At 42.5% G+C, this 72,089-nt stretch overlaps 2 protein-coding genes across 2 annotated transcripts; one reads left to right on the forward strand and one right to left on the reverse strand.

Moving 5' to 3' along the window:
* Window positions 1-2,885: 2,885 nt before the first annotated feature.
* On the reverse strand, window positions 2,886-45,549 carry LOC140495773 (sodium- and chloride-dependent neutral and basic amino acid transporter B(0+)-like). The gene is made up of 14 exons (XM_072594864.1): window positions 45,443-45,549; window positions 45,060-45,213; window positions 43,328-43,459; window positions 39,575-39,742; window positions 23,877-24,015; window positions 22,667-22,799; window positions 20,895-21,035; window positions 18,291-18,519; window positions 17,489-17,614; window positions 13,832-13,950; window positions 11,517-11,616; window positions 10,045-10,154; window positions 9,766-9,936; window positions 2,886-3,485 (listed from the first exon to the last, which is right to left on the reverse strand). The coding sequence occupies exons 1-14, from the start codon at window positions 45,512-45,514 to the stop codon at window positions 3,348-3,350; spliced, it is 1,932 nt and encodes a 643-aa protein (XP_072450965.1). The 5' UTR covers window positions 45,515-45,549; the 3' UTR covers window positions 2,886-3,347.
* A 607-nt stretch (window positions 45,550-46,156) lies between these two features.
* On the forward strand, window positions 46,157-56,844 carry LOC140495771 (interferon-gamma-inducible GTPase 10-like). The gene is made up of 2 exons (XM_072594863.1): window positions 46,157-46,292; window positions 55,385-56,844. The coding sequence occupies exons 1-2, from the start codon at window positions 46,237-46,239 to the stop codon at window positions 56,634-56,636; spliced, it is 1,308 nt and encodes a 435-aa protein (XP_072450964.1). The 5' UTR covers window positions 46,157-46,236; the 3' UTR covers window positions 56,637-56,844.
* Window positions 56,845-72,089: the final 15,245 nt, after the last annotated feature.

Below are 72,089 nucleotides of genomic sequence, written 5' to 3' on the forward strand. Positions count from 1 at the left end.
ACCTTCCTCAAAATGGTCCATGGGTATGCCCAGCAATTTAATCAGACCTGCTGCTGGGTCTGTTCTAGGCTCCCTGTCCACTTTCACAGGGGGCATTCCCTTTGCCTCAATCCCCTTAAACATCTCTGACATGGCAGAGTGGTGGCTAGTCCCAGACAGATCCCCTGAAGTTACCACACTGGCCACGCCCAACTATGGGGGACAACAGCCCAGCCCGCTGGAAGTCGGCGGGCTAACGCCTGGACAAATTTAAAGGGTGGTTTTACCCAGCCTACAACCTCTCCTATGAGCCTCCAGCCCTGACCATTGCTGACACTGACACACGCGGGCCACCTGCGGGATCCATCTGTTTAAAAAGCACACAGCCATCCAGATGGGAGGCTGGCTGGAGCCGATGCACTGGCTCCCTCCTCCTAACTCCCGCAGCACGCTGATCCGCTGCAGAAGTCAGCATTTAAAACCTACAGGTCCTCAGTAGGACCAGCCAGAACACCACCTTCCTCACCATCTGGACAGGGACCCAGACCTGTCATCTCCAGACCTACAATGGCACCTATTTTATCTGTGGCCGCAAAGCCTACGCCTGGTTGCCGGTATCCTAGACTGGGTGCTGTTATGTCAGGTAGGCCATATCATTATGTATCACTCCCAGTCCCCTCCCTTCCCAAAGCCCGCAGCAGACGAGCCCTCACTGCCATTGAGGCAGCTCTCTACCTGATGTCACCCCACTCTACAACCCTACGGTTACAGGTAGAAGCCCATAAACTCGCCGCTACACTAGAAGAGGTGGCAAATGCCACAACAGACGCACTCGCCCAGCTAAATGTGGAGGCTGTTGCCATCTGTACTGTGGTTCTCCAGAACAGGATGGCCCTGGACAACCTGCTTGCTGTAAAAAGGGGCACATGTGCCCTCATTGGTGCTGACTGCTGCACTTACATTCCTGACTCCAGTGAAAACATCACAGACCTGGCCCAACATATCCGGCAGGCAGCTTCTGTCCTGCATGACCTATGGGACTGGGCAGCCTCCTGGCTGGGGTCATGGGGCACAGCCCTACTGCAGGGACTGATAGCCCTCATAACTACCATTATCGGCCTTATAGTGCTAGCCATGGCCATACGACTGTGCTGCTCACGTCTATGTGCAATCCTGCTACCCTCTGCCCCCCTCACCACTCAGCTAGCACAAATCCACTGGGAGAACATCCCTGCCCCTAGGATAGCCTCTGCTGGGCCAGATTCAGACACTGAGAGCTACCTGTCCAATACAGAGCCCCCCCTCCACCTGAAAATCCCCCTCGCTCTGGCTACATTGCCACCTACTCATCCCCTCCCAAGCAAAAAAAAAGGGAGGAATTGTGGGAAAAGATTTGCTAACCCACAATAGGCCCACAAAAGCAAATTGGCCAAATTGTACCAGGACACCCAGAATTCCTGAGCAGCTCATGAACTGGGTCAGACAGCACGCAGACGCTTTCAAGCTCCCATGGACATGACAAGAGATCTCAAAGCCCTGAGGACAGCTTCACAACCCAGCAACAGCAAAGCCACACAAAGAGCAGGACAGACAGACAGACACCATAGGACAATGGAAGCACCTCACCACTTCAGAAAAGACTTTAACACCTACCTGGGAAAATGAATGGAACCATGATACTGTCAGGATGTTGCATTGTGTGAAGGAACAGGAATTTCATCCAATAAACTGTTTTCCAATTAGCATTGTTGCAACTAAATTACTCCATTCCCAGAAACATTGTAGTTTCCCATTTCTTAATCAGTGTCATTGTGCAGCATTACTACAAAACTGGTCTAATCCTCAGCTCTGGGAGGAGAAATCAAATTCTCTGTGCAGACTGTCAGTTCTGTGTCAGCTCGTCTGATTTCTTCTCCAGCGATATCGCTTGCAATAAACTGTTTGTCAATTTCACTTTGAGCTGTGTTATGTGGTCCTGGGCGAAAACCTACTGGGCAAATTTCTCCGACAGGGATGGAGGTGTAAAAGGATCAATCATCTATGGTGAAGAGGTGGTGGCTAGTGAAATAAAACTGGAAAATGTGGAAACAGTGTAAAGTCTCGGAAAAATCATGAATTTAACTGGGAAGGGGCTGAACAAGAGGGGAGAGATAAAGTCAAAAGTCAACTTACTATAACTAAACAAATAATTTCAGTGCAACAAACTGAAACTATGAGTCCTCTTTGTGGATTTTGGGAAGGAGGTAGAAGTGGGCTGTGCAGGGTTGAGGGACAATGAGGTTGAGGTGAGATCAGTGATAGTCCTGGAAACTATTGCCTGCTGTTCATGGGGATAGGAGATAGATAGTTACAAGATAGACTGTTGCTTTTCACCTCTCTCTAGGCACAATGAGTCTTGTTGCTGGACCAAGCTCAGACAGCAGGAATTTGAGATCCCTTTCATTTGATATTTTGCAGAATGCTCACACAATGGCAGGTGAAGAATTCTACAAGTGAGCCTTGCAGCCACCTGCCCCTGCAGTTCATTGGTAAACGCTTTGGGAACTTTGGCCAAGTTGTAAACCATTTGATCTAAAGATCCCACGCACAAATCAATAAAAAGACCGTAGACAGAAGCAGAAAACTGGTGAATGAAAAGTTGGCTTTCTATTGCTAACCAAGACTTCCTTGCTTCCAAAAGGGAATTTTTACCTGATGTGGCAATGCTTCTATTAACTCCCACAGAAGAAGAAACTGGGAGTAGATATCATAATATTAAAGAATCCATCAGACACTTATAACATAAAAATTACACACAAACATTATATTTCTCACATCTGAGTATTAATGCTCATATTAAGCTGGTTACAACAGAGGATCAACAAACAGCTGGCATCAAAAGATGATGCTTCAAGTGATGCTGAGTAAAGATGGAGTTTGAAACTGTTACATCTTCAGGTCACATGCCACAATGCAAAGGTGATATCCTGAGAAAGTCTCTTAGTATACTGACATAATTATGACCATGAGATAGGACACAACATGTTATATACTTGCTCAATATTTATTAGAGTATTGATTATACAGTAAACTATTTACTCTACGGGGGAAACATCAGAAAAACCAAGAGTTGGCATATCTGTGAACCAGGAGAACATGAGGACTGCAGATGCTGGAGATCAGAGCTTAAAAATGTGTTGCTGGAAAAGCGCAGCAGATCAGGCAGCATCCAAGGAGCAGGAGAATCAATGTTTCGGACATAAGCCCTTCTTCAGGAATATCTGTGAACCAGCCAAGCTGCTTATTCTTCTACAGAACATGAAAGAGGATGTACATCATAACAGGGGTGGGTTTTCAGAACCATTATTTATAAATTTTCTCTAAGATGATTACACCTCTGTTGTAATATGACATTGTGCGTAGTTTAGGACTTCTGTAGAATTGGGCCTATTTCTATATCTCTCCCCTTTGCGCTGTTTTAAGTACGGACCCCAGTCAGAAGGTGATGCGCAAGCCGCAGAAATTTTCTGTGAAAGCAAAAGTAAAATGTTTAATCATTCCTGCCTGATTTTTACCCATCATTAATATCCAACTACAGCAAAACCTGATTCTAATCGGTGTTCTGCTTCTTGTTTCAACAATGTCAAATTGTAAATGGGATTCAATTTACCCTAATACTTAATAACGGGGGAGAAATCTCACTCAGGGAGTTATAGAGCATTTGTTATAAACCAGAAGTATAGATTAGTTTGGACTGTTTGAACTAATTTGCCATCCTTATTAGAACCAAAACATAGATTCAAACTAGAAGCTTGAGCATAGAGAGACAGAAAAACAGTACTGCAATTTCCAAAAGTATATAAACTACCTTGAACATAGGAGCAAGTGTGAAGGAGGATGCTGTAAAACTCATATGCTATAATTAACTAATAATGTTAGTGAGCTGCAAGCACACATTGGTTCATGAGATCATGCTAACGGAGCCTGACTCAAACAAGGTCAGGAGTGGGTTTTTAACATTCCTGATTATCAAGTAGTTATGAAGAGTAGAGTAAGAATAAAAGAAGGGGACAGTGTCAGTGTTGATTAAGAACAAAGCTGTAGTTCTGAAGAGCTACTCTGGTCGCAAAATATCCACTCTGTTTCTCTCTTCACAGATGCTGCCTGAGTTCCTCCAGCATTCTCTTTACTTTTTTCTAAGCAGTCTGCAGCTGTTTTACTCTGATATTCTTTTGGCTAGTGGGGTGTTAACACCCCATTCTCTTTACTGGTTTCAAATTTTCCAGCATCTGCAGTATTTTACTTTTATTGGGTGTGCCATGTGGTTCTGGGACCTCATATTTCCAGAATCTTCTGATTTAAGGAATACAGTTAGAAAAAGATAGAGTGTTGGGAGTTCCCATTTCAGACCAAGAAAGGAAATTGCTGGCAAAAGTTTAAGAAGTGCAACAAAATTGGAATTGTAATATTAGGCAAATTTAATTTCCTGAATGTAGATAAAGAAAAACATGCTTCTGATTATAACGGAGGAGCAAAATTTCTCATGTGTGTACAGAGTAGTTTCTTGATCAATATGTCACCAGTCTAACTTGGAATGAAGCTATATTGAATTTAGTTCAAGAAAATGAATTAGTTCAGGCAATTGTTTGTGTTACTATCAGGGACCAAAGAACTAACAGTGACCGCAATGTAGTTTAGTTTCCAGGAATTATCGAAAGCTACACTGAAAATATTAAGGGCAAAAATGCTCCATGAGAGATCATTTCAGTGACTTAAAAAGGGACCTAGCACAAGTAGATGAAAAAAAAAGTGATTGTCGGGATAATGTTGGATTAGATAGAATCTTGATTGGTGTGGCTCTCAAAAGTTATAGGAACAAGAAACTGATGTTGACCCTACAGTGATGATCAGTTTGGATCGGCGCAACATTGAGGGCCAAAGGGCCTGTACTGCGCTGTATTCTTCTTCTATGTTATCAAATGAAGAATAGACTCAAGAGACGGAATGGGCTACTCCTGCTCCTAATTTATATGTTTGAATATTCATAAAGAAATCACACATCAATGTAGCATTCAGAAAGGAAATAATTCACGTACAAAGAATATTCCTTTGAAGGGAAAAGATAAATCATTCAAAGCTTATGCACCATGAAGAAGCACAAAGATAAATTATGATCAGACAAATAAACAAAGCTTGTGTTAAATGTCAGGAGGTAGTCTCAGTTAATAATGCAGAAAATCATAATGACTATTTGACAGAACTGAATTTAATATCAGTGGAGAAGAGCAGTTATGAGAGAAGATTAACAACAAACAATAAATTGAAATTGAAACCATTTTAAAAACATATAGGATGGGATTTTCATTCCCAGGTCAGGATCTGACATGAGTTGAAAAATGTGGTGCTGGAAAAGGACAGCAGTTCATTCCTGACAAAGGGCTTATGCCCAAAACATTGATCCTCCTGCTCCTTGGATGCTGCCTGACCTGCTGTGCTTTTCCAGCACAACGCGTTTAAATTCTGACTCTCCAGCATCTGTAGTCCTCACGTTCTCCCTGGATCTGACATGAGGATTACACCCAAACCCTAACCCCTTGTGGGGTGTCTTTGGCACAGCCACATCAATGCTTAACAAGCTTCTGAATTCATGAGCAGAAAGGGAGCTCATCATCCCACCAAGGGTGACACGGTGGCTCAACAGTTAGCACTGCTGCCTCACAGCGCCAGGGACCTAGGTTCGATTCCAGCCTCGGGTGACTGGCTTTGTGGAGTTTGCATGGGTTTCCCCTGGGTGCTCTGGTTACCTCCCATAGTCCAAAGATATGCAGGTCAGGTGAATTGGCCATGCTAAATTACCCATAGTGTTAGGTGCATTAGTCAGGGGTAAATATAGGGTAAGGGAATGGGTCTAGGTGGGTTACTCTTTGGAGGGTTGGTGTGGACCTTTTGGGCCGAAGGGCCAGTTTCCATGCCATAGGGAACCTAATCACCACAGATAGGGGCTATGGGATGTTGAAAAGGTGGACCTGAAACCAATAGGATGTTTTTGAGACTGACACATAATAGACCTACCTACTGATGTGGGATGGGCTAATTCCCCATGCAGGGAGACAGAGAGAGGTGCCTCAATACTGAGACACACTCTGCAGAAAAGGTCAGATTCGAAAAATGGCCATAGGTGGCTTATAAGTGTGTGGAGGGCCATACTCCTTAAGAGAGGTAGTGGCTACAACTTTGACACAGAAATACTGCGGGTCCAGAGGAAGAAGTCACAGGATTTTTTATATGGCCCCATCTGCCTTATCTATCATGCCTAAATCAGAAGAACTGTGTATAGTGCTGGTTACCATAGTTACATAGAGATATTAATGCACTGGAAGCAGTTCAGAGAAGGCTCACGAGACTAATACTGGATTGAGTGGCTTGCCTTATGAGGAAAAGGTAGAGCGGGTGAATGTGGAAAAGATGTTTCCCTGTTGTGGAAAAATCTTAAACTTAGGGTCACAGTTTAAAAATAAGGGGTCACTCATTTATAACCTGTTAAAACATTTTTCTCTCTCTCAAAGCATGAAGTGTCTTTGGAATTCCTTTCCTCAGAAAGCAGTAGGTGCAGAATCATTCAGTATTTTTAAAGTAAAGAGGGATACATTCTTGATGACCAAGTAGAAGAAAGATATTGGCGATATGCAGGAATGTAGACTTGTGGGTAAATTCAGATCAACTAGAATCTTATTGAATGCTGCAGCAAGACTGAGGGGCTGACTGGCTTATTTTTGCTTCTTATTCTTATGTTCAGAAGCACTTTGATGCTTAAATACTAATAACCGTTTCTAACTTTTCTCCGTCCGGTTCCGGACTGTAGTGGCTGAGGATGCAGGTTAAGGCAATGAAGAAGCTGTACAGATTAAGCAGGAAGACACAGTGGTTATAGAATCTGTCCCCTTCCTGATCCTGTGCACTGCAACTGATCCCGGAGCTCCTGTTGTCCCAGCAGAGATCACCAGTCCCAATAGAGTTGCTGAGTCTGATCAGTTGTTGGATATCTCATTAAAACAGTTCTTTGAGTTGGGGCCCCTTCACCTGCAAAGGCCCAGAAGCCATGATAGATGCCTGATGTCTGATAAATATTGAACTTTATTGAGGTTTTCAGAAATAGTCTAGGGTGACTGGACAGTTAATCTCTCACCTGGTAATATTATTGACATATTCGAAAAACAGAGGAAGATTGGCCACTGCCAGATTCTTGGACAATGAAATTACTTGGTAGTAATTAGTTCGGCATTGTTCTGTCACTTCATTATTGATGTAGAATAAAAAACCATTGGCTAAGATTTAAAGGGGAAATGAAAAGGAGTCTTTTATTGACTCAGACAGTTTTTAGGATCGGTAACACTCTGCCCGAAAAAGACAGTGTAAGCTGATTCCATAAATAATTTTATGAATAAGGCATTTGAAAATAGGGAACGTTTTATGGACAAGTGAAAGAATTGAATTTGCCCTTTGCCACCTGACAAATCAATTTACATCCAACAAAGTACCCTTCAAGTGCAGCTACAGGAGTTCTGTAGGAGAAAATCTGTTGATGGAGGCACGTATACTGACTGGGATAACATGGAGAGATCCTGCTGTTCTTCAAAGTAGGTTTATGGGCTCTTTCCTGTAGATTTCAAACGTCAAGCTTCAGAGTGTTTCAGTGCAGAAAGATCTGGTTGTCAAAGTGCATAAATCACAGAAAGCTAATATGCAAGTACAGCAGGTAATAAAAAGGCAATTGGAATTTTAGCATTTATTGTTAAAGGAATAGAGTAGAGATGTAATGCTGCTACTGTACAGAACATTGAGTCTACATACAATGTTGGTCCTCTTGAGAGGGGATAGAGATGTATTAGAGGTAGTTCAGAAGAAATTCATCAGGGGTGGCATAGTGGGTCAGTGGTTAGCACTGCTGCCTCACAGCGCCAGGGACCCCGGTTCGTTTCCAGACTCAAGTGACTGTCTGTGTGGAGTTTGCACATTCTCCCAGTGTCTGCGTGGGTTTCCTCTGGGTTCTCCGGTTTCCTCCACAATCCATAGATGTGCAGGTTAGGTGGATTGGCCATGCTAAATTGCCCATCGTGTTCAGGGATGTTAGGTGCATCAGTCAGGGGTAAATGTAGAGTAATAAGGTAAGTGGATGGGTCTGGGTGAGGTATTCTTTGGAGGATCAGCGTGGACTTATTGGGTCAAATGGCCTTTTTCCACACTGTAGGGATTCTTTGAAAAACCCCTCACACTTCTATGAAATTAATTGCAGAGATAAAGGTTTGTCTTATGAGGATAGAGCGAGCAGTTTAAGCCAACATTCTCAGGAGCTTAGAAGAACAAGAGGAAATCTAATGGAGGTACATGAGATGCTGAAGGGGATTGACAAAGTAGACAGAAAGCATGTTTCTTCATGTAGGGCAAATCTAAAATGCAAGGTCATAGACTTAGGATATGGGGTTACAAATTTAAAACAGAGATGAGGAGAAGTTATTTCTCTCAAAAGGTCATGAATTTGTGGAATTCACTTCCCTGGAGAGTGGTGGATGTCGGGATATTGAGTGAATCTAAAAGGAGATAGACATTTTTAAGCAGTAACAGGTTGATGGGTTAGGGATAGTGGGCAGGAAAGTGGACTTGAGGCTGAAATGAGATCAGCCATGATCATATTAAATGGTGGAGCAGGCTCAAGGGGCTGAACTGGCTACTCCTGATGCTAATTCTTATGTTCTTATGCTCGAGCCTCATTTAGACCTTTCCTCTAAAAGGTGATAGCTTTAACAATGTAGCATGCAATGAGAGTTCCAACTTTGATTTTGGTGAGCATGTCATGGAGTCTTACTTAAACACGTAACTTCCTGACTCCAGGCAGGACTGCTTCCAACTGACCACTGCTGACTCATGCACTCGCAAAAACAAAATGTCCTCTAAAGTAAGCAGGAATACTGTCTGAAGGAGCAAGCCTATGTCACTGGGTTGAATGGTGTTCTTCTGACTTTAAATTAGTTCAAAAAAATCATTGCCATTTTCCAAGTTATGATGTGGAGGAGCTGGTGTTGGACTCATTTCCATTCTAAATTGACACCCACCTTTGGCACGTGATCAATCTCTGCCTTGAAGAAATTTAACACCCGGCCTCCACTGCGCTCCATGGCAATGAATTCCACAGGCCCACCACTCTCTGGCTGAAGATATGTCTCCTCATTTCCATTCTAAATTGATCCCCACCTTTGGCACGTGATCAACTTGGAAGATGTTAAAAATGACACGACACCAGGTTATAGTCCAACTGGTTTACTTGGAATCACTAGCTTTCAAAACGCTGTTTCTTCATCAGGTGGTTGTCCAGCTAGTGATTCTAAATAAACCAGTTGGACTATACCCTGGTGTTGTGTGATTTTTAACATCCTCCAAGTTGATCACCTGCCAAAGGTGGGGATCAATTTAGAATGGAAATGAGGAGACATATCTTCAGCCAGAGAGTGTTGGGCCTGTGGAATTCATTGCCACGGAGTGCAGTGGAGGCCGGGTGTTAAATTTCTTCAAGGCAGAGATTGATGAATTCTTGATCTCGCAAGGAATTAAGGGCTGCAGGGAGAGTGTGAGCAAGTGGATTCGAAATGCCCATCAGCCAAGATTGAATGGCGGAGTGGACTCGATGGGCCAGAAGGCCTTACTTCAACTCTTATGTCTTACAGTCTTATGGTCTTAAACTGTGGTAGAGTGGGGAAATTTACAAAAATTTTGCCCATGAACTTTCAAAGATATCAAGATATTTCCTCTTACCTGACACAAGGTGGAGCCGTCAGCTTGAACAACTCTAACTATGGCGATAATGGGAATCCACATTGTACAGAAAATGGTTATGCACCAACCCAGCACTACTGCCCAGTCAGGATATTCAACAGGTCCGTATGTTGGTGGGCCAAATGTGACTAAGGACCAGAGCAATGTTGCCTAAAATGAAACAAACACACAAAACTATATCAGAAATGTAATAAAATAGATTATCTGTTCAAAGATCATTTTCCGATTAAATCATCAGTAGATGTGACATCTCCTTACTGCCAGCACACACGGAGTGACAAAAAACCAACAGATTCTCCACCACAGCCAGAAGAGCCAGTTCTTTTCTCCAATCATCATCTCAATGTCCTTGATGAATCTGTTCAGCCCTGTAAACAAGACAGCAGAGAGACACACACAATCATCCATTTTGTCCTGTCTTCAGGGCAGTTAGGGGTGAAGATAGATTAAAAAAACCTATTCAGACATGCACCAGATCTCATCGGGAGCTTCATAGACCCAGAGGGTGGGGACACTTTGACTGCCACCACTTAGAGTAACATCTCCATCAGCAATTAACAGGAAATTGGTTGCAATGAAACTTACCCCCAACAATAAGCAACACTACCTCACAGCAAATAGAGAGGTCTGAGGGTGACTGATGGAGAAGACTCTGCCATTCTCAGATCACTGAAACCAGCTGGGAGAAAGTCTTTGAAGTGAGCACTTGAATTCCTACTTCACAGATACGTAGAAAATAGAAAGTTCATGCCATTCAGCCCCTTGAGTCTGTGCTGTCATTCAATATGAACATGACTCATCATCCAACTCAAAACCCTGGTCCCACTTTCTCCCCATGCCCTTTGATCCCTTTAGCCCTAGGAACTGTACTTAATTTCTTATTGAAAACATTCAATGCGTTGGCCTCAACTGCTTTCTGTGATTAAGGAGGCTGGTTAGTTCATTTGGCTGGTTTGGAATGCAGAACACCACCAAACAGTGTGGGTTCAATTCCTGTACCAGCTGAGGTTACCCTAAAGATCCCATTTCCCCAACCTCACCTTCCACATGAAGTGAGCTGGCCCTCAGGTTAAATTCACCGCCAGTCATTTCTCTCTGTAAAATCACAGTCCTCCAGGATTATAGTGGATTTAGGTACATGGTGGATTTTCACAGGCTTACCACTTTCTTAGTGAAGAGATTTTCCATAGAATGATAGAATCGTTATAGTGTGGAAGTAGGCCCATCAAGTCCACATGGACCCTCAGAAAAGCATCCCAAACACCTCCCCACTTCCCTATCTCTGTAACGATTTCCCATGGCTAACTCACCGACCCTGCACACCCTTGAATACGATGGGCAATTTAGCATGGTCAATCCACACAACCTGCACATCTTGGAGACAGAAAACTAGAGCAGCTGGAGGAAACATACAGACACAGGGGGAACGTGCAAACTCCACACAGACAATTGCCCGAGGACAAAATCAAACCCAGGTCCCCTGGCTCTGTGAGGTAGTAGTGCTAAACACTGAGTCAGCACGCTGCCCCTCAGCTCATTCTCATCCCTTTTTGCTTTATTTGACAGTATTTGTGATCACCATTAGCTATTTAATCCCAGATTACTTTACTCAATGCAAGTTAAACATCTGCCATATTGATAGCCACTCGATTCAAATGTCTTAATACTGCTGAATGTCCATGTAAATACTTCTTACAGTGCAATCATTTTATTTCAGTGTTTTCACTTACCATAGATCCAGCTCAGACCAATGACCTCCAGCAGAGCAACTGTCAGAATGCCCCATCCAGCAGTGAAATGATCAATTAACTTGATCCAGTAAATTCCTGCCTGGAAGGTAAAGGTACTACATATCAGATTATAACCCCTCCAATCAAAATAAGCCCAGCTTGTGCCAGAAGGTGTGCTCTCAGTTCATTTTTAAAATTCACTCCAGGAATGTGGGCATCACTGGCTAGGTCAGCATTTATTGCCCATCCCTAATTGCCCAGAGGGCAGTTAAGAGTCAACCACATCACTGTGGGTCTGGAGTCACATATAGACCAGACCAGTTGAAGATGGCAGATTCCCTTCCCTGAAGGACATTAGTGCATCAGATGGGTTTTCCGACAATTGGCAATGGTCTTCAGTAGATTCCTAATTCCAATTTTTTTAAAAAAATTGATTTTAAATTCACTATCTGATGTGGTGGGATGCAAACCATGTTCCCCACAAAAGCTGAGTTTCAGGATGAATAATTTAGCAGCACAATAGTACTAAGCTGTCGAGGGAAGTCTATGTAAAATAGATGAGGAGGAATTTCTTCTCTCAGGGGGTTGTAGTCTTTGGAACTTCTTGCCACAGAAAGCTGCAGGAGCAGAATTCTTGTGTATATTTGTGGTAGCCATTTTCTTGGCTATGGCTTCCCTCCTGGTCAAGGAACCATTTTGTTTATGTGCCCCTCACCCCAGAACAATTTACCCGGCCTGTTAGCTATGGCTGTCCCATATGCCCCTCATGCAGCCTATCTGTTCAAGGTGACACATCTTGCCTGCTCAGTGTTCCCCCACTGTGATGTACTGCTAGGGAAAGTAGCTTAGATGCTCAAGCGTGCTTCGCCCTGTCAATTAGTTTACTATGTATTGCCAAAGTGTGTGGAGCTTCTAATTAAGGACATTTGTTACAGCATGTTAGGTGATAACTTCCATTCCTGTTCACTTGTGGAATGTGTAGCATCTTTTAAGGCTGACCAAGAGAGCTGACCCCTTATTCAGTACCTCCTCAGGCCATCCTGACACCTTGTAATTAATGGTCAGCCTGTGCCTCACCCTAGGTCTTGTTTCTGATATTCCCTGTAACTTTCTGCTGTACTTCGGAGTTTGACCAAGCCACTGTTAGGACAATTGGTCTCCCCATGATGCATCATGTGTTAAACTAGTCAATGTTCAAGATCTGCCTCTCGAAACTTTCTTCAACAATATTTAAGGGTAAAATAGATAGATTCTTGGAGAAAGTGAGGACTGCAGATGCTGGAGATCAGAGTCAAAAAGTGTGGTGCTGGAAAAGCGCAGCAGGTCAGGCAGCATCCGAGGAGCATAAGCTCTTCATCAAGAATGTCTTCATGCTTGACCCATCAACTCTCCTGCTCCTCAGATGCTGCCTGACTGGCTGTGCTTTTCCAACACCATAGACAGATTTGTGATCAGTAGGGAAATCAAAGGTTATGGAGAAAGGGTAGGAGGGTGAATATGAGGAGTGTCAGATCAGCCATGGTCTTAGTAAATGGCGGAGGGGAGTCTACTCGTGTTCCTATTTCTTATGGACAAATTCTACACATAAACATCACTGTCCATGCATTGAAGAATTTCCTGACATACCCCAATTGTAGGTTATTGCTATAGGTTTCTGCTCAGAGTGGTGACCATTACCAACTGAGTCAAGTTAACACTGAGGTGGAAACTTGATAAAGTTGTCAGCTTTGCACCCAAAAGAGATTTCAAACGATATCCTGTTCATTTAGCATGTGTCCAAATAAAAACCTATCTGGCTTCACAATGCCCTTCAGGGAAGACAATCTGCTGTGCTCAGTTGGTCTGGTCTACATGTGACTCCTGACCCACAGTGATGTGGTTGGCTTTTACCTGCCCTCTGGATAATTAGAGATAGTCAATAAATACTGGCCTGGCCGGCAATGTCCACATTCCTGGAGTGATTTTAAAAAATAATGAGAGCACATCCTCTGGCATTAGACTTGACTTATTTTGACAGCCCAAAATAAACTGAGGCCCAGTCTTGCTAAGGCTGTTAATTCAGAGTTGAGGAACAGTCAGTTAGTCCCACTGCATAATACTAAGCAAATCATAGCATCCCTACAGTGTGGAAACAAGCCATTAGGCCCAACAAGTCCACACCAACCCTCCAAAGAGTAACCTACCCAAATTCGAAGGAAAAAAACACGAGAACAAAGGTTCTATTTTTTATTAACTCCTGTGCAATTCCTGCTTTTGCAGAGTTATGACCAGAACTACTTGTGGAAAGGCAGCACAGTATTAAATGAACGACATACCTGAGTTACACATTCAAGGCCAAAGCAATAAAACAACAACCAAACGACAGTCATCAGATAGAGGCGCTTTGGTCGTAGAAACGTAGGGAACTGGTCTACCAGGGCTGTCATGATTGTTTCTGATTAAATAAAGAGTGAAATGTAATCAGTAACTAATTAACGATTCTCACAGTTACTGAGCACCTGCCAAGAGATTGATTGAAGTTCTGCAGTCCAGAGAACAGGGGAGGTCAGATTCTTCTATTCATGTGTACACGCTCTGGAACATTGCAGCAATCTGGGTGGATTGTTAGCCCCTTACAAAATTACAAAGCAGAATATTAGCACACAGCTTTCTTTCACTTAAACATCAGGAGGAGTAATTTGACTAAGTGACCCTGCTGGATAGCTCGATAACTGCAGTGTCTACTCATGCCCTTGCTGCTAGCTTTCCAGAGAGGTTGGTGCTGTTGTACCATAGAAGAGAGAAGACAATGGGTGGCACGGTGGCTCAGTGGTTAGCACTGTGGCCTCTCAGCACCAGGGTCCAAGGTTCGATTCCAGCCTCGGGCGATTGTCTGTGTGGAGTTTGCACATGCTCCCCGTGTCTGTGTGAGTTTCCTCCCACAGTCCAAAGATGTGCAGGTCAGGTGAATTGGCCATGCTAAATTGCCCATAGTGTTATTAGTCTCATTAGTCAAAGGGAAATTAGTCTGGGTGGGTTACTCTTCGGAGGGTCGGTGTGGACTTGTTAGACCATAGGGATTCTATGACTGATAAAAGTCTGCATAAGTTGTCGATGGCCTTACGCACTGCACAGTGATCTCTCTCAGATTCTTAACAAAGTCAAGAAATCCAGGGCAGTAGACACAGAGACCAAAAGGTAGTAGTACTGGTTAAAATGGCCATAAGAATTATTCTGGACCTTTATACTGGAGTTTGGAATACAATTAAGAAATGATGTTGAATTGCTTTAGGCCACAGCTGGAAAATGTGTTGCGGCAATTCCACTGTCAGTAAGATCGTTAAGCCAATGAAAAATGGCATAGAGATATCAATCAGATCCTGAAATTCAAGGCCTAAGGTTGGGAAGAAAGGCTAAAATATTTTGAAACCTTCTCATAAGAATATGAACAATGTAAAGGCAGATTTCAAAATAAGAACAGGTAAATTGTGAAAGAATGTAGCAGTGGTTGTTAACATGAGGATATTGAGACTTTTCATTGAGAGATTGAAGGTCACTGATGTTAGAGGGAATTTATTTGCTGGTAAGTGGTGCCAAGAAAGTGATTGAGGGTCACTGAAAAAAGGAAATTTGTTCAATGGTTGGAAAGGACAAAGTTTAAAGTTTGTGCATACAGGCAATAGATTCTCTAGCGGTGACTCCTGAAGCATGTAATTTCTATGTATAAGTCACCCATCACTCAGTAAGGCAGGTTGACTGGGACTCAGGCAAAATCTCTTGGGGAGCAGGGAGGCAAGATCAAGTCAGAGACCCTCTGAGAAGTAACTTTCTCATTTGGTACCCAGTCCCCACCCCAAATCTAGCTCTGTGGGAGCAGGAAATTTCCACCATGGAGTGGGATTCTCAATGGGATGAGATCAGGTGTCAACTGCTAAACAAACTCTCACTGGCACAACTGGAATGGGCTGAATGGCTACTTCTGCCATACAATTGTAATGACTGAACATTCCACCATTTGGATTGGAATTGCCGAGTTTTGAGATGCCACAGAAGTCATCAGCAAATCTGAAAGGTCGAGTGTGAGATTTGTTATCAGTGACATTTATAGGGAAAACGCAGTGACGGTGTCTAGGAAAAGGAACAAAAAAGCCAGAATTCAACCCACAGACTCCCGATACAGGCAGCGCCAACTGAGATGTAAACAAAACAAAATCTTCGAGATTATAGGTTAACATATGTTACTGGTTAAAGTGGGTAAGGTAGCTGGTGCATTAAGATAATGGGTAGACAATTCTAGGGAAGAAACATTACACATTCATCACAAACATTACGAAGAATTATTCTACAGCCTTGTAATAAATCAGAGACTTTATGGTGTCGAAAATTGCTGACGCCACACATGTTGAACAGAGAGTAGGTGAATGCACAATCATTATGGCTGATTGTGTTTTGTGCTCATTCAGCACTGGGATGTGTTGCTACCATGTTGATCAAAGTTCCTAGTTAGGTGTTCAGGACCCTGTCTGAAACTGCCATTAACCTCTTTGATGAGGGAAACACAGCTTCATTGCTGTTTGAAGCCTCATTTACACAACAAGATGCTGAGTGACCACAGAATGATCCAAAGAGGCTGGAGTAATATTTGTGGACACTTGGAAATCAACTAGTGCTCATTACAGGGGCAACAAGTAATTGTTTCTCAATTGATAAGATTAATTTTTTTTTTTAAAATCAAACTTAACGGGAACTGTAGTTGCAGGATTGCAAATTCTGCTCTCATTGGTTTCTCATTCTTCCAGAATTAGGAGGCTCCCTCTGTGTCTAAAATGGGTGCAGACAATAATAAAATGGTAATAAATAAACAAGCTTGGAGATTAATTTCCCACTGTGCCAGAATTGACCCTTTTAGGAACGGCACAGTGGCTCAGCGGTTAGCACTGCTGCCTCACAGCACCAGGGGCCCGGATTCAACTCCAGCCTCAGGCGACTATTTGTGTGAACTTCCTCTGTGGCTGTACAGGACATTGGTTAGGCCGCTGTTGGAAAATTGCATGCAATTTTGGTCTCCTTCCTATCAGAAAGATGTGAAACTTGAAAGGGTTCAGAAAAGATTTAAGGATGTTGCCAGAGTTGGAGGATCTGAGCTACAGGGAGAGGCTGAACAGACTGGGGCTGTTTTCCCTGGAGCGTCGGAGGCTGAGTGGTGACCTTATAGAGGTTTACAAAATTATGAGGGGCATGGATAGGATAAATAGGCAAAGTCTTTTCCCTGGGGTCAAGAGAGTCCAGAACTAGAGGACATAGGTTTAGGGTGAGAGGGGAAAGATATAAAAGAGACCTAAGGGGCAACTTTTCCATGCAGAGGGTGGTACATGTATGGAATGAGTTGCCAGAGGATGTGGTGGAGGCTGGTACAATTGTAACATTTAAGAGGCATTTGGATGGGCATATGAATAGGAAGGGCTTGAAGGGATATGGGCCGCGTGTTGGCAGGTGGGACTAGATTGGGTCGGGATGTCTGATTGGTCTGGACGGGTTGGACTGAAGGGTCTGTTTCCATGCTGTACATCTCTATGACCCTATGTGCAGGTTAGGTGAATTGGCCATGCTAAATTGCCCATAGTGTTCAGGGATGTGTAGGTTAGTTGCATTCATTAGGGGAAATGTAGAGTAATAGAGTAGTGGGAGGGGTCTGGGTGAATTACTCTTCGGAGGGTCGGTGTGGGCTTGTTGGGCCAAAAGATCTGTTTCCATACTGTAGGGATGCCATGATTCTAAGATATGTATATAATAGGCAACACTCCAATCACTTCCTGAAGAAGGGCTCATACCCGAAACGTCGATTCTCCTGCTCCTTGGATGCTGCCTGACCTGCTGCCCTTTTCCAGCAACACATTTTCAACACGCCAATCAGGCACAATACCATTTGTCCATTCACATAACTTCCTTCTATAAAAGTGAAAAAGCATTCAATTAAATAATATCTCACTTACCTAAAGCTGCAAACAGAGTATCAACTCCCAGAGTGACCAGCATGAAGAAAAATAATGTAGACCATAAAGGTGCCCATGGCAACTGGGCAAGGGCCTCTGGGTAGACAATGAAAGCCAATCCAAAACCTATAGAGCAGAGAGAATTAAAGCTTCTACAAAAGGTGTCTTTTTCTCTGCAAGATACAGGAACATCTTGGATTGGCATGGTGGCTCAGTGGTTGGCACTGCTGCTTCACCGTGCCAGGGACCCGGGTTCGAGTCAGGTCTTGGGCGACTGTCCGTGTGGAGTTTGCACATCCAGTGTCTGTATGACTTGGAGTTTCCTGTGTTGGACTGGGGTGTACAAAGTTAAAAATCACACAACATCAGGTTATAGTCCAACAGGTTTAATTGGAAGCACACTAGCTTTCGGAGCGACGCTCCTTCAACAGGTGAAACTCCACACAGTCAGTCGCCTAAGTCGGGAATTGAACCCGGGTCTCTGGCACTGTGAGGCAGCAGTGCTAACCACTGTGCCACTGTGCTGCCCACTGTTCCTTGCATTAGACATTAGATTAGATTACATTACAGTGTGGAAACAGGCCCTTCAGCCCAACAAGTCCACACTGACCCGCCGAAGCGCAACCCACCCATACCCCTATGTGTTGGTTAGTTGCATTGTTAGGGGTATATGTAGGGTAGCAGAATGGGTCTGGGTGGGTTAATGTTCAGAGGGTCGGTGCGGACTTGTTGGCCGAAGGGCCTGTTTCCACACTGTAGGGAATTCTTTTAAAAAATACAATAAATTTATTTCTGCATGTACCTGACTGTGCAATGTCTGAAACAGGCTTTTCTTGCAGATGAGCCATGTGTCCAAGGATGGAGAAGATGGCAAAGCCAGAAAATATGCTTGTAGCAGAATTCACAATGCAGACAATGATGGTATCTCTGTAGCAGTTGTTGTGGAACTTGTTGTAGGATGAAAGTGTTATTAAGCCCCCCCAACTGATTGATGTTGAATAAAAAATCTGTATTGCGGCATCTTTCCAGACCTGGTAAAGAGAAGTGACAATTAGTCAGCAATAGGCACCATGCCATGCTTTTGTGTCCCCTCTTATATGTCACAGAGTTAGAATTAAATGACTCTCAACTAGGGTTGGTACATAGTTTTAACTGAAATTTACATTGTTTAACAGGCAACCATTTAGAAACAAGAATCAAATGGCATGGGTAATAAGTTGCAGATGACACCAAAATTGGTGGTAGTGTGGACAGTGAAGGAAATTATCTAACGTTACAAAGGGCGAATCAGATGGGCGAATGGGCTGAGGAGTGGGAGATGGAGTTTAAGTTGGATAAATGTGAGGGATAGCATTTTGGTAAAACAAACAAGGGCAGGACTTATATAGTTCATGGCTGGGGTTTGGGTAGTCAAGATGTGTGTAAAGATTTGTAGCTCGGGTGCCAGTTGCAGGTGTTGTGGGTATGTTCGCCGAGCTGGGAACTTGTCTGCAGACATTTTGTCCCCTTTCTAGGTGACATTGTCAGTGCTGTGGAGCCTCCTGTGAAGTGCTGCTGTATTGTGTCAGTTGGAATGTATTTGGTTTCGCTCCCGCTGCTTCTGGTTGCTGGTTCTGGTTGTTTGTTGCAGTGGTCGGTATATTGGGTCTCGGTCAATGTGTTTATTGATGGAGTCTGTGAATGAGTGCCATGCTTCTAGGAATTCTCTGGCTGTCCTCTGTTTGGCTTGTTGTATTGTCCCAGTCAAATTTGTGATCCTGGGTAGTGCTGTTGAACACAGAGACCCAGGGGATTCTGTGAAACTTGCATCACAGGTAGACAGGTGGTTAAAGGGAATTTAGCAAGCTTGCCTTCATTGTTCAGAACTGTGTACAGTTCTGGTCACCCTACTATAGGAAGAGTATTATTAAATTGGAGAGAGTTCAGAATAGATTTAAGAGAGTGTGTTGCCGGAACCAAAGGGCTGGAGATATATAGATAGGATGGAACATTTTTCACTAGAGCGTAGGAGGTTGATGGGTAACCTTAAATAGGTTTATATCATCATGAAGGGCACAGATAAGGTGAATAGCAATGGTCTTTTTCCCAAAGTGAGGGAGTTCAAAATTAGGGAGCATATTTTTTAAGGTGAGAGGAGAAAGATCTAAAAGGAACCCGAGGGGCAGATTTTTTTTCTTTTATAGAGGGTAGTTTGTATGTGGAATGAACTGCCACAAGAAGTGATAGATACAGGTACAGTTACAACATTTAAAAGGCACTTGGACAAGAACATGAATAGGAAAGGTTTTGAGGGATTTGGGCCAGACGCAGGTAAGTGGGACTGGTTTAGTTTGGGAAACTTGGCTGGCATAGGGTCTGTTTCCATACTGTATGACTATAAATGCAGTTTCTTGGACATACACAATATGAATATTTAGGGTAAAAAGAGGCACATTGTTAAAGCTTTTTGTATTGCACACTCAGGAGAAAATTGCAAGAATGTCAAATGTCACAGAACACCAAGTTACACTGCATAAGAAGATGCTGGTTGGTTGGCAAGTGGAATCCAATTGGGAGAAATAATGCCACAAACAACTTAACAGGGAATAATAAACTAATTAAGGTTCTATTTAAGTATGAACCAAACTACTATGATTGATGAAAACTGGTGCAATGCTGAAGGCACCAGTGTATGTTTTTAATAAGTGGAAAATCTCTGTACATTACTTCCTTGGCAATTAAAATAGAAGCTTCAGTAATGGTGCATCCCCCATGGCAACATTTTGGCCATTCAGAGTTGACTTGTCTGATTTGAATTTAAACAAAAGATTGGCAGATAACTGTTGCATGCATTCTCAATGGCAATGTCTTTTAGAATAAGAGTCAATCTGTATCTACTATCCATGTAGTGTAAATTGTTGTTCCCTTTGTGTTTTGGTATTCCTGTGATTCTGCCCTGATTGTGTGTAAGAAGAAACATTTTGATAGCATGTCTGAGCTTTTCAGCAAATCTCAACTTTGAAAAAGCAAAACCAACACAGCTAATGCATATCAGGAACCTTTGGCATTGTTTCTGTTCCCACCTTGCCCAATCCCACTCTCCACCATCAAGCTGGTGATTCAATTCTAGCTCATTGTATCTTATCACATCTTATTCCATTTTAATCCTTTCTATCTGCTACTTGCCTGAAAGCCAAACGTCAGAAATTAAACAGCCTAGTCTTATCCCAAGGAGTGAAGTGTAACTTTCTCGCAGTTCCCTGAACCAAACATGATTGATTAAAAGCTGACCAATAACTAACAAACCCAAAGCAATGCTCAGGCCTTTAACGTTTTGCCTCAGACATCCTGGAGATAAATAAATAGGAACCTGAATCTGTTTGTCAGAAATTTACAGATAACTTCCATGGATTCCTATCATATTTACCTCAGCATCAGCCAGTCTAGAGAAATCTGATTGGCTTCCAATGTAGAATTCGATTCCTTTATGGGCTCCCTCCAGGGTAACCCCGCGGATCAGGAGTGCAGTCAGAACCACATAAGGGAATGTTGCAGTGAAATAAACCACCTGAATGTGGAGAGTTCCAGGTTAGATTTCTCTGTATTGCTTGTATAATATTGGCAATATTGGATGGCAGAATAATAATACCAAGGAATGATCCAAAAGACAATTGGGACAATAACAACTATGTAATGTCCATATTTAACACTAGGCTGTGCATTGTAACTGCATTTAAGGAGCACCTTCGAGTTATTTATGTCTCCCATTCAGCTAAGTTTAAACATTAAAATGGAATAAGATGATGAACAGATGGCACAGTGGCTCCGTGGCTAACATTGCTGCCTCACAGCAGCAGGGACCCGGGTTTGATTCCAGCCTCAGGTGGAGTGTGGAGTTTGCACATTCTCCCAATGTCTGTGTGGGTTTCCTCTGGTTGCTCCAGTTCCTCCCATAGTCAAAAGATGTGAAGGTGGATTGTCCACAGTGTTCAGGAATATGTAGAGTAGGTGCATTAGTCAGGGGAAATGGTTCTGGGTGGGTTACTCTTCGGAGGGTCAGTGTGGACGTTTTGGGCAAATGGCCTGTTTCCACACTGTAAGGATTCGATGAATATGTTTTAATACTCACATTTACTCCTCAACTTTCTTTCTCATTCATCAGACAAATCTGACTTCAATCAAATAAAGCCCTTCATCTAACAGTAATCTACTCAATCACTTCACCCTGTAGTACCCAGTCTTCCAGAGTTATAGGAAATGACCCCAGAGACCCTGTATCAGTTGCTGAAACCCTTCAAACTAGGGACATATTTACAGGGATTTGGTGAATTCACTGCTGTTCCTTTCACAACACCAGAGAAAGATATTTAAACCTTCCTCAGAGCACTCTTCACCTGAATTGCTCATAAATTACGAATCTCACATTTCACAGCAACAGAAATGCGTCTTTATTTGGCACCTTTAATTATTAAATAAGCAAAATGCTTCTTCACACGAACATTAGATAACAAGAAATGACACTGAGTCTGCATGGGAGAGGTAACCAGACTTTCCCTCTTGCTGGACAGTCAGGGAGTGTAGCAGCCTCTACACTGCTAGGAAGGCCCAAGCTGGTTTTTTTGCCAGTAGGCCAGGTACTGGATCAGAGGGCTTTTACCTGAAATGTTGATTTTCCAGCTCCTCAGATGCTGCCTGACCTGCTGTGCTTTTCCAGCACCACTCTAACCTAAACTCTGGTTGTCAGCATTTGCAGTCTTCACTTTTGCCCAGGTATTGGATAAGGCTGAGACTTCCTATGTCCAGCCTTTGAGATCTGCTGGCCAAACAAATGGGAACAGTGGCCATTTCTAGAGCTGCAGCCAGTATCTGGAAAGTCTGTCATCAAGATAACAGGAGGGGATTTATGATTTTGGATAGTAACTCCTGTAATTGGAAAAGCAGACAAGTACAGACAGGTAATGTCATGTAATAGTATTGGGGGTTGTGAGGGCAAACACCTCCATTGGACACATTGGCCCAGGCCAGGAAAGTGCCCATTCTCCACTCACATAACAGAGTGTGATCATCCTTTCCACACTCTCCAGTCATTTCTAACACCACCAATGAGCTAACCCATGGGTGTGATGTTCTAATTTTACTGTTGCAGCAATCTGTCCTTTATGACAACAGTCCAATCCTTTTCATCACTCGTCATTTTACCTTTCCTGAAGATTTGATTCCTTTGGATAGCACAGTTCCAATGATCAGCCAGGCCAGAAGCAGACAGAGGGCTAAATACCAAACCATCTCCCCTGTCTCATCTATTGAACTAGTCCGACGTAAAGCCACTTTACTGAAGAACAGAATGACAAAAAGCATCTTTGGTATGACACAGAATGCAGACAGTATTTAAGCACATATATCCAGTTTTGAATGATGTCGAACTCAATCAGTCCGACTCTTGGAAATGGAATTTTGGAAAAGGTTGGGTTATATTCAACACTGTATTTAATTAAAACAAAGATAAAATTTTATGTTTTTATGATTTTGCTCTCTACTTTTACTGATTTGATTAACAAAGTTAAACAGAGAAAGCAGATCAAATTCCCTGGAGGGCTGATTGGATTTGAAGGCATTCCCTAACCATGCTTCATTGACTTTCTTATATTAGCCCAGACCTTCACATACCAGACACAGAGCAATGGTGTACACTTGGAACCTGTGGGGTCACCCTGCTGCAAGCCTACACATTTACCTACTTATCCACCCTATATATTCACTCAGTCATGCACTCACCCCATTCAGTGAAACACCAGCCCCACACTGGACACTGAAGTGTACCTGACAGCAGCTAATGCCATTAAAATGGAGTATGGTCAGTCCACCCACAATGGCGCAGCACCATTATGTGGCTCTTTGACAGATGCTGTGCTCTGTGTTTGTGAAGAAGCTGGGCTTGCAAGACTTGGTGAATGTAAAGCAGTATTTAGGTGAAAACAAGTTCAAGTGAAACAGTAATCTCATGATGATTAATCAAAACACCTACATGGTGGCAATGTTAAAGCACAGTACCTGTTCTCCATTCAGTTCCGAGCATTATGGGTTATTTAATTAAACAGAGATAATTAGAATCAATTCTCATGGCGAACCGGTTCCTTGATTAATAAATAGAAATGTTCAATAAATGTTTCACTGTGTAAACGTTGTTAAAATAAACCTACAGTGTTAGAAAGCAGGGAGCTGTTTACAAATGAAGGACTCCTGTTGCAATGTTATAGTTTAACTGGAGTATGATATAAATAACAGCTCCATTGAAATCAAACAGCTTCCCTTTCATTCAACCGGACATTCACCAACTAACCTTTCTACGAGGAGTTACTGGTCCAGCTGCACAGGTTATAGGTGCTGCTCTCTGAAGCAATGTACTTACTCCCAGTATTGCTCACTCGGACCCTGGTGAGGAATGGAGATTACTGATCCATTTGGACAACTTTCATTGTTTGTCTGCAGCCATGTTGTGTTAACGATTTTAAAATATCCATCGTCCAGAGTGAGATTGCAGAGTGGATCTGGAACATGTGGAATGTGTTTAGAATTGCAGCTCACCAGGAACAAAGCTGTTATTTCTAGTGATTAATCAGGATCACTGACTCACTGTGACTGATTCAGCCTGATGGTTACAGATGTGTCAGACAAAGAGATACAGTCTCTGTACTCTACTCAAAGCACAGTTCAGCACTGTCATCCTTTCTGTGCACTGGTGCTTTTAATTGACAGAAACTAGACTTCCGCTAAACAGATTAAGATATTAAATTACAGGGTTCCTCCAGTGAATGATTGCATATTGATGAGCTTTATAATAACAAATAAACACACTGTGCTGATAGAATTCGCATAAAGGAGTCTCGATTGTTTCAATTAACTTCTGTGGAAATATCAGAAGAGTTCTTAGAGTTGAAGTGATATCATAATAACACAGAGCCAAAATACAACACATGGTCCTATTGTTACCCATAGCCCCAACTGATCAGAATTGGAATTTTTAATGCATTGTAATATTTAACTCAGTGTAACACAGTCTAATTGTAACAAAATGATTCAATTATAATGCACTGCCCCATTTAATATGTCGTATGACAGACCTTGAGACAACACATAATAGAAACATGGAAAATAGGAAAGGAATCAGCCTTTTGACCCAGTTCGCCCAATCTAACATTCAGTATGAATATGCACAATACACCATCATAATCCCATGCTTCACTCTCTTCCCATAAGCCTTGGTTCTATAAACCCATTTCTTTCTTAAATACATTGGGTGATATGGCCTCCCCAGGTTCACTATCTTATAAGTGAAGGACTTTCTCTTATCTTGGTCCCCTAGCCAACTGAGAATCCTGAGTGTGAGGCTCCTTGGCTATGGATCCCTGCATCTGGGCTGTCCAGTCCTGTCAGAATTGTAAATGTGGCAGATATATCCCCTTTTAATCTTCTGAACTTCAGTGTGCACATACCCAGTCAACTCAATCTCGATTCAAATGACAATGCTGCTATGCCAGAAATCAGCCTGGTGAGCCTTCATTGTTCTCCCTCCTGGCAAGGAGTCAAAAACAACATACTTCATGTGTAATTCTGATGAAGGGTTCTGCTGAAGGTCATGATTCTACCCAAAACATCGATTTTCCTGCTCCACGGATGCTGCCTGACCTGTTGTGCTTTGCCAGCAGCACACTCTCGACTCTGATCTCCAGCATCTGCAGTCCTCACTTTCTCATACTTTGTGTGTAGTAAACCATCCTCGCTCCTGTATTCAAATCCTCTTGTGTTGACAGTCAAAGTACCATTTCTCCTGCTTACTGCTTTCAGTGAGTAGTGTACAATGACATTCAGGTCCCTTCATGCAACCATGTCTCCCAATCTATCACCATTTAAATAATATTCTGCCATTCTGTTTTTCCGACCAAAATAAACAATTTCATACCTGTCCACATTATACTGCCTCTACCATGCATCTGCTCACTCACTCAACTTGTCTAATTCATACTGAAGCCTCTTTACATCCCCATCATTCATAATCCTACCTAATTTTGTGTCATCAGCAAATGTGAAATTATTACATTTGATTTTCTCAGCCAAATTGTTGATCCTTACTGGGAATTGCTGGGGCCCAAGCACTAATCTCTGATGTACATCAATTGTCATCACCTTCCACTCCAAAAATGCGCTAGTTAGTTTTCCCCAGTTTTCCGAGCGCAATTTCTCGAGCCATTAGATTGCACCACACACACACACACACATACACATACACATATACCTTCCCACCCCTCCCCGCCATCCCATGTGCATTCAGTTTTACTTGGGACTTTCTCAAAATCTTTCTGTAAATACAAATAAGGTTCTCCCTTATCTATGAGTTATATCCTAGAAAAACCCCAACAGGTTTGGAAAACTAACTTCCCTTTCAGAAATCTGTCTGGACTTCGTGTACTTCCACTGGTATTTTGTAAGTGAGCTATTATCCTATCCTTTATAATAAACCCTGACATTACGACTGATTTCAGGCTAACCAGTCTGAAAATTCCACTTTTTTTCTTTCCCTCACTTTTAAATAGTTGAGTTACATTTCCCACCTTCTGATCTGCCAGGACTGTTCCAGATTCATCAGAGATTTGGAAGACAGTTATCCCCTCGTCCATTATTTCCCTGTCCACCTCCTTTAGTTCACAAGCAGGATATTATCAGGCCTGGGGATTTATTAACTTTCAATTCTATTAATTTCTCCAGTACTAGTGTTTTGCAAATACTAATCGCTTGTAAGTCAATATTCCTTTAAATTTCTGGCAAGTTATTTGTTATCTATGAAGACAGATGTGAAGTAGCTGTTTAATTTCTCTGCCATTTCCTGTTTTCCGTTATCAATTCCCCTGTACCAGACATTGAGGGTCCTACATTTGTTTGCACTAATTTTGTTCTTTTCAAATACTTATGATCTTACAATCTGCTTGCATGTCACTTGCAAGTTTACTTTCACACTTTAGTGTCCCCCTCTTAATCAATCTTCCAAAGTCTAAACTTCTCCAGTTATCAACATTGCTTCAAATAACATCTGCCCGAGTTCCCTTGAACTTTTGCTGCCACCTAGTCTTGTTGGAAGGCAGTAACTGTGAGCGCCAGGGGCTTGTAAAGGTGACAACCTATCATATACTTGGCAGATATCCTTCCAGTTGGAGAGGGTAGGATGGATCAATATGCACAGAGTAGAGTATGAATGGATTGTTTGAAATATATTCTTCCCTCCAACACACCCTGTTGAATTATCCACATGGATTGTATCATGGAAACAAACTGTAGCCCATCAACTATCATGATATTCTCCACAAACACTCTGCTGTAAAACAAACTGTCCAGACAATCAACAAACAAAGTGGGTGTTGTGGAATTTGTTGCAATAATATCTGGCCATTTACTGCACAGAAAGTGCAGCAAACCTTTCCAGCACTTCTCCAGAAAAATTTGTTTGTAGTTGGTAGCATGGTTTTACTGGTCCTGAGTTACAGAGATTGCAGGGTACACAGAGTAACGGATTGCTCACTGACTGTATAAGGTACATACTTGCCAAAGATATAAACATAGAAAAATAGGACCAAAGTAGGCCATTTGGCTCTTCAAACATGATGTGCTATTCAATATGACCATACTTGACCATCCAAATCCATCCTCAGTTTTCTTCTCCCACACAGTTTAGCCATACAAAGTATTTCTAACTCCTTCATGGGAGAATCCAGAACTAAGCATCCTAGTTCAACAACGATGCGCAATTTTTATCAATCACAGATTGTTATCAAAACCCATGTGGTTCGTTAATGCCCTTTACAGAGAGAAACTGCCATCCTTACCTGGCCTGGCTTAGAGTTCACAGAGTCATAGAGACGTACAGCATGGAAATAGACCCCTCGGTCCAACCCATCCATGCTGACCAGATATCCCAACCCAATCTAGTCCCACCTGCCAGCACCCGGCCCATATCCCTCCAAACCCTTCCTATTCATAAACCCATCCAAATGCCTCTTAAATGTTGCAATTGTACCAGCCTCCAACACTTCCTCTGGCAGTTCATTCCATACACGTACCACACTCTGCGTGAAAAAGTTGCCCCTTTTGTCTCTTTTATATCTTTCCCCTCTCACCCTAAACCTATAACCTAGTTCTGTACTCCCCAACCTCAGGGAAAAGACTTTGTCTATTTATCCTATCCATGCCCCTCATAATTTTGTAAACCTCTCTAAGGTCACCCCTCAGCCCCCAATACTCCAGGGAAAATAGCACCAACCTGTTCAGCCTCTCCCTGTAGCTCAAATCCTCCAACCCTGGCAACATTCTTGTAAATCCTTTTTGAACCCTTTCAAGTTTCACAACATCTTTCCGATAGGAAGGAGGCCAGAATTGCACACAATATTCCAACAGTGGCCTAACCAATGTCCTGTACAGCCGCAACATGACCTCCCAACTCCTGTACTCAATACTCTGACCAATAAATGAAAACATACCAAACACCTTCTTCACTACCCTATCTACCTGCGACTCCAAGGTCTCTTTGTTCAGCCACACACCCTAGGACCTTACCATTAAAGTGTATAAGTCCTTTGCTTTCCCAAAATGCAGCACCTCGCATTTATCTGAATTAAACTCCATCTGCCACTTCTCTGCCTATTGGCTCATCTGATCAAGATCCTGTTGTAATCTGAGGTAACCTTCTTTGCTGTCCACTACATCACCAATTTTGGTGTCATCTGCAAACTTACTAACTGTACCGCTTATGCTCGCATCCAAATCATTTATGTAAACGACAAATGCACCCAGCACCGATCCTTGTGGCACTCCACTGGTCACAGGCCTCCAGTCTGAAAAACGACCCTCCACCACCACCCTCTGTCTTCTACCTTTGAGCCAGTCCTGTATCCAAATGGCTAGGTCGCCCTGTATTCCGTGAGATCTAACCTTGCTAACCAGTCTCTCATGGAGAACCTTGTTGAAAGCCTTACTGAAGTCCATGTAGATCACATCTACCGCTCTGCCCTCATCAATCCTCTTTGTTACATCCTCAAAAAACGCAATCAAGTTTGTGAGACATGATTTCCCATGCACAAAGCCATGTTGACTATCCCTAATCAGTCTTTGCCTTTCCAAATACATGTACATCCTGTCCCTCAGGATTCCCTCCAACAACTTGCCCACCACTAAGGTCAGGCTCACTGGTCTATAGCTCCCTGCCTTTTCGTTACCACCCTTTGTAAACAGTGGCACCACGTTAGCCAACCTTCAGTCTTCCGGCACCTCCCCTGTGACTATCAATGATACAAATATCTCAGCAAGAGGCCCAGCAGTCACTTCTCTAGCTTCCCACAGAGTTCTAGGGTACACCTGATCAGGCCCTGGGGATGTATCCACCTTTAACCGTTTCAAGACATCCAGCACTTCCTCCTCTGTAATATGGACATTTTTCAAGATGTCACCATCTATTTCCCTACAGTCTAGATCTTCCATATCCTTTTCCACAGTAAATACTGATGCAAAATACTCGTTTAGTATCTCCCCCATTTTCTGCAGCTCCACACAAAGGCCGCCTTGCTGATCTTTGACGGGCCGTATTCTCTCCCTAGTTACCCTTTTGTCCTTAATGTATTTGTAATAACTCTTTGGATTCTCCTTAATTCTATTTGCTAAGGCTACCTCATGTCCCCTTTTTTGCCCTCCTGATTTCGCTCTTAAGTATACTCCTATTTCCTTTATATTCTTCTAAGGATTCACTCGATCTATCCTGTCTATACCTTACATATGTTTCCTTCTTTTTCTTAATCAAACCCTCAATTTCTTTAGGCATCCAGCATTCCCTATACCTACCAGCCTTCCCTTTCACCCTGACAGGAATATACTTTCTCTGGATTCTCGTTATCTCATTTCTGAAGGATTCCCATTTTCCAGCTGTCCCTTTACCTGCGAACATCTGCCCTCAGTCAGCTTTCAAAAGTTCTTGCCTAATACCTAATCCAAAATAGATAAATTTTGAATTACCAAGGGGATCTAAGATCATTAGGATCTGCAGGAATGTAGAGTGGAGGTTGAAATCAGATCAGCCACAATTTTATTGAATGGCAGAACAAGCACAAAAGGCCTAGTGGCCTTCTCTTGTTGCTGGTTTGCATGTTCATATGTAAAAGATTTTTGGTCATAATGGAGTGAACGCAGGAAGAGCCACTGTGACGATGCTGCCACTTTAAGAGATTATTTTGTCCTTGTTTTTGAAAGAGGTTGTAAGGCAGAGGTACCAAGCTGTCTCCAACAAAGTAAACAATTTGAGAGGCCTTGGGTTTTATTTTAAGTTGGAAAAAAGGAAGCAGGTCTGCGTGTGGCCACCTCTCACAGCTCAGGCGTTCTAGTTTTCAGCTTTATAATTTTAAGCAGGAGCCTTTGGGGTCTCAAATTGAGTTGGGAGCTTCAGTGAACTTTCTCTGAATTTTCTCTTGATCTTTTTTTCCCCCCTCCTGAATTGGAGAACTGCATGTGAGAATCTGTGTGTGAATTTCCCTTTTTACCAAGGGGTGTGTTTCTGGGATGTTACTATTTTGGAACAGTTAATCAGTAATGGATACTATATTTACTATTTAATTAAGAGTTCCAAAAGGTAAGTTATTCTAAATTCCATTTTCTTTTGTTTGCATTTAAATACAGTGTTCAAATAAATTGTGTTTTGCTTACCATCAGGTCATTTGACTAGTCACATTGCATCTGGAGCATGGCACTTCTCATCTGCCTTCAATATAAGAAAAAGTTAAGGTCTCGGCTACCTTAAAATATTTTCAGGGGGTCTGGTCAGGTCTATACACCACTCATAAATGAACATCCCTCCAGACTCAACCCAGAGAAGTTAGCGCAAGTAAGTAAGAGATCAAGTTCATGATTGACAATGACATTATTGAACAGAGTCTTATAAGGTGTGGATTGCTCAGCGTGATGGTGTGAACACCAGGCAGATCACAATGGCTGCATAAAGTATCACCAAGTCAATATGATGGAAATGACGAATTTATATTGATTCTGTGACTGGAGGAATATACAGTATTGAGAGGATTAGACAAGCACAGTTTGTTATAAAAATGTATTCATTAATGGGATATTGGCAAGTTACTTTGACCAATAAAGCCTCAGAAATATCAGCTCCATTAACCCTGATGGAATTTATCAATATAAATACATGCCCTTCAAGTTGAAAAATGCATCAGCAATATTTCAATGGTTAACCAGCAAGGCCATCGGACAATTATGCAACTGTGTGGTATTTATTATGATTTGGCCAAAATCAGCTATGTCTGGGAGGAACATATATACCACATGTACAAATGGAGAAACTAAAAAGCCACTTTGTCCATGGTCTTGTTCAAAAGTGACTTTTCTAAAGCAAAAATAACAAATCATGGAACAAAGCCAAGTAGCACCAATAGAAGCAAAAATAAGCAGTCAGAGGATATAAGAAGAAATATGCAGTGGGTGAGTACTACCATAGGTTTGTTCAGAATTTTAGCATATGCTGCTTCCTTTGATAATTTATTTAAAAATTTGCAAGAGGTATGAATGACAGTGTGATTTCAGAGTATGTTTGACAGGTTGAAAGTTGTACTGACTGTTGCACCAATTTTAGCAGCACTGAATTACGCATTACCATTCAAACTGGTTGTTAATGCCAGTGACATTGGCATTAGTGCAGCTTTATTACAAGAGGACAAGATGGCAATCAAACAAATAGTCAGCTATTGTTTTACGCAAGTAATATTGAACAGTGGAAATTGGTATTGGCTATGCAACACTTTTACATTGACATATACAAAAACTCAGACTTATTTATATAGATTACAGCTCTCTAATTTATCTTGCAGAATTTTCCAACAGAACGGAATTAGGTTTTTGTTAAAGTGTAATGCTATAATCAGCCAATTCAAAAATCTTTGCATCACAGCAAGAGACAGTATCATACTGAATGAGTTATCAAGAGCAAACATGGAAGGAAACAGGATTTTTGGTCAAAACATATATACACTGTAAGACCATAAGACATAGGAGCAGAAATTAGGCCATTCAGCCGGTAAAGTCTGCTCTGCCATTCGATCTTGGCTGATAAGTTTCTCCATCCATTCTCCTGCTTTCTCCCCATAACCCTCAATCCCCTTGATACTTAAGAACCTATCTCCATCTTAAATACAGTCAATGATCAGGCCTCCACAGCCTTCCGTGGCAATGAGTTCCATAGATCCACCACTCTCTGACTGAAGATGTTTCTAATTACCTCCATTCTAAAATGTCTTCCCTTTACTCTAAGGCTGTGCACTTGGGTCCTTGTCTCTCCTACCATTGGAAACATCATCCTCACACCCACTCTGTCCAGCCAGTTCACACAGATATACAGTTAATGTCAAAGTAAAATCAGAGTTGAGTTAATCTAATCATAAGGAAATAATTGAAAATTAAAATCCTTTTACAAGTACATATACTGTATTTTTCCATGGGGAGCTGTGAGGTGGGATGAAGTTTCATAATATGTTATTATTTCTATTTGAGATTGCAGAATTGAAGTTGGAAGCAACTGCATTTTCTTCAGAAAGGTCAGATTGCTATTTTGAACAATGAACTCAAAACAGCATTTTCAAGAAATTTTACAATCTCTTTGAAATGATGAGCAAACTATCTTGAGGAATAATTGAAAAGCTGTCTGGTGACTTGCGTTTTGCAGTACAATGTAGGGGAACAGAAACAGATTCATTCAGAAATTCAGTCAACATGGCAGAAGTGCTGATAGTATCCATCAGCAAAAACAGTCAAGACAGGGCAGGGCTGGGCTGGGCAGAGGTCCTTGATTACAGGACAACACCAGAAGCAGAAGGCTGTCAAGCTATCAGAGGACACATCCTCCAAAACATGAAGATATGAGTTTAAGGAAATAATTTTCTATAGTAATAGTGAGCTGAGTTAGAGGCTTAGGGAGAGACATGAACTGAACATTATAGCATGACACCATGTGTAAATGCTCATCAATTTGCCAAAACAGAAATCACTTGCTGCTGGTTCAGCTGAATTTTAGTGTGGTGATAGGGGTAACCCTTTCCTGAGGTGTTGTGTTAAAAGGGAAAAATCGTTCTCTCAGATATTAATTCATTTTATAGTTCCTGTATGGTGTAATATAATTTGTATTTTTTGTATCTTTTACTTCCAACGTAAAAGATTCAAATGAGGAACGTTTCAAATGTTTTGATCTCAGCTGATGGCAATACTGGACAAATCAGATCCCACAATGAAACCTGGATTGATAGACCATAAGTTTATTTTTGGAGGTGGTTACTTTTATGATTAGTTACTGAATGCATTTACACGAAGCTGACAATGTTCCCAAACACAAGAATATAAGTTTATAATAAAGAAATTTCAAAAAGTTTTGTATGGAGATTTTAGATTTTAACATAAGCAGAAAAACAAAAGTGTCAACACTTTCCCAAGCAATATCCTTTATAGATCCTCAGCCCCAGAGAAATATAATTCCTGTTTTAACACTTGGCTTTTATAATTAGCTGAAGCATTTTAATTTTCCTGTTGTTAGAGTTTTAAGACTGCTTTTTAGTTCTGATGGTTTGAAGGTCCTTTCAATTCTGATGGTCTAACCCCTTTCTCAGTTCTTACACCTTAAAACCTTGTGTACTAACTATCCTACTCCAACTTCACAAACTAAGACCCTTCTCTATGGTGTCTATTTTCCTAAACTGAAAACTTCATTCTTCTGCTTCGAGTCAACTGTTCTCTTGAACTTCTAATTCTTCTGAACTGAAATTAAACTTCCATTCAAGGAATGAATGCAACATTGTGGGGATCTCGAGGTGTGATTAGTATGTTCAGTACATCTCACAGTATAAGCATGCTGATTCATTCCTGATCAGTACACAAACACATAATCTTATGTATACAATGTCCATGTGTTCTTGGTGTTAAATGGACACAGAGTAAAGCTTTTGGTATTATTTCTTTCTTACTTTTCAAAATGATTTGTCTTGATTGTTTTGTACCTTTGAGGTCATGTGTGAGGTGAACAATACGGAAAGTTTGGCCATCTGAATTTTGCCTTTCACTTTGGTTTACATTTGTGCACCTTGCCTTACTACCATCTTGCTGCTCCTGTGTTTTGATCTGGGATCCGACTTAGCCTTTGGAACCAACTGCCTGCAAAATCTCTCATTGTCACATGCTTTAGTGATTAAGAAAAGCTGAACAGCTTTTTGATAGATGTGACAAACCACACCTGTAAATTTTGTTGGTTGGTTGTGCTTTGTTGACTAGAGCAAGAGTGTGCTGGCTGAACACAGTGATGTTGTTCTGCTGCTGTAGCTTCACACTTGCATCAATCATTAAGTAATGCCATATAATGTCTGGCCCTCTCTCTTACTGGAAAATTCTTCCCCTCAGGCTTTAAGTGTTGCAAACTCAAAGAACTACTCCGACAGTCCCACTTCAGAAAAATCATACTCATGCCAACAAACTGGTCAGTAGATTGTTGGGTCTGTTGTCTGTATACCATGAGTTGGATTCTATTCATTCTGAACTTTAGTTTTAACTTGAGTTAACCTTTGAGAACCTTCTATGTCATTATTGTGTCTTTAAGATCACCCATGGAAAACACACTTTGCGAATTTTGTAATTTTTGTGAAAGTACACTTTGGTTGAGTTTTACAGCTCTTGTTTCAGGATCATCTATCTTTTGGCAGATTAAGTATAATTTCCTAGGTTGTTTAAACAGTTACAATTCTGTAAATGGGACACTGGATGCCCAAAGCCTTATGAGATTTCTGCTATCCATGAATCAGCCTTAAAAATGTTGCATTGTACCAACATAAGACAACTGTTCCTTATAGTATGTCAGCATATGTTAAAATTGCTCTTTCCTTAAGAACAAAGTTCTTGCCACTGTTGTTCTAAAAATCTATTACTTAAACATCAACTCTCTGGAACAGAGCATCCAGCTTTCGAGCTTTCTGTACTGCACTTGGCTTCTGCTCCATTTTATGTTTAGAATTTAGCTCTTTTGTTTTACTTTTAATTAAGACAATCTTAGAAAATTATTTTGAATTAAAAGTTCATACATTCTTATCAAGAAAAAAGCAGCTCTGTTGTCTTGATCATTAATGCTCTAACTATAGATTTCTGGAGCTGCATGGACTCTCAGAATCTGAATAGCGATGAGCTACTTTCTCATTGTTTGAATTTTCTGTTGTTTTGCAAATATCAGCCAAGATACTGGAGTACTTTACAGATGGTAACTACTGCTATCATGATTTTTATTTACCTCTAAAAGGGTAACTTATCTCATGTAACAATGCATTTGTCACCTTCCATAACAAAGGCCACTGGTCTTGAATATTGTGGAATCAAAGAATCCAACAGACATTTACTGCAAGGTGTGTGAAGGTTTGTAGCTCAGGTTGAGGTTTAGGATGTAGGTTTGCTCACTGAACTGTAGGTTTGATATCCAGACATTTCATTACCTGGCTAGGTAACATCATCAGTGGTGACCTCCAAGTGAAGCGAAGCTGTTGTCTCCTGCTTTCTATTTATATGTTTGTCCTGGATGGGGTTCCTGGGGTTTGTGGTGATGTCATTTCTTGTTCATTTTCTGCAGGGTTGGTAGGTGGTATCTAGATCTATGTGTTCGTTTATGTGGTTGGAGTGCCAGGCCTCTAGGAATTCTCTGGCATGTCTTTGCTTAGCCTATCCCAGGATAGATGCGTTGTCCCAGTCGAAATGGTGTTTTTTTTCATCCGTGTGTAGGGCTATGAGGGAGAGATGGTCGTGTCTTTTTGTGGCTAGCTGATGTATCCTGGTGGCTAACTTTCTTCCTGTTTGTCCTACGTAGTGTTTGTGGCAGTCCTTGCATGAAATTTAGCCCCAGGATACACGAACACCAGCTAGCCACAAAAAGACACAACCCTCTCTCCCTCGTAGCCCTACACACGGATGAAAAAAAAACCCACCATTTCGACTGGGACAACGCATCTATCCTGGGACAGGCTAAGCAAAGACAAGCCAGAGAATTCCTAGAGGCCTGGCACTCCAACCACAATGTCATAAACAAACACATAGACCTAGATACCATCCATCAACTCCTCAGAAAAGGAACAGGAAATGACATCACCACAAACCCCAGGAACCCCATCCAGGACAAACATATAAATAGAAAGCAGGAGACAACAGCTTCGCTTCACTTGGAGGTCACCACTGATGATGTTACCAGCTAGGTAATTAAACGTCTGGATATCAAACCTACAGCTCAGTGAGCAAACCTACACCCTAGACATTTACTACAACTAACTATTTTGTAGAACATTATACTCAAGTGCTGTCTATGGTAATATTAAGCCATTAGGTTATAACAGAGCACATGTTTCCAGTAGAATGTCCTGCTTCAAGTGATCTAGGGGAAGATGGATTCTGAGACATTTATGCTGTCAGATCACATGCCATAATACAGTGATGATATCATGAGCATATTTCTTAAAAGCATGTTAACCTGCTGAAGAAAAGGCAGAACACAGCCCACTCTGGTACATGTTGTTGCAAATCAAAATCCCCAAAATGATCAGGAAATTCACTACCTTTCTGGTATGTGCAAATCTGCTTCTCCCAGTTTATGTCAAAGTTGTAATCACCCATTTGTAAACCTCTGCCTTCACTAAATGTTTATCTAACTTTAGCAGAGAACACAGCAAGATGGCACCAGATATGATCGACTCCATGGGAGATCCTGCATGCAGATCTAAGTTTCCTACTTCCTACAATCGCCCTACACTCTTTAAACTTAATAGAATGCCTTTAAAAATTACTAATAACTCTTCACACTCTCTTAATATTCGCCTGAACCTGTGATTTTGTTTTGCCGCTGCTTACTTATTATTTACTATCTATGCTACTTAACTGTATTGCTTGCAAGACAAAGCTTTTCACTGTGCCTCGGTACACGTGACAATAAATTGAATTGAATGTGGACAAGTTCCACTTCATAGCCACCACCAAGTAATAGAATAAAGAGCTCCCTCTACTGTCTTAGACTGGGAGAGCTGTCGCTCAGATGAACCCAGTAACGGCCTCACATTAATTATACTCTCAGAACGATACTCTCAGAACGATACTCAACAGCCAACATCCCACACAGCAAGATCATCACCAAACTCTGTTCCACTGACAGGGAAGATTCACCAGAGGGTATATAGAGTTTAGAACATAGAACAGTACAGCACAGTACAGGCTCTTCAGCCCACGATGCTGCAGTGAGCATTTACCTTAAACTACACACCCCTCAATTTACTGCCATCCATGTGCTTGCTCCGCTGTCGCTTAAATGTCCCTAATGGCTCTGACTCTACAATCACCACTGGCAATGCATTCCATGCACTCATCTCCCTCTGCGTAAAGAGCCTACCTCTGACATCTCCCCTATACCTTCCTCAATCACCTTAAAATTATGAACCCTCGTGACAACCATTTCTGCCCTGGGGAAAAGTCTTTGGCTATCCACTCTGTCTATGCTTCTCATTACTTTGTACACCTCTATCCAGTCACCTCTCTTCCTTGTCTCCAGTGTGAAAAGCCTGAGCTCATTCAACCTCTCTTCATAAGATAAGCCCCCCAATCCAGGCAGCATTCTGGTAAATCTGTGCATCCTCTCTGAAGCATCTACATCCTTCCGGCAATGAGACAACCAGAACTGGACACAATATTCCAAATGTGGTCTAACCAGGACCTTGCAGCTCTTAAACTCAATTCCCCTGTGAATGAAAGCCAAAACACCATATCCCTTCTGAACAACTCTATCAACGTGGGTGGCATCTTTGAGGGATCTATGGACATGGACCCCAAGATCCTGCTGTTCCTCCACACGGTCAAGAATCCTGTCTTTAAAACTGTACTTAGCATTCAATTCGACCTTCCAAAATGAATCACTTCACATTTATCCATCTGCCACTTCTCAGCCCAGCTCTGCATCCTGTCAACATCTTGTTGTAGACTGCAACAGCTCTTGACACTATCTAAAACACCACCGATGTTTGCAACAACAGCAAACTTATTGACCCACCCTTCCTCTTCCTCATCCAAGTTAATACACTGCACTTACAACAGTCGGAATTAGCTCTTGCTCTGAAATATCACATTTGAACCTTACGAATAGATATAAACAATACCCACAAGTGTCTATGATATTTCATTGACATGATTGGTCTGTGCGATCAAAGTAATTATTAATATATCATTGTTTATACAAAGAAGATAGTAATGAGAGCAGCAATTGGCTATTGAATCCCCAAATCAAGATTTTGTAACATAGGTCATCTTTTAACACAGCTCTACTTTATCCCCCTATTCCCTCAACCTTTAGCTCCCTAAATGCCCAAAATAATCTGTCTTTCTCAATCTCAGAGTTTTCCAGTGGACCTTGACCCCCACATAGCCCTTGTTCCCACCCTCCTGATCTCTTAACCTTCTCTGCACTCCTCAGACCCCAGATTCACCTCAAGACCCAGTGGGTTAACGGTGGGCCACTGCACAGGATACATGATGATGAGGTTCAAGACTATACTTGTGCAACAGGATGTTAACACTGAGTGAGGATGCACATGTTCCCAATTTAAATCCTGGTGATCCATTGAGCAGAAGTAAAGAAAACAAGAAAATATTCAGCGAGACACAGTTACAGAAAGAAAGAGCTACTCTATGGGAGACAAATTGGTTCTTGTAAACCACTTTTGTTCATAAACCTTTATAGCTCACTATCCTGCAATTCCAGTGACTCAATAACAATAAGTTGGATATTTTACGCCACTGCGTTATTTTGGATTTGGGGAGAGTGGCAGCATCATGCAATATAGGTTGACAAGCTAGCCCTGCAGCTCCCCACACATCCCAAAGCTCACCCCCCCATGAGGCAGAGGGTCAGTGGGTACTGAGATCAGTAACCTGTGCACTAAGTGCAAATAAGACATCAGACCACAAGATATGGAAGCAGAATTAGGCCATTCAGCTCATCGAGCCTGCTCCACCATTCGATCATGGCTAATATTTTTCAACCCTATTCTCCTACCAACTCCCTGTAATCCTTGAACCCCTTACTAATCTAGGTCATGAATGCACTCAATGATCTGGCCTCCACAGTCTTGTGTAGCAATGAGTTCCACAGAGTCACCACCCTCTGGCTGAAGAAATTCCTCCTCACCTCAATTCTAAAGGATCGTCCCCTCACTCGGCGACCTTGCCCCAAGATCCGAGTCTCTCCGGCTAGTGGAAACATCTTCTCTATGCCCACTATCACGAATACTTGCAGGTCCATTTGGCTTGTTAAAAACTCAACTTACCACAAAATACCTGTCCCACACCATAACACAGTTGGCACATGCAGGTGGCTGCTGTATTTGGAGGGTGCCTTTTTGCTGATCAAGGGAACCCCAGTATCCAACAAAAGACAAACATCTCTTTCATTCCTATCCACCTGCACTTCCAAACCCAACAGTGCCACCCTACTTGTCATTCACATCTCTCCTTGCCCAACAGTCATAGCTTCCTCTGGCACCTGGATCTGTCTTTTTTAATTTGCACAATGGAGCGTTCTTACAGTCAGGTCGATTGGAAAAATTGGCCAGCAGCTTCAGAGCTTGAGATTCTGCACTGAGGAAAGACAATTCCAGCTTTCTACCTGTTTGTAGTGCCGACTGCATATTATTTCATTGGGACTGACTAAACTGCCCATTAGACAGAAGTGGGTACTGACAATGTTGGAGATTAGAGTGGTGCTTTTTTCGTTTTTCCTGCTCCTTGCATTCTACCTGACCTTCTGTGCTTTTCCAGCACCACACTAATCTGAACAGCCCACTCTGGTGTACTCCTTCTAACACCCAGTCCAATTTTACTGTTGCTGATTTCTATCCGAGTCTTTCTGCTGCATGATCACAATGAAGATGGTCACTAAAACTCCTGTCCATTTCTCTTGTTCATTCAGACTGGCAGAATGAACAGTCGGTGACTATAGTTTCCCCAATAGAAGTACTGTACCTTTGGGAGTCCTGCTGCATGTTTCATCTGCTCCCCACCAACTGAAGCAGTCTGCCCATGGCAGGGGTGATTGGAAGGAAGCAAACAGGTAGTACAGACTGTAGGCGAGGATGCTGCAGTACGAAATGTTGCCAATTGCTCCGAAAAGGACCATGGTTATACCCACACCTTTAAATGGAATGAGGAAGAGGCAGAAACTACTAATTTGAAATAAATTCTTGGACATGGATTCAGATGGTCAAGAAAAATCAATCTTATTTCATTGTAAAAATTGCTGGAAAATCTCAGCAGGTCTGGCAGTTTCAGTGGAGAGAAATCCAAGTCACCGTTTCGGGTCCAGTGACCCTTCCTCAGAACACCAGACCCAAAACATTCACTCTGATTTCTCACCACGGATGCTGCCAGACCTTCTGAGATTTCCCAGGAACTTCACTCTTTGTTTCAGATTTCCAGCATTCACAGCTCTTTCATTACCATTAGTTACCGCTATACTGATGTCAACAATTCTCTAAGAGTTATTTACAGTGTGATACAAGTTACATTTCATTTATATATATATTTATATTCACCAGTCTTCAGATGTCACAATGTGAAGGATATGAAGCAAACTGGAGAAATAATCAGCCAGTTATTGTTCCACCTGATTGTCTGAGGTGTGTGCAAAAGTCATGCATTCACAACAAGGTGAAAGGTAGGAATCAGTGGTGGTATAGTGGAACTGTCTGGTAATATTCTGGGACAATGTGGAGATGCCAGTTGGACTGGAACGGACAAAACCAAAAGTCACATGAAGTCAGATTAAAATCCATCAGGTTTATATAAAATCACAAGCTTTTAAGCGCTGCTCCTTCATCAGGTAAAGTGACTTGACTTGATGAAGGATCAGTGCCCCAAAAGCTTGAGAGTTCAAATAAACCTGTTGGACTATGAGATTTTGTTGTTTGATTTCTGATAATGCTCTGGGGACATGGGTTTGAATTTCATAGGTAGTGAAATTTCAATTTTATAAACATCAAGAATTAACGTTCACCTAATTGATGATTGTTGTAAAATGGTTCTTTAGGGAAAGATATCTACCAACTTTACTGGGTCACTCCTACATGTGACTCCAGATTGTGACTAACTCTTAATAGCCATCAAATGCCCTCAAGAGCCATTCAGCTCAAGAACAATGAAAGATGGGCAATACTTAATGGTAAAGTCCTAGGGAGTGTTGCTGAACAAAGAGACCTTGGAGTGCAGGTTCATAGCTCCTTGAAAGTGGAGTTGCAGATAGATAGGATAATGAAGAAGGCATTTGGTATGCTTTCCTTTATCAGTCAGAGTATTGAGTACAGGAGTCAGGAGATCATGTTGCGGCTGTACAGGACATCAGCTTTTCCCTGGTCAAAACTCAAGCCTAGCCTTAATGGACACTCACCTCACTGAAGCAGACTTCATAATAATGACATGCTCTAGTATCATTCAACACCATCTTGTTCTGCAAGATTGGGAGGAAAGTTCATCCTATGATCTGTAAGGAGCTGAGCCTCCAATTAGAGATTCCGTCTCTCCTTTGCTCCCCCAATCACACATTCCTTCCCACCCTATCGATGCCGCTCCTCCAGTCAGCGATCCTGTCTCATGAGGAGCAGCAAAAGTGGGAAAGAGGGAGTCTATGATTGGAGGAGCGAGACAGAATCTTTGATTGGAGGAGCAGCTCCTCATTGATCATGGGGTGAACCTTTTCTGATTGCTGGCCCTCATGATTGAGTTTCAGAGAGGGTTTGGGCTGGTCTCTCCCAGTCTGGCAGTGTCATGCCAGAATGGTGGTCTTATCTTGGCTGCATCATCTACGTATTCCATTGTTCCTAAATCGGCTTTCCCCAAGCCCAGCGTTGTGAACTAAACTGTGATGAACTTTGACCTTTTGTTTCATTATCATGTATAATTTCTGTCATTAATATAAGTGCCGTGGTAGGGCAAATAATAAAACTTTTCACTTTACATAAAAGTACACCGAGGGCAGATTTGTCTGCCACACATCCTGCTCCAGGCATTTTGAATGTTGTGTGTTGACCAGATGAGGGCTGGACATGAAGTCAAAGAAAACTGGATGTGACCTGAACATGACATAATGCTCTCCTCTCCTGACCCAATGAAATCATGAAACCTTTCCATCATCCAAGTGTTCCATCGTTCCTAAACTGGCTTTCCCCAAGCCCAGAGTCATGAACTAAACTGTGATGAACTTTGACCTTTTTTTCAGAGAGTGATTAAATAGGCATTTAGCACACTTGACTTCATTGCTCAGTCTTTGAGTATAGGATTTGGGAAGTCATCTTGAGGTTTTACAGGCCTCTGCTGGAATACTGCATCCAGATCTGGCCGCCTAGTTATTGGAAGAATATTATTAACCCAGACAGGGTTCAGAAGAGATTGACCAGGACGTTGCCAGGTTTGAGTTACAAAGAAAGGCTGGATAGGCTGGGACTTATTTCTCTGGACTGTAAGAGGCTGAGAGGTGACCATATGGAGAGATACAGGTAGGGTCAATGAGAGGTATCTTTTCCCCTGGATGGGGAATTTCAAGTCTAGAGGGCACATTTTTAAGGCAGGATGAGAGAGATTTTAAAAAGGCATGCAGGGTAAATTTTTACACAGAGTGTGGGTTCATGTGTGGAATGAACTTCCTGAGAAAGTGAAGGATGTGGGCACAATTACAAAGTTTAAAAGACATTTAGATAAGTAGATGAGTAGGAAAGGTTTGGAGGATGACTCAGGAGCAGCAGGTGGGATTGGTTTAGTTTAGGATTATGTTCGGCATGGACTGGTTGGACCAAATGATCTGTTTCCGTGCAGTGTGACTCTATGACTATGGCTATACAATCAGACGATAGGCTCTCAGTGCTAAACTCCTTGCTAATGGCAGCCCCCACCACTTCTAGCCAGGTATGTTTCATCATTGCATCTGACCTCCCTCCTGTCCTTCAGGCAAGAGTCAGAGAACAGGAGCAGCCTTGTTCATCCACGTGCTGGACTCCAGCACTTTCCAAACAGTGACACTGAAACCATTATCGATTGTTGTAAAAACCCATCTGGTTCACTAATGTCCTTTAGGGAAGGAAATCTACCGCCCTTACCCGATCTGGCCTTCATGTGACTCCAGACTCATAGCAATGTGGTTGGCTCTTAACTGCTCTCTGAAATGGTCTAATGAGATTCTTGGTTCAAGGGCAATGAGGAATGAAATGGTGGCGGCTGCTGTTAGCAAGGAGTGTGGTGCTGAGAACCTATTATAGATTTAGATTATAAAGCCACAGTCATAGAGTTATACAGCATGGAAACAGACTCTTCAGTCCAACCAGCCCATGCCAAATATAATGAGGGATGAACAATGAATGCAGACCCAGCAAGTGGCATCCACATCCCACGAATCCCCACCAATGACATTAGGAAACCCTAGTTGCTGCAATTGAAAGGAACAAACTAGTCAACATCCCATTTAGATGAAAACAGCATCAATGTTAGGAACAAAATGACCAGAGAGTTCTAGAGGTGCTCGGTCTAAATCTGATTGCATTTGAAATGAGGGAAGAGCCATTGCATGTGTCTCTCTCTGTAAGGTAAATGATAGATTCTGGACAGTACAACAGCATTCTGATCATAAAATTACAAACAGGATATTAGCATGATTAAACACCAAAGCTGTAATTACTCCCCAATTGCTCAATTTAATTGTTGCCAACCTTATGTTGCTGAATAAACCCTAACCTTGCAACATGGGCACAGCTTTCCAGGCTGCAACAGGTCCAAGGCTGGCAAACTGCCCAAAGGAAGATTCCAGAAAAAACATTGGTATGCCAATGAGTGCCAGCATGAGAGTGTAAGGAATAAGGAACACACCTGGAAAAGAGAGGAAATAAAAACTGACAAAGGTTGTATTAATGTTGGACTCACCTGACTTGTTTACAGTTTTGAAGTGGATGTTAAAGAAAGAAACAAATGACTCAATTTTATATTAACATTAAAACCAGAATGCAAGGTTATTCAGCATCTAAATTCAAAACAAAAAAGTGGTCCATTTCAGCACAGTCAAACAGTTTACAGGGAATTTGTGTGAATGTATGAATTAGGAGGAAGACCGTTTCGCCTATTATTTATTTCAGACTTCCTGTGAGGTTGCTAGCTTCTGCAGTATTTTGCTTTTATTAGGCTATTTAGCCCCTTGACTGTGCTCTGCCAATCAACTAGTTTAGTTCAGGAAATGGTCAGCATTGACTAGTTGGACCAAAGTGCTTGTTTCCATGACTCAATTGACTCTATGACTCTATAACAAGATTATGGCTGGCTGTTTGAAATCTGAATTCCATATTCTCACCTACCCTCAATAACTCTTGATTCTTCTGCTTAACAAGAATTCAGTTCATTATAGATCATTGCTAGGGTGAAAATACAATCTGTAATCCTGGCACAGACATTGATATCGTACATTAATAATGTTCCAGGAAATGGAGGGTTCATTGTTTCTTTGAAACAATAGAGTTTCAAATGAGATATGATGACATCAAATCAGAAATGTGGGCGATCAAATGACACAGCACTCCTGAATTTTTCTCCTCTTTGTAGATCAAGTTTTAGGGTTTGTGTTGCAAATTTCCCTGAAGTTAGTTTTGGAGTGGATCCTACCTCATCATTTTCCGTCCATTTTCTCTCTCCCCCCCACCCCCTCCCCCACCGTGCGGTTATTGATGAGAGCCCAGACCAGAGTTTCCTGCACCTTTTACAGTGTTCAAAATAAAACTGAACTGTAATGACATGAGTCTCAATTCCAAACCTACTGCATTCCTGCCTTCCGAGCAGTTTCACTGTTGTTCCTTTTTGGTGATTGGTTAATACCTGACTAAACAAATATCAGTGGCAATGTAATGTAACACATGACGACAGAGAGATGCTGAAAAAAGAAACAAGCATCTCGACCCTGGGCTGATTCTAAAGATCCACTCTTACTGAAAAATGAATTGTTACTTTAGGAAGGCCTTAGATTCTTGGATCCTCTCTTTGGTAAAACAGTGTTTCCAACCTCCCCCAAGAATATCCACACAATAGACTTTTTTTTAAAGGATACCCAAAGTGATTAAATTATCGTTTGACAATAGCTCACATTGGAGTGTCAGTGACTGACTCACTAAAATCCACCTGGTTAAAAGGGCACCAGCACCCAAGTCTGGTTTAACCTGCAATTCTCTCCAGTCTCAGCCTCTATCTTCCTCCTCTCAAAAATGGATAGTAATTAGCACCTGATTATATCTTCCACATGACAACACAAAATATATTGCTAAACACAGAACAGATTCTAACTGATACTCCAGTCATTGTTCCCTCTTTCAGCATTATCCAAAATCATACCATTTACCTTGTTAAGTAGAATGAATTTAAATTCTTTATTAATCCCTTCATTCACTTCTGTTTGCCCCCCTCTGTATTGTAGACCTGTCTGCAGTACCTCCTCCGTTTCTGTAAGCCAGGTAAGGGAACCTCCAGACATTGCCCAGACCCACAGCACAGCCGATCATCGACAGCAAGTAATCAGTCTTTAAGGACCAGTTACCTCGCTCCATATTCTCATCACCTTCCTCCCCAGGATCATTGGTGACAGCCTGAGAGACAGTGAGGAAAGTTAGACATTCTAAGATAATAACGCACAGTTTTGTCCCACCACAGGAACACTGCAATGGTCTTCATCAGCAAACAATTGGTAGTTTGGAAGTGTACTTAATTTCACAGTGACACGCTGCAATTAACAAAAAAAAATCAAAATCCTTAAATCATTGGCACCTCTCGAGACTTTTATATCGACAGGCTGGCTTGTTTTGACAAAATGCTCACCCTGTCCTTAGGACGGCACGCTTGATAGCGATTCTCTGCGAACCGCGTCAAAGTCAACTCTACCTTGTCCATTTGTGGGCAATGGCAAACGCTTCTTGCTCAGGGGTTAAAATTTGGGGCATGTCTGAACTTTGTCCAGCTCCAACACACTAGTTAAGAATTAATAAATCCTGCACCAAGCAGTGACCTCTCCACCATCGCAGTTTGACCTTTTAAACTGCAGGGATACAGACCAAACCTGGTTATTTGAGTGATCTTCGCAAATGGGTACAAAGACCATTAAGCTACCTGCAAGGGATGCTGAATGCTGTCATTTTAAATATGCGTATCCCTGCATTAATTAAAAGTGCAAAGAATAAAAACTCCAAGTGTGTTTGCTTAAAAATGGAAGCTTGAGTTCTCGCTGTAACAGGATAAATTCTTTCATAGAAATTCAGACTGTGTGTAATATTCAGCAGTGACCATTCTCCGAGTTCAACCAATACCAGCTAACAAAGACGTGAAAATAAAGCTCATAAAATAGTTGTCCGAGTTGATGTCTAACTAATAAAAATGCAAAAGAAATCTTGACCTATTATCGCTAATGATATCTGGAGGTGAGGCAGACGGTTTTTAATTATGGAAAGTGTTACAGTGAAGAGTTCTGCTGCTGTGTGTGTTACTGCGCATATGAACACTGGGCACCCCATTTCCTGCCCTGTTCTTTCTGAGCCCCTCCCCTTTGCCTTTGATAACTTCTTCGGTTGCAGTTTCGTTTTCTCCAAAAGCTCCTGCAGCTGCTACTTTACGTGTCCATGCTTCAAAAACACACTGAATCTGCACAGAAAAAGCAGTGGAGGAACAGTACAAAGTAAGTATTTTCCCTTTCCACCCCGGGGTCAGATCTCTGTGAGTGGAATGTCCGTGTACTGATCAGTTCCTTGCCAATAATTTGCAATGCTGAAGTGCAGAGTTCAGAGAAAGTGCTGGGTAGGCTCTGAAAACAGACATACAAGTCAGTGAAGGTTACAAAATGACATTTTCACTCCTTTCTCTTCTGTCCCCCTTTATTATCTCCGAGTTCATCTTGCTCCTGCTGCCTCAGTCCTGTTCTGGTTGTCTAACTTCAGTTCATCTCTCCCATATCATTAACTGTTCCATCTTATCATTGGGGCTGCCACTTTATCCACCACCCCCACTCTCCTTAAAAACCACCCTTGACTCCATTTGTGTAAACTAATGTTCCATTTCCAACTTTCTCATTATTTCTAAAGTCCATGACCATGTTGCCACTTCCCAGATCCATGCCCATATTTCCTGGGACTCCATTTCTGGATCCCTCCATTGTAATGTAGTATGGGAATAGCTCTTATCAGTGACACGATGACTATGTGACCATGACATGCAAATAAACTTGAAAATTGTCTAGGTAAGTCATGTGCACAAAAAGCAGGTAAAGTCCAACCTGGAACAATTAAAGTCCCATTGTGCTATTGCCCATTGCAAGAACTGAGTCTTTTTATTTTGTGATTTTAAAAACTACAGACTGAAATGATAGAGTTATTTTAAAATTAGTGTTTGAAAGGGTGGCTGCAGTTTTTAAAATAATATACATGATACCCACACCAAGTATCATGCAAATGACCATTTGGAAAAGTAGTAATTACAGAATTACAGAGAATTTTGAGCTGAGGGGATGTACAGAAGCAACTTTTGCTAACAATAGGAAGATAATTGATCGATGGGTTAAAGACCAGTTATTGATGACAGAGACCCTCCACAAACTGCATGATTGGTTCCCAGGTAACTGAACCACTTGGGCTAAGAGCAAGTTACAGAGAGAGAGCTAAGTGTTTAGATCTTCCCTAGCTCAGGAACAGCCGGTCTATTCTCTGCAGTCAAAACTTACTGTAAGCCTGAAGAAAACCAGTTTCTCTTTCCTGCAATGGTTGCCTTAAGTTGTAACCTTTAATTGATAAGTCAGAAACCTTTTAGAACTGAGCCAGCCACCTTGTATCTCTCACTAACTGGAGGAAGCTTCAGGAGAAAGATGACTGAGGCAGTGTGCTAGCTAACAGAAGAGTCACAAGGATTATCTCAGCAATAGAACCTGGGAACAAAAACTCCCTTTCCTGTTGTTTTCCTCCATCAATAACTATTTACCCTTTGTGTGCCTGTTTGCAGGTGTGTCAATGTTTATGTATGTGGGTGTGTGCGCCGATAGGGGAAGTTAATAAGTGAATTTGAATTAAAATTTGTTACATTATATGCTGAGGATTTATAGCTACTGCACTGTAGCTAGAATCTAATTGATTGTAATAGATAGTGATTCGTATTCAGAACAGAGACCTGATTGGTGCTTTATCTGTAATTTGGGGATATTTGCATAGTTTTGAAAGTTTTTAACTTCCATGATGACTCCAAGAATATCAGGACTTGATTTCCAGAACATTACCTCAGTGAGGTATGAAACAATCACTAAAGTGATGGGAGGTATGGTTGACAATACGATCAGATCTGTCAGAACACCAGAGTCTGCTGTCGCATTGTTCTTTAAAAGCAATGCTGACAAAAACTGTTCATAGCCTTTTAAAAAAAGATCATTTGGCAAAAGGAGAAAGTTGGACCAAATTTGCCCTGGTGGCAGTGTCAGCACAGAATCTGAACCTAAAATCAATGTGATTACATTGACGCCTTTGAAAATTATAAATGAATACTCCTAACTACAAGGAAGGGATCCTTTCAAAAAGAAACCTTGCTGGTGACCAACTGAGAGTGGCAAGGGGAGCTAGTTTGTTGAAATGGCAGGCAACCCGAAACTCAAGATAATTCCTGTGCACAGAACGTAGGTGTTCTATAAAGTGGTCACCCAGCCTGTGTTTTATCTCCCCAATGTAGACACAACCCAACTGTGAGCAGTGAATATAGTAGACTTGATTGAGTGAAGTACAGGTAAAGTGCTGCCTGACCAAGAAGGTGTGTCTGGAGTCTTGGGTAGTGAGGAGGGAAGAAGTGAACAGGCATGGAGAAGTATTGGAGTTGGGGGGGTGGGATCCAGAGGGACAGCTCGTCAGGAAAGGACCCATTCCCCTGACTAATGTAACTAACACTATGGGCAACTTAGCATGGCCAATTCACCTGACCTGCACATCTTTGAATTGTGGGAAGAAACCAGAGCACCCAGGGCAAACCCACATAGACATGGTGAAAATGTGCAAACTTCACACTGACAGTCATCGGAGGTTGGAATCAAACCCAGGTCCCTGACACTGAGGAAGCCGTGCTAGCCACCGTACTGACCCATGGTGTTTTTGTACAAGACACTTGTTTGACCTCAGCTGTACTGCAGTCTACAGTTGTAAGTACTGTGTTATAGGAAGGATGTGAACACATTGAAGAGATTACAAAAGCGATTTACAAGAATGGTTCCAGAAGTGAGAAACTTCAATAGTGAAGATAGTCAAAGTCCTTCAATCTATCTCCTTGAAGAGATTTGATAAAGACTTTCTGAAATAACTGCACAGAGGCTGGGTATCCCAATCACCAAATCAGTTATATTTACTTGTGCACAGTACACTGGCAGTGGCCAGCCAGCTCAAAGTCAGTCGCTTCAACTGAGGAGATTCTAAATCTCCTGTTTATATATTTTTTAAAGCCCCACATGAGCACCTAACAGCAGTAGTGCTTATTAATTCCCCAGCATCCACATCGATATAGGACATATATATTGAAGAACAACAAGTGCATAAAAACTTTATTCATATTCTGCCACCAGTAATGGCCATTGACAAGCAGATACCCTTCTCAAAAGGGCAATGCTGTGATCAAAAAAGTGAAGGGGGGGGGCAGGGATTAAATCAAAATAGAGGTGGAGGGGGAAATGTCCTGTTTACATTTTTTTTTGCCCTCAATAAAGGAGGAATTCCAGTTAACAAACTGGCTAAATAATTCAGCCAGTTCAGGACTCAGGTTTCCCCCCTAAAAAAGCAGAAACCAATAGAGTAACAGACTATGGCCCAGCCAGCACAGAGTCAGTCCCCTAAACTGAGGAGAATAAATCTCCTGGTTGTTTTGATATTTTATTAACCAGTGCAAGTTACAAACAAATAGTTAATGTTAACAGCTGTACATAAGAAACAGCAATTTACAGGGGAAAGAAACAGCAATTTACAGGGGAAAGAAACAGCAATGTCAGACCTCCAAACCCCACAATCTGTTCACAGGGAAACAAGGATGAACCTCAAATCCCAGTTTACATCAATCAAAGAAAGAAACACAGTCAGTCAACGTAATCACATACAGACAGTCTGATAAACCCAACAACAAAACTGGTGCATATTACTGACATTCCTGGCAACCCAGCAAACCACTTGTCCCTCCCACCTTCTGGCCACTCAAAGGCAGCCCGCCCCTTCACCCCTTCTGGCTCTTGCTCCACCCTGACACCTCTGACCACCTATAGGGCAGCTAATCCTGTTTCCCCCAGGACGACAGCGATCAGGACAGCCTATCCACCTCTGGCTTCCCTAACCGCCCTTCGCACTTTCCGGCCACTACTAGGATAGCCTGCCCTGGTACCTGCCCAGGGAGACAGCACTGAGGAAGGCCCACCTGCCTTCCAGCTTTTGGTCTGCCCCTATGTACCATCTGGCTCTTGTCCACCCCAATGCACCATTTGGCCTGTGTACTGTCCTGATCCACCTTCTAGCTACCTCTAGGACAATTCGTCCCCTTCCCTGAGACGATGGAGCACAGGGCATCCTACAAGCTTTGATCTCAGCCTGCCCCTATAAACCTTTTAGTTTTGGCCGTTGCAACTCACCTTCTAGCCACCTGTAGGATAGTCTGTTTCGATTACCCCTTCTTGGGACTATAGCACTCAGAACAGCCTACCCACATCCAGCTCTCAGGGCAACTGGCATCAAGGTGGCCTACCCACCCTCCGGCTTTTGGGATAGCCTACCCACCTTCAGGTTCACAGGATGGCCTACCCACCCTCCAGTTCTCAGGGTGACAGCTTTCAGGATGACCCATGAGCCTCCCAACTCACTAAGGCATGTCAGACCCAGGGACACAAAACAGTGCAGGTGATAACCTAACAAGCAACAAGACAATCAATTACCAACAAATAGAATCCTTTCTAGTACACAGAATCCATTACCAGAAACAGTTGTCTTCAAAACAGAGCCCATTCCCAGGAACAGAGTCCACTCCTGAAGGCAGCAAATACACACCCTCAGTACACACAGGTGTTCAGTCTCCATGAAGGCCAGGTGTATCAAGAAAGCGCTAACCCACTCAGACAAACAGTGCATTGTGAAGTTGCATTTAACGGAGGGGTTTAGTATACACATGCACACACCTCTAGTCCAAAGCACCAGGCCTACTCCATGGGGGACAGCTCATCAGGAAAGGCACATTTCCTCACAGGGGCTCAGCCCCAATACCAAAACCCTGCCATAAAATCAGCTTTATCCTTTTCCCAAAGTAAAAGGAAAGAGTGACACACAGGCTGTAACCAGCCAGTGAAACAACAGTTCCCTAATGAGAACTATTACACCTGAAACATTAACTGTAGATCAGGCAATTTCAAAAATCAGTCCTCAATAAAAGGAATACCAGTTCACAAAATTGGCTTTGTAAACCAGCCAGCTTTGGAATCAGGTTGTCCCAACAAAACCCAAACAGCAGTAGTAACACACTGACTGTAACCCAGCTAGCACAGAGTCAGTCCCCTAAATGGAGGAAACTAAGTCTCCTGGGAAGATGTTTCTTTTCCCCCCATACTACTGCCTAACAGTGGTTGTGCTTATTTTTCCCCCCAGCACCCATGTTGTGGGTGTGCAGGCGTGAGACAGTGAAAGACAAGGTACACAAATCTTTATTCAGTTTCCACCACCAGGAAGAAATGAAACACCCGAGTGGCCAGTGACAAGCAGTGCCCTTCACAAAGGGCAATGCTGTGTGATCAAACAGTGAAGGGGAGGGCGGGGATTAAATCAAAAGAGAGTTGGAGGGGGAAATAATGCACTCCATTCCCTGTGGCACCCCTCTCTCCCTGAACAGGGTGTTGGTGGACACTGCATGCTCCTTCTCCAGAGACACCTGGACTCTAGCGTAATGTTGTGGTTATACTGTTTTTTTTAAATCTCCTGATTATATACTTTCTTTTAGAAACTTTCCTCAGTACCAGCAGGAACAATCTCTGGTTAGATTATGTTAAACAATTACAAAAGAAAAAAAAAGAGTTTACAGGAAAATAGTTCACATTTATAGCTGTATACAACAGCAATTTTACAAGGGAGGGGAACAGCAAAGCTAGACCCCAAACCCTACCATTTAACCAGTTTACAGGGAGATGAGCACAAACCTCCAATCCCAGTTTCAAACAGGAAGAGAAAACAACAATTTGTACATGAAACAATCCAGTTACATAAGTGCAGACAATACAGACCCAGCAAGCCTCCATCCCTCCCACTTTCTGACCACTAAGGCAGCCTGCCCCTACACACCTTTCAGTTCAGTCCGCTCTGACACCTTTCAACCACCTCTAGGGCAGCCTGCCCCAGTACCCACCCAGGGTGGCAGCAATCAAGACAGCCCACCCACCTTCTGGCTTCACTAACCACCCTCAGCACCTTTCAACCACCTCTGGGGCAGCCCACCCCAGTACCTGCCCGGGGTGACAGCGCTGAGGACAGCTACCCACCTTCTGGCTCTCAGTCTGCCCCTACGTACCATTGGGCTCTCTCACCCTGATGCATCATCCGGCCAGTGGGCTATCCTGGCACACCTTTCGACCACCTCTAGGGCAGCCCGTCCCCTTCCCTGGGACGACAGCGTGCAGGGTAGCCCACAAACCTTCCGAATCTCAGCCCGCCCCTACACGCCTTCTGGCTCTCAGCTGCTCTGACACCTTTTGACCACCTCTAGGGCAGCCTGTCCCGATTACCCCTTCTCTGGACAACAGCCCTCAGAACGGTCTACCCACCATCTGGCTCTCAGGACAACTGGCATCAGAGTGGCCTACCCACCCTCCGGCTTTCAGGACAGCCTACCAACCTTCAGGTTCACAGGATGGCCTACCCACCCTCCGTTTCTCAGGGTGACAGCTTTCAGGACGACCCATGAGCCTCCTAGCTCACAGCAAGGCCTGCCAGACCCAGGGACACACAAGACAGTGCAGGTGAAAGACCCAGGAAACACCACAATACAGTTAACTACCAAAAAAAAGTCCTTTCTGGTACACAGTCCAAATCTATACAGCCTTCAAGATATGGAATCCAATTCCAGGAAGAGTCCACTCCAGTATACAGTGTGCAATGTCAGAATTAGAGTCCACTCCAAACTGCCAAATCCATTGCTAAAAAGAGTCTGCAACCAAGGGCAGAGTCCACTCCTGGAGGCAGAAAATGCACAGCACACAGCGCACAGGTGTTCAGGCTTGATGGAATTCTGGTCCAGCCTTGGAGAGCCAGGCCCACTCTCAGGAACAGTACATTGTACAGGTGCAGTTAACTCACAGGGGATTTGGTCCACTCCTGAAGGAAAGGTCTTCTCCCAAACTCCAGGATACAGTAACTGCTCACCTCCCAGCACACACACAGGTGTTCAGTCTTCAGAGGCCCAGTCCCAGGGCTAGGCCTCCCCACAGGAACAGCTCCTCTGGTAAAATGTATGTCTTCCACAAGGGCTCAGTCCAAACACCAATAAAAAGTGAAGACACATACATAAAACAAAGGAAACCAGAGCCCAAGGCCTAAGCCCTACCATAAAACTAACATTTTTTTTCACTTTTTGAGAAAAGGACAGAGTAACACAGGCTGTAACCAGCCAGTGAAACAACAATCCTCAAATAAGAACTGAGTTACACCTGAAACACATTATGTGCATCAGGAGTTTAACAATCAGTCCTCACTAAAAGGAATGTCAGTTAACAAACTGGCTAAATAATTCAACCAGTTCAGAAATCAGGTTTCCCCCGCCAAAAAAGAGGGGAAGCCAAAACTAACAGTAACATATTGACTGTAATACCAACCAGCACAGAGTCAGTCCCCTAAACTGAGAAGGCCTCTGAACCTCCTGTTTATATCAGTCAGTCAGGGCTTCCTGATTGTCCCAGGTTAACAATCACAATCAAGGACCTCAAGATCACTACACTTTCAAAATCACAAGTGAGCTAGGTAGAGTAAATTGGGAGAGCTGTTCACACACTTAAAATGAATAAAAATGAAAGGGCATAGATATAAAGTGATATGCAAACTAAACAAGGGTGAAATGAGAAAAACAGTGAGAAAACTACTCAGTGAGTAATTAAGGTATGGAATGCACTGCTAGGAAATGTGGTAAAGGCAGGTTCAACTGATATTGAAGAGGGCATTAGATGGAAATAGTGCACAGGGACATGGGAAAAAGGCAAGAGGTTGGCATGAGGTAATACAACTGATGTAAATATGATGGGCCAAATAGTCTCCTCTTTTAATCCTCGGCGCAATATTGTGGGCCAAAGGGCCTGTTCTGTGCTGTACTTTTCTATGTCCAATGTTTGCAGGAATAGTTTCTGTGATTTTGTAATCCCTTGTCTGACATAACCACTTGGATAATAGAGCAGAAGTTCTTAAATTACAGGAGGATTTTAATGGATTGGGCAGATGCACTTTAGAAGATGTAACGAGACAACAGCATACTCAATGAACAGCAGGACACTAGGAAGCTCAAAGGAACACTGCAAACTTGGGACGTTTGTCCAAAAATCACTGATGATAACAGGCGAGGTTAATAGGGTAGTTGAGAAGACGTACAGGACACTGGCCTTTAACAATCACATGATCTGAGATAGCAATGCTTAAAATAATGAATGATGGGATGTGGTCAATGGGAGTTGGGTTGCTTCGAAAGATGGAGAGATCAAATGCCCAGAATTGTAGAGAAAAGCTGAAGTGTTAGAGATTCAGACAGTGATCAAGAGAAACATTTTTACATAGGGATTTGTGAAAACGAGGGATTAGCTTCCAGGATTAGTGCCTGGAGCACAAAGTTCAATAGTAGCAAAAATCAATTGATTATAAGAGCAAAGAGGTTATGTTGGAACTGTGCCAAACTTTGGTGAGGCCACAGCTGGAATACTGTCTTCAGTTCTGGTGACCACACTAGACCGAGGATGCGATTGCACTGGAATGGGTACAGAGGAGCTTCACCAAGATGTTGCATGGGATGGAGTAGTTTAGCTGTGAAGAGAGGCTAGATAAGTTCAGAAACAAACACAGAATTTACTGAAAGAAGCTCAGTGAAGAGAAATCAGAATCGAGTCCGGTGACCCTTCCTCAGAACTGGTTCTGAGGTGTATGAGATTACGAGGTGCATGGGCAGGATGAATAGAATACATCTGAGTCAAAGGGTCAAGAACAAGAGGGAGTAATTTTAAGGTGATAGGAAGGAGGTTTAGATGGGATTGAGGAAACCTGTTTTTTAACCCAGAGGGCAGTGAGGGTCTGGAATGCACTGCTTGAGAGGTATGTTGATGCAGATAACCTCACAACCTTTAAGAAGTAATTAAATGAGCACTTCAATGTCATAACATTTGAAGACTATGGGCTTTTCTGGATGGTGTGACTCATGTAGATTTAGTTGGACAAAAGCCCAACTATACTGTATGATTCTACAGTTCGACATCAGTGTTTGCATCCTTGATTCACCGAAGAACAATTTCCATGACACAATAATAATTTCAACCTGTTTCATTATCAGTTCAGAGTTGGATTTTCCCATGATTAATCTTTATCAAACATTTCTAGTGGAAAGTCTTACTTTTTAGACAGCACTATTTAACATGGGGACAAGACTGAATGGTTATCAAAGGGACAGTATAACATAGAGGACAAATAATAACCTGTAAAAATTTGATACTTGTCAAATATTCCTGAATTCATATCTGTGACATATACGTATTGATGTTCTTTGCAGAGATCAAATGGCCCAGTCTACTCTCTCCAAGTTCTTCACTCCTCAGGAGAGCAGGAACCTACAACGTCTGTACAACACGGGGGATTTGGAAACTGTGATTCTTCAGATGAAGAGTAAGTCTGACAATTTAACCAACATGCAGCTGAACGTTGCAGTGATGGGGGATGTGAGGTCAGGGAAGTCCACCTTCATTAATGCAATGAGAGGACTTCGGAGTGATGACCAAGGAGCTGCTCCAACTGGGAATGAAGAAACCAGGATTGGGCCAACTGGATATCCTTATCAAGATCTGCCTAATGTCCAACTCTGGGATCTTCCAGGAACAAATTCCTTTGGGTTTGAACTAAATCATTACCTAAAGAAGGTGAATTTTAAAAGCTATGACTTTTTCATTATTATTTCTCAGGCTCGATTCAGAGAGAATGACGCCAAACTTGCCAAAAAAATTCGAGAACAAGGCAAAGAGTTTTACTATGTCCGGGCCAAAATAGACAATGATGCCCGGTCACTGGGGAGACAAGGTGCTGACCTTAATGAAGGCTGGGTCAGAATCCGCAGGGACTGCATCAGTAACTTCCAAAGTGTAGGGGTGACACCACCTGCTATTTTTCTGATCTCCAGTTTTGATCAAGAGGAATATGAACTTCCTGAATTAAAGAACACACTCGCCAGGGATCTCTGCAGTATTAAATCAAACATCTTCATGCTGTCAATCCCAAAGATTATGACGGAAATTGCAGAATCCAAAACAAAGATGTTAGAGAAGAGAGTCTGGATGTTTGGCATTCTTGCTGGAGCAGTAGGTGCATTATCATTGCCATTACGAGTGCCAGTGTCAGTTCAAATGCCAGGATCATTGCCAGTTCGAATACCAGTGCCGGTGTTGTCTTTTATGACTACCACTGGGTGGACAGTTGTTGGGTGGATATATCTTCGGAAACAGCTGGGAATCTGTGATAAGTTGCTGCAAAGTTTGGCCAGCAAAATCTTCAAGCCCAGTTCCATTCAGAAAGCTGAAATGAATTGCCAATTGTCAAGCAAGATACTACCAGCTGTTACCAACACCATCTCAGGAATCGGCCTCATTGCATGCATGATAACTGGGACCAGACGTAGCTTCAGTCCGATGACCCAGACTATCTTCGGAGCAGTGTCATCCTTTGTTTTTACCTACACATTGTTGAAGAATTCACAGAGACAACGGTTGGAAACTATACAACAGTTAGTGAAGAGTGCATTGACTACAGATTGACATGCCCCCCTGGACATTTCACCAATCAACATTATTGCTCAGATAGTAGAGACTGGAATGGTATTTAATATAGAATGTGACAGTTTAATCTGGACAATTGCCAGGTCAAAATCGTTGTGTGTTCTGGGCATAATACGTATTCCTGGTCTTTGTGGTTGTTATTACACTTTACTAAAATAAGAATAAATAAAGATAAACTATATCGATGGTTGCTTGCATTTAGATTTCATTTACTGCTTCTTCAGCTCCTTTAGCTAACACCAATTACCATCAGCCATTTTAGCAATCTTTGGAGCGAATGATTTGAATGAGGTCGATCCAGGGTGAAAACGTGAGAGTCACTTGCCACTATTGAACTTTGTGCTCCAGTCAATAATCGTAGAAGTTCATACCACAGTTTCACAAATCCATATGTTAAGATGGTTCTCTTGATTACAGTTTGAAATCTCTGACACTTCATCTTTTCTCTACAGTTCTGGACATTTGACCTCTTGATCTTTAGAAGCAGCCTGTTTCTATCAAACATATCCCATCTTCCATTATTTTAAACATTGCTGTCTCAATCCCCTGAAAACATGTGTTCAATATGAATAGAGTGAGCTCTGACAGAGAGGGGACAAAGTAAAAATGAGCTGAAGAGACAGAGCTACCTGCTTTACTGGACAGGAACACGCTGGTCTTGTCTGATATCCCGATCTTGATCTGTTACACAATCACATCTCATTGTCTCAGTGATTAGTTGGTGTAAACTACTCACACTTGTCTGTGCTTGTATTAACTATCAGTTCTCCAGAGTGAGGAGGAAAGGGAAAGGAGGGTTTTCCTTCCCACAGGAATCTGATTGTAATATTCTGCAACCTTTACTGTTCAAATAAAGTATCTCCCTTCAAACATCTGCCATGATTCATTTGGAGAATATTTTCTCCCCAGTCTGAGTGACAACAATAACATGCATTTATATGACATCTTTAATATAGTAAAGCATCTCAGAGTGCTTCATAGGAGCATTATCATAGAAATCCAACAGTGTGGAAACAGTTCTTTTGGCCCAACAAGTCCAGACAGACCCTCTGAAAAGTATCCCACCCAGACCCACTCCCCTACACCTATTACTCTACATTTCCCCTGACTCATGCACCTAGCCTACACATCCCCGAACACTATGGGCAATTTAGCATGGCCAATTCATTTTCGGGCAGTTATTATCAAATATAATATGGCATTGAGTCTCAGAGAAAATGTTTGGGCAGATAAATGCAAATTTGATCAAAGAGGTAGATTGTAACTGAGCATAGAACATAGAACATAGAACAATACAGCACAGAACAGGCCCTTCGGCCCACAATGTTGTGCCGAACTTCTATCCTAGATTAAGCACCCATCCATGTACCTATCCAAATGCCGCTTAAAGGTCGCCAATGAATCTGACTCTACCACTCCCACGGGCAGCGCATTCCATGCCCCCACCACTCTCTGGGTAAAGAACCCACCCCTGACATCTCCCCTATACCTTCCACCCTTCACCTTAAATTTATGTCCCCTTGTAACACTCTGTTGTACCCGGGGAAAAAGTTTCTGACTGTCTACTCTATCTATTCCTCTGATCATCTTATAAACCTCTATCAAGTCACCCCTCATCCTTCGCCGTTCCAACGAGAAAAGGCCGAGAACTCTCAACCTATCCTCGTACGACCTACTCTCCATTCCAGGCAACATCCTGGTAAATCTTCTCTGCACCCTCTCCAAAGCTTCCACATCTTTCCTAAAGTGAGGCGACCAGAACTGCACACAGTACTCCAAATGTGGCCTAACCAAAGTCCTGTACAGCTGCAACATCACCTCACGACTCTTGAATTCAATCCCTCTGCTAATGAACGATAATACTCCATAGGCCTTCTTACAAACTCTATCCACCTGAGTGGCAACCTTCAAAGATCTATGTACATAGACCCCAAGATCCCTCTGTTCCTCCACCTGGCCAAGAACCCTACCATTAACCCTGTATTCCGCATTCTTATTTGTTCTTCCAAAATGGACAACCTCACACTTGGCAGGGTTGAACTCCATCTGCCACTCCTCAGCCCAGCTCTGCATCATATCTGTCAGCATCTTGACAGAAAAAGTGAGGTAGAGGGTGGTGAATGTTGATTTGTTTATTGGCTGTTTTAATGTCTAGTCACTGAATGGTGGATAATTAGATACAGAGGCAGAGAGGCAGCTGGTTATCATCAATGTCCCAAGTGGGACTGTATTTATCATCTCTGGCACCAAGAAGCAGCAAGTAGTTAAGAAAGAGGAAGGAGTCTTGGATAGTTTCTTGGAAAACTATTGAAAACGCTCCTCAACAATTTCATCAGTTTCAGCAATTTTCATGAAATATGAAGAAATGGTTGGACACACTGGGTACAGAAAAGGCTGTTGATGCAGAAACCATCTGGATATGCTGTTGAGGACTTGCATCCCAAACACATTACAGCCTTGGTCCAAACACAGACTGAAGAGTTGAAATCCAGAGATAAAGTGAAAGCAACTGCTTCTGACATCAAGACCATATTTGACTGAGTTATGGCATCAAGGAGCCTCAGGTAAACTGAAATCAATAGGTATCATAGGAAACTCTCCACTGGTAAGTGTCATATCTGGTACATAGGAAGATGGTTGTGGTTGTTGGAGGTCAGTCATCTCAGCTCCAAGGCATTTCTGCACGACTTCCTCAGGGTCATGTCCTGGAACCAAATATCTTCAGCTGCTTCATCAATGACCTTCCCTCCATCTTAAGTGGGGATGTTCACTGATGATTGCATAATGCTCAGCACCATTTGCAACTCCTCAGATACTGGGACAGTCCATATTCAAATGCAACAAGATCTGGACAATATCCAAGATTGGGCTGACAAGTAACACAAGGGGCAGCACAGCAGTTAGCACTGTGCCTGCGTTAATTTCCTTTGGGTGCTCTAATTTCCTCCCACAATCCAAAGATATGCAGCTTAGGTGGATTGGCCAGGCTAAATTGCCCATAGAGTCCAGGAGTGTGTAGGCTAGTTAGGTTAGCCATTGGAAATGCAGGGATGGGTAGAGGGGTAGGTATGGGTGGGATGCTCTTCAGAGGTTTGCTATGGACCAATGGGGTTTTTGTTGTGCTTCCACACTGTAGGGATTCTATGATTCTAATAACATTAATACCACATAAATGCCAGGCAATGCCCATTTCAAATAAGAGACAATTTTACCATCGGCCCTTGACATTCAATGTCAATTAAAATCACTGAAAAATACTATCAACATCCTGGCTTTTACCATTAGCCAGACACTGAACTGGACTAGTCATTAAATAGAAGAGCAGATTAGAGGCTAGGAATCCTGCAGGGAATAAGTCGCCTCCTGCCTCCCCAGAACCTGTCCACAATCAACAAGGCACAAGTCAGGAATGTGACGGACTATTCCCCAATTGCCTGGATGAGTGAAGCTCCAACAACATACAAGATGCTCCAGGCCACCCAGGGCAAAGCAGACCACCTGACTGGCACCCTACCTATCACCTTCAATACACAGTCTCTCCAACAAAGGTGGACAGAAGCCCACACAGAAAACATGTTCATCAACAATGAGGGTCTCTTCAATCTGAGTCCTCAACCACAAGGGCAGCAATTATGTGGTACATGACCAGTTTCTGGTTCCTGTCCAAGTTACATACAATCCTGGTTTGAAGAATATCATCATTCCTTCCATCAGAAGACGAGTTAAAATCATGGAACTCCTTTATTTTAACAATAATGTGGGTGTCTGTACAGGGGTTACAGAATCATCATCATAGAACCCTACAGTGTAAGAGCAGGCCATTCAGTCCATCAAGTCCACACCAACCCTCCAAAGAGCACTCCCTCCCACTCCCACCATCCCTGTAAACCTGCATTTCCCATAGCTAACCCACTTAGCCTGCACAACCCTGGACACAATGGGCAATTTAGCATGGCCAATTCACCTAACCTGCACATCACTGGATTGTGGGAGGAAGCCAGAGCCACAGAGAAAACCCATGCAGACGTGGGGAGAATGCACAAACTCCACACAGTTGCCCAAGGCTGAAATCAAACCCGGGTCTCTGGTGCTGTGAGACTGCAGTGTTAACCAGGTAAAAACAATGACTGCAGATGCTGGAAAGCAAATACTGGATTAATGGTGCTGGAAGAGCACAGCAGTTGCTGCCTGAACTGCTGTGCTCTTCCAGAACCATGAATGCAGTGTTAACCACTGTGCCACCAAGAAGATCGCTCTCCAACACTTTCCCAAAGGTAATCAGGGATGGACAATAGATGGAGGCCTTTAGAGCAATGCAGTAAATAATTGACCTTCTGACCCCCCAAAGCCTGTCTACTATTGACAACGCATGAGTAATAAATATGAACGATACACCCCTAAAATTACAGTGGATACAGTATTTGAGGGAAATGACAAATGAACCAGAGATCCCAGAAGGAAATATTCTGAATGGATTGAATTCTTATGATCTAGGATGCAGTGAATGAAAAGAGCAGTGGAAGCAAATTCAATAATACATTGCAAAGGGGAATTCAATATCTACATGAATATTAGCATTTAGCAGGGATGGAGTAAGAATGGAAGAGTGAAACTAATCAGATATTCTTTCAAAGAGCTGGCAGAAAGGTGATGGGCTGAATAGAATCTTTCTGTATTTTAATCTTGCATCAATCAATATTATACATTGCATTCCCTAATTCCAATATTCTAAGTCTTAACATCCAAATTCTAACACCGTAACTCTTCCATCCTAGACTTAACAGCTATCTCTGTAACATGCACTTGAACAAGCTAGTGTCTGATATGCAAACTTATTGAAAGCCTTCTGAAAGTCGAAGTAAACCATATTCCCTGGTTACCCCTTATCAACTCTACTAAAGATTCATAGAATTTACAGTAAGAAGGACACCATCAAGTCTGTATCACCCCCCAAAAGGTCTACCTCACCATCAACATTACCTAACACCTTAAGTCCCAAGAGCTCTTCATGTGGGGTCACACAAAGTTCAGAGCAAAGTTGTGAGTCAAAACAAATTGATTACCCTGGAAATCTCCTGTTGAAATTTCCAGAAACATTAGATTTTCAGCATGATCTTTTCAAGAAAGTCGTTTTGCTGTTGGAGTCAAGTAAGCGAAAACCTAGCAGAGCTTCATCATCCCAATACAAAAGAAAACACATACTTGTTAAACCATTTGGTCTAACTGAAACCAGTTTGCATACCATGTTTCTAAACCATAAGGAGTATACACTGATGTACTGACTTAGCTTCCTTTAAAATCATTCCTTCCAGTGTAAAGCACAAGCAAGATTTGTCAAAATTGACGATTTGGTGAAAAATTGCAATTCCATAATGCCTTTGGTCACCATTGAAGCTCCTAAAGTGCTTCATGGTCAATTTGAAGGTGTAGTCACAAGTGTTGGAAGGTGTTGGTTTCAAGTCTCACTTCAGAGAATTATGTACAAAATCTAGTCCAATTTTCAAGTGTGGGACTGACAGAATGCCACCCTGCCAGAGATATACCTTGGATGAGACAGTAAAGCAAAACCTCTTTGGTGTCCTGGTTGCTATTTGTCCCTTAAACAACATAATCAAAAATTAATTTATTACTGTTTATGCTGTGCACATATTGGCTGTCTGTTTTGCCCTTTGTTACAATAGCAACAGCGCTTCAAAGGTTAAAACAAAAGACAGTACTTATAATTGCAGAGCACATGGAGAACAATGACAGAGTCAGAAACAAAACCAGAAATTGCTGGAAAAGCTCAGCACGTCTGGCAGCATCTGTGAAGAGAAATCAGAGTTAATGTTTCAGGTCGAGTCACCCTTCCTTAGAATGAGTAGAGGTGGCACAAATTTACAAAAAGCAAATCATGCCTGTCATCTCTACTGGAAGTTTTTGAGAATGTCACTACCTGCGTAGACTGTTCAGGAGGTGATACAGACTCTATGTGTCTCATTCTAACTGTAAAATTCTATGATTCTATAGTAGAGTTGATAAGGAATAAGCAGGGAATAAGGCTTACTTGGACTTTCAGAGGACTTTCAATGAGGTTGCATATCAGAGACTACCATGTACAATTAAAGTGCATGGGATTGGGATCGTTTATAAATAACTGGTTGACAGATAGGAAACAAAGAGTCAGAATAAACAGGTCTTTTTTCCAAATCATAGCCAGTGACCAGTGGAGTTCCACAGGGATCAGGGCCTGGACACAATATATTAATGATTTAGATGAGGGAACTAAATATGATATCTCCAATTTAGCAGACAACACAATGTTGGGTGGTCGGTTGCAGTTTTGGTCTCCTTATCTGAGGAAAGATGTTCTAGCTGTGGGGGGGAGTGCAGTGAAGGTTCACCAGACTGATTCCTGAGACGGCAGTAATTGGAACAGTTAGGACTATATTCATTAGAGTTTAGAAGAATAAAGGGAGATCTCACAGAAGCTTTGAAGATTCTAACAGGACTTGACATATTTATTGACCTCTTAGGAATAGGATTTATACACATTTGTAAAACGATGGCCTAATTAGGGACAGTCAGCATGGCTTTGTGCTGGACAGGTCACATCGGACTAACTTGATTGAATTTTTTGAGGAGATGACGAAGGTAATCAATGAGGGTAGATCAGTGAATATTAGGAGAAAGTGAGGACTGCAGATGCTGGAGATCAGAGCTGAAAACTGTGTTGCTGGAAAAGCGCAGCAGGTCAGGCAACATCAAAGGAGCAGGAGAATCGACGTTTCAGGCATAAGCCCTTCTTCAGGAATTTCTGAAGAAGGGCTTATGCCCAAACGTCGATTCTCCTGCACCTTGAATGCTGCCTGACCTGCTGTGCTTTTCCAGCAACACATTTTTCAGCTTCAGTGAATATTGTCTACATTGATTTTTGGTAAGGCTTTCGACAAATTCCTTCATGGTCAGCTCATCCAGAAGATTAAGTTGCATGGGATTCGTGGTCACTTGGGTTCAGAATTAGCTTGCCCATAGAAGGCAGAGGGTATTGGTGGAAGGTTGTTTTTCTGGCTGGAGGTCCGTGACTAGTGGTATTCCATAAGGATCCGTACTGAGATATCTGCTGTTTGTAATATATATAAATGACTAAGATGAAAATGTAGATGGGTGGGTTAGTAAGTTAGCAGACGATACAAAGATCGGTGCAGTTGCAGATTGTATAAAAAGATGTCAAAGGATGCAACAGAATATAGATTATTTGCAGGTGGGCAGAGAAATAGCAGATGGAGTTCAATCCACATAAGTGTGAGGTGCTGCACTTTGGAAGATCAAATGTGAAAGAAATGTATACAGTTAATGATAGGATCCCGAAAAGCATTGATGTATAGAGGGATCTTGGGATTCAACTCCTTAGCCCCCTGAAAGTGCCTTTATTGTACAGGGAACTGAATACAAGATTCAGGATGTCATGTAGCAATCTTTTAAGACCTTGATCAGGCTGCATTTAGAGTATTGTGTTCAATTCTGGTCACCACATTATAGGGAAGATGTGAAGGCTTTGGAGGAGGTGCAGAAGAGGTTTACCGGGATCAAATTGTATGAGCTATATGGGTTAGGGTGAAAGGAAAGGCTGGTAGGTGAAGGGAAAGCCAGATGACTAAAGAAATTGAAGGTTTGGTTAAGAAAATGAAGGAATCATATGTCAGGTATAGACAGGAGAGATCGAGTGAACCCTTAGAATACAAAGGCAGTAGGAGTATACTTAAGAAGGAAATCAGGAGGGCAAAAAGGGGAGATGAGATAGCTTTGGCAAATTGAGCTAAGGGGAGTCCAAAGCATTTTTACAAATACATTAAGGACAAAAGGGTAACTAGGGAGAGCTAAGGGCCCATCAAAGATCAGCAAGGCAGCCTTTGTGTGGACCCTCAGGAGAGGGGCAGATCCTAAACGAGTATTTTGCATCAGTGTTTACTGTGGAGAAGGACATGGAAGATATCGAATGTAGGAAAATGGACGGTAACATCTTGAAAAATGTCCATATTACTGAGGAGGAAGTGCTGGATGTCCTGAAACACATAAAGATGGATAATCCCCAGGACCTGATCAGGTGTACCCTAGAACTCTGTGGGAAGCTAGGGAAGTGATTGCTGGGCCCCTTCCTGAGATATTTGTATCATCAATAGTCATAGGTGAGGTGCCGGAAGACTGGATGTTGGCTAATGTGGTGCCAATATTTAAGAAAGATGGTAAGGAAAAGCCAGGGAACTATTGACCAGTGAGCCTGACATCGGTGGTGGGCAAGTTGTTGGAGGGAATCCTGAGGGACAGGATGTACATGTATTTGGAAAGGCAAGGACTGATTCAGGATAGTCAACATGGCTTTGTGCATGGGAAATCATGTCTCACAAACTTGATTGAGTTTTTTGAAGAAATAACAGAGAGATGATGAGGGCAGAGTGGTGGATGTGACCTATATGGATGTCAGTAAGGCTTTCAACAAGGTTCCCCATGGGAGGCTGGTTAGCAAGGTTAGGTCTCATGGAATACAGGAGGAACTAGCCATTTGGATACAGAACTGGCTTGAAGGTAGAAGACTAAAGGGTGGTGGTGGAGGGTTGCTTTTCAGACTGGAAGTCTGTGACCAGTGGAGTGCCACAAGGATCGGTGCTGGGCCCTCTACTTTTTGTCATTTACATAAGTAATTTGGATGTGAACACAGGAGGTATAGTTAGTAAGTTTGCAGATGACACCAAAATTGGAGGCGTAGTGGACAGAGAAGAAGCTTATCTCAGAGTACAATGGGATCTTGATTAGATGGGCCACTGGGCTGAGTGGCAGATGGAGTTTAATTTAGATAAATGCGAGGTACTGTATTTTGGAAAAGTAAATGAGAGCAGGACTTATACATTTAATGATAAAGCCATAGAGAGTGTTGCTGAACAAAAAGACCTTGGAGTGCAGGTTCATAGCTCCTTGAAAGTGGAGTCGCAGGTAGATAGGATAGTGAAGAAGGCATTTGGTATGCTTTTCTTTATTGGTCAGAATATTTGAGTGTTGGAATTGGGAGGTCATGTTGCAGTTGTACAGGACATTGGTTAGGCCACTTTTGGAATATTGCATGCAATTCTGGTCTCCTTCCTATTGGAAGGGTGTTGTGAAACTTGAAAGGGTTCAGAAAAGATTTACAAGGATGTTGCCTGGGTTGGAGGATTTGAGCTATTGGGAGAGGCTGAATGGGCTGGGGCTGTTTTCCCTGGAGCGTCGGTGGCTGAGGGGTGACCTTATAGAAGTTTATAAAATTATGAGGGGCATGGATGGGATAAATAGACAAAGTCTTTTCCCTGGGCTGGGAGAGTCCAGAACTAGAGGGCATAGATTTATGGTGAGAGGGGAAAGACATAAAAGAGACCTCAGGGACAACTTTTTCACGCAGAGGGTGGTATGTGTATAGAATGAGCTGTTAGTGGAAGTGGTGGGGGCTTGTACAATTGCAAAATTTAAAAGGCATCTGAATGGGAATATGAATAGGAAGGGTTTGGAGGGAGGCTGGGTGCTGGCAAGTGGGACTAGATTAGACTGGAATATCTGGTCGGCATGGGTAAATTGGAATGAAGGGTCTGTTTCTGTGTTGTACATCTCTATGACTCTATGGGAAGCTAAAAAATCTCAGGTTGTTTTCTCTGGAATGGCGGAGGCTGAGGGTTGACTTGATAGAAGTCTTTAAATTATGAGATGCATAGATAGGATTGACAGTCAGAATCATTTTCTCAGAGTTTAAATATCTACTACTCGGGAGCATGCAAGACAGGGGGAAAGTTCAAAGGAGATGTGGGAGGCAAGATTTTTACACAAAGAGTGGTAGGAATCTGTAACATGCTGCCAAGGGAGGTGGTGGACACAGTCACAATAGGGGCATTTAAGGGACTTTTAGTTAAGCACTCGAACATGCAAGGGATGGACCAAGGATAAACAGAAGGGATTTGTTTAACTTGGTGTCATGTCCACACAACACCATCGGAAGGACCATTCCTGTGCTGTACTGTAATTCGTTCTCTATGTTCTCTGGACAAATGCAGGAAAGATATTACCAATGACCAGGGAATCCAGAACCAGGGGTCATAGTTTAAGGATATATGGGGTAGGCCATTTAGGACAGAGATGAGGGGAAATTTCTTCACCCAGAGAGTGCTGAGCCTGGGGAATTCTCTGTCACAGAAATCGCTTCATGCCAAAACTTTGAAAGGGGTGGGGTGAAGTTCTTAGGGCAAGAGAGAGCAAATGTTATGGATAAAAAGCAGGAGCAGGGCCATGGTCATGTTCAGTGGGGAAGCAGGCTGGGATGGACGAATGGCTTACTCCTGCTCCTATTTTCTATGTTTCACCCTTCACAAGCTTAATATCTCCCAAAGCATTTTTCAGCTTTAAGTTCCAAGATGCAGTCACTGTCATATGATAGGAAGCACAACAAAAATAAAAATGCAGCAAGATCCCACAAGCAATAACAAGATATTGAATAGATAATCTGTTTTCGTTATGTTGTTTGAATATTAAGTATTGCACAATGGCAACTTGCCAGGTCTTCTTCCAAATAGTTCCACTAACAGGCACTTCCATCAGTGCAGCTTTCAATCAGTAGTACACTGGGGTTTCAGCTTCAATTATACGCTCAATTCTCCACATTCGATGCAGAACTCAAGATGTCATGACTCAAATGAAAGAATGCAACCTGCTGACCCAGGGCTGACAGCAAGACTTATATGGTTAATTGCAATTTTGGCTGCTAACTATTCTAAACTAAAGGAACTTGAAATGATCTCAAAATCTTGTTTTTGTCAGTGAGAAGGCCTCAACTCCAGTCATAACTATGCGGTCATTGTGGAGCCTATTATCACAAGTGCATGAGTGGAAGGAACTAAATAAGGAACAAAGGGATCTAGGGATGCAGGCTCATAGTTCCTTGAAGGTAAAATTGCCAGTAGACAGAGTAGTGAAGGAAGTGTTTTGCCTTTATTGGTCAGTGCATTGAGTGTAAGAGTTGGGAGGTCATGTTGTGGCTGAACAGAACATTGGTTTGGCCACGTTTGGAATATTACATTCAATTCTGCTATAAGAAAGATGTGGTTAAACTTGAAAGGGTGCAGGAAGCATTCACAAGAATGTTGCCAAGATTGGAGGATTTGAGCTATAGGGAAAGGCTGAAAACAGGCTGGGGCTGTTTTCCCTGGAGCGTTGGAGGCTGAGGGATGAGCTTATAGAGGTTTATAAAATCAAGAGGGTCATGATGGGGTAAACAGACATCTTTTTCCTGGGGTATGGGAATCCAAAACTAGAGGGCGTAGGTTCAAAGTGAGAGGGGAAATATTTAAAAGGGGCCTAAGTGGTAACTTCTTCATGCAATTGTGAAGCTGGTACAATTCCAACTTTTAAAAGCATCTGGATGGATACATGAAACAGGAAGGGTTTCGAGGGATGTGTGCCAAATGCTGGCAAATAGGACTAGAGTAATTTAGGATATCTGATCGGAATGGCCAAGTTGGACGGGTCAGTTTCTGTGTTATATAATTCAATGACTCTATAACTCCTCCATTATTCTACTGGGTGGCACTATGGCTCAGTGGTTAGCACTGCTGCCTTGCAGTGCCAAGGTCCTGGGTTTGAAATCAGCCTCAGGTGACTGTCTGTGTGGAGTTTGCTCCAGTTTCCTTCCACAATCCAAGAGTTGTGCAATTTAGATGAATTGGCCACGCTAAATTGCCGATAGTGTTCATGGATGGGTAGGTAGGGTGGATTAGTCAGGACGAAATAGGCTTGGTTGGGATACCCTTCAGAGGATTGGTCTTGACTTGTTGGGCTGAAGGGCCTGTTTCCACACTTTAGGGTTCTAGTCTTCATTTCAAGAAAATATCAGTGTTAGAAATGTAGGGCTCTTTAAGGGTCAAGCATAACAACTTCAAAGTTGATTGAGACCAGACAACGTTCAATGAATTTTGCATTTAAGCATCCAATATTCCCCATTCAACTCCATTTTGATTTAATCCTCATCTTTGGTGGTAATGCATTGTGTTGGTCAGGCTTTATATATAATTTGATTTATTGGAAACAGAAGTGGATTTAATTGTGATGGCTAATAGGTGATAAGAACCACGGAGGATGATTTGGCGATGGGAGAAGAGAATGTCTCAGTTGTATGCAAGAGCAGATCTGGGTATAGACAAGAAAGAAAACGTACTAAATCTTTCGGAATCTCATGATGCAGTGTCCCTACCTCTGACCAAGGAAGCTCAGATTCAAGTCACACTGGCTCCAGAGGCGTGTAATAACGTCCATTAACTGTTTGATTCTAACACTCAATCATAGAATCATAGAACTTTACAGTACAGAAGGAGGTCATTGTATCTGTACTTACTCCTGAAAGAGGACTCTCGTGGTGCAGAAGATCTGGCTAAAACTTCTGTCTGCCCCGGAGATGTGCTGCAAAATATTTGAACAGGTTCACTGTTTTTCAAACTAAAGGGTTAGCTTCTTCCCTAGTAGAAGGTTGGCTTTTGGACAGGGAAAAAGGTAGAAGCTGATGTTTGTGTTAAATTATAGGTTTGGAAAGCTTGTAAATCTCCAATGGTCTTTTGCTGCCTAATTCAACTAATAGACACTAATCTGTTAAACAGGACATTCCAGAGTTACCTTTCCTTTCAGCTTGATTATTCCAGTCCTCTCCAAGCTTCCCACCTTCCAGCCTCCACGCAGAACTCTGTACACAAACTCTTATCGAATTCCATTAGCTTTGTGGTTATGGATCTACTTTGGATCATTCTCTGTCAGGGCCTCAATTTTAAAATCCTCATCCTGGTTTTCAAAATCCGTCCATGGTCTCACCCTCATCTTTCCCTACTTTCCACCCCATAACCTACTTCAGCCCTGAAACCTATTCCTCTAACCTACTGCAGCCCTGTAACCTACTCCAGGTCCTCTGAATTGCCTGTATTCCTCTTATGCTGGTCTCTGTTTTGTTCTGGATTTAGTGCCAACTTCATTGGCTCGGCCTGCAGCTAACCAGAGTCCAGATTAGAGTGGTGCTGGAAAAGCGCAGCAGGTCAGGCAGCATCTGAGGAGCAGGAAAATCGATGTTTCGGGCAAAAGCCCTTCATCAGGAATGAGGCAGGGAGCCTCCGGGGTGGAGAGATAAATGGGAGGGGGGTTGTGGGGCTGGAGACAAGGTAGCCAAGAGTACAATAGGTCAATAGAGGTGGGGATGAAGGTGATAGGTCGGAGAGGAGGGCGGAGCGGATAAGTGGGAAGGAAGATCAGCAGGTAGGACAGGTCATGAGGATGGTGCTGAGCTGGCAGGTTGGATTTCACCAGTTTCCTCATTTCCCCTCCCCCCACCTTACTCCAGTTCCAACCTTCCAGCTTAGCACCATCTTAGCTAGTAGGATAGGAATAGGAGAACTGGTACGGGGGAGAAGGGTTCACATTTTTGGATCATTGGAATTTCTTCAAGGGTAGAAGTGCCCTGTATAAGAAGGATGGATTGCACCTGAATTGGAAGGGGACTGGTGGGAAGATTTGCTTGAGCTGTTCAGGAGAATATAAACTAGTAAGGTGGAGGGGCGTGTGTGTGTGTGTGTGTGTATATGAGAGAGAGCGCATGGGAGAGAGAATGAGAGAGAGAGAGAGACACCCAGGGAGATAGTGACTGAAGTGATCAGTCTGAGACTGGTACAGTTGGGGAAAAGAATAAGCCAATCAGACAGGAGAGGTAACAAAGTAGAGAATGAGGTCAGACTGATAAGTTGAACTGCTTTTATTTCAATGTAAGAGGCCTAACAGCTAAGGCAGGTGAACTCAGGACATGGTTAGGAACATTGGACTGGGAAATCATAACAATTACAGAGATGTGGCTCATGGATGGACAGGCCAGGCAGCTTAATGTTCCAAGATATAGATGCTACAGGAAGGATTGAAATGGGGACAAGAGAGGAGAGGGAGTGGCGCTTTTGATTAGGGATAACATGATGGCTCTATTTAGGAAGGATATCCCTGGGAATACATCCAGTGATGTTATTTGGTTGGAACTGAGAAATAAGAAAGCAATGATCACCTTACTGGGATTGTTTTATTACAGACACCCTCCAATAGTCAGAGGAAAATTGAGAAACAAATTTGTATGGAGATTTCAGTTATCTGTAAGAATAATAGGATATTGATGGTAGAGGTTTCTAACTTTCCAAATATAGACTGGGACTAGGATCTTTAGCTATAAATTCTGTGTCCTATGATCCTATTCCACTAGCGACCTGACAAAGGTGCAGCGCTCCGAAAGCTTGTAGTTTGAAATAGCCCTGTTGGATAAAAACCTGGGGTTGTGTAATCTTCTTCCGATGGTCATGGAGGTGTCTTCTCTTTTGGTGGTTATTCTCGAGTCACCGCTCCTGAGGGTGGCGTTGCAAGGATTCTTATTCTAATTCTTGAGAAACAAATTTGTAAGGAGATTGGGAGGTCATATTGCGGCTGTACAGGACATTGGTTAGGCCACTGTTGGGTATATTGCTTGCAATTCTGGTCTCCTTCCTATTGGAAAGATGTTGTGAAACTTGAAAGGGTTCAGAAAAGATTTACAAGAATGTTGCCAGGGTTTGAGGATTTAAGTTATAGGGAGAGGCTGAACAGGCTGGATCTGTTTTCCCTGGAGCATTGGAGGCTGAGGGTGACTTTATGGAAGTTTATAAAATCATGCGGGGTATGGATAGGATAAATAGACAAAGTCTTTTCCCTGGGGTGGGGGAGTCCAGAACTAGAGGGCATAGAGTTGGGATGAGAGGGGAAAGATATAAAAGAGATCTAAGGGGCAACTTTTTCACGCTGAGGGTGGTACGTGTATGGAATGAGCTGCCAGAGGAAGTGGTGGAGGCTGGTACAATTGCAACATTTAAGAGGCATTTGGATGGATATGTGAATAGGAAGGGTTTGGAGGGATATGGTGCGGGTGCTGGCAGGTGGAACGAATTGGGTTGGGATATCTGGTCAGCATGGACAGGTTGGACCGAAGGGTCTGCTTCCGTGTTCTACATCTCTATGACTCTATGACTGTATGGCATCTGGATGGTTATATGAATAGGAAGGGTTTGGACAGAGGCCTGGTGCTGGAGGGAATATCTGGTCAGCATGGACGAGTTGGACCGAACAGTCCGTTTCCATGCTTTACATCTTTATGACTCTATTTGGAGGAGCCGCTATTGGACTGGGGTGAACAAAGTTAAAAATTACACTACACCAAGTTATAGTCCAACAAGTTTATTCAGACGCACGAGATTTCAAAGTGCATAACCACCTGATGAAGGAGGAGCAGCGCTCCGAAAGCTAGTGCCTCCAAGACAACCTGTTGGACTATATCCTGGTGTAGTGTGATTTTTAACTTTGTCCATTTCAGTCCAAAACACCGCCAGCTCGAAGTAT

The sequence above is a fragment of the Chiloscyllium punctatum genome, chromosome 25 (assembly GCF_047496795.1).
Source record: "Chiloscyllium punctatum isolate Juve2018m chromosome 25, sChiPun1.3, whole genome shotgun sequence".
In the NCBI taxonomy this organism is placed as follows: domain Eukaryota; kingdom Metazoa; phylum Chordata; class Chondrichthyes; order Orectolobiformes; family Hemiscylliidae; genus Chiloscyllium; species Chiloscyllium punctatum.

Bases quoted from the DNA above. Each gene is read 5' to 3' on its own strand.
- LOC140495773 (XM_072594864.1), bottom strand. From the start codon at position 45,514: ATGGACAAGGTAGAGTTGACTTTGACGCGGTTCGCAGAGAATCGCTAT. The intron at 9,937-10,044 runs GTAAGGAGATGT...GTTTCATTTTAG, and splicing joins TCACTCCGTGTGTGCTGGCA to GCAACATTGCTCTGGTCCTT. The intron at 3,486-9,765 runs GTAAGAGGAAAT...TTGCTTTCACAG, and splicing joins ACGGCTCCACCTTGTGTCAG to AAAATTTCTGCGGCTTGCGC.
- LOC140495771 (XM_072594863.1), top strand. From the start codon at position 46,237: ATGCTTCAAAAACACACTGAATCTGCACAGAAAAAGCAGTGGAGGAAC. The intron at 46,293-55,384 runs GTAAGTATTTTC...TGTTCTTTGCAG, and splicing joins CAGTGGAGGAACAGTACAAA to AGATCAAATGGCCCAGTCTA.